General features: G+C 38.9%; 1 protein-coding gene across 2 annotated transcripts; it reads left to right on the top strand.

Annotated features, from left to right (window-relative positions):
• Window positions 1–2,963: 2,963 nt before the first annotated feature.
• Window positions 2,964–40,242, top strand: LOC103482308 (receptor activity-modifying protein 3). Of its 2 annotated transcripts, none has more exons than XM_008438398.3 (4): window positions 2,964–3,401; window positions 26,483–26,512; window positions 26,583–26,739; window positions 36,570–40,242. In XM_008438398.3, the coding sequence occupies exons 1-4, from the start codon at window positions 3,350–3,352 to the stop codon at window positions 36,823–36,825; spliced, it is 495 nt and encodes a 164-aa protein (XP_008436620.2). In that variant the 5' UTR covers window positions 2,964–3,349; the 3' UTR covers window positions 36,826–40,242. The 2 variants fall into 2 exon arrangements, with proteins under 2 accessions (XP_008436620.2, XP_081458150.1); XM_081602024.1 differs by lacking the exon at window positions 2,964–3,401 and adding an exon at window positions 22,356–23,037.
• The last annotated feature ends 18,926 nt before the right edge of the window (window positions 40,243–59,168 follow it).

The raw sequence follows: 59,168 nt of genomic DNA, 5'->3' as shown, positions 1-59,168 counted from the left end.
GGCCTGTGTTGTCATGGTTGCTTCAACAGGAGGTAAGTCTTCTTTTCTCAAAAATCTGAAGCATAACTCTGATGGAGAAACACGTTCTGCCACAAATGGAAAGATACCTCACTTATTCTTTACACATCCCTTTTCTGTTTTGGTCTGTTTTTTGTGTGTAGCTTCCACACCCTCCTTCCCCACCTGCTCAAAGGCTTGACAGCTCTGGGCTGGGCTTTGCAGGGAAAGCAGCACCCTCTCCCTGACACACTGTTCTTTTCCACTGGAATTCAGGAAACCATTGTTGGGGAGAAAGTCATCTGAATCCCCGGCCCAATTTAGGAAGCACAACCCGGAAAATATAATCACCGGTTGGGGAACGGTGATGATTTAAGTCTGTTTGACAACAATTGGCAAATCTGGTGGGAAAAAAAAGATGCTGTAGAGCTGTTCTGATTACTGCAAGCGAATAGCTTGTCACAAGTGATTTCATAATAAACTGAGTAACATATTACTGAACTTTAAGTTTTTAAAAGAACTTTAAGTTTGTAATCTATGAGTTATTGTTGATACTGAGGCCATTATCTCCTAGCCACTCTTCAAAATGGGAAAAACAAAAGAAAAGGAATTTTTTGAATATTTTTGGTAAGCACCATGACACATTCCAACGCTCTTTTATGAAGCAGAATTTCACAATTCTATTTCATAAACATAAATAATAGAAGAGATTATGAAATGGTGCTCAGTGGACTGAAAAAAAAATCATCACTTGCATTTGGTTTTGAATTATTGCAGCCGATAATGTGGTTTTACATAAAACTTTAATCATTGAATATTTATGAAGACAGACTTTTTAAGTGAATAGCTTAGAATTTCCAAATGACATTCTGCTGAAAAGCTATAAGCAGATAAATCTCTTTGTGTCGTCATTTTGACCTCTGAGGCTAAAGCTAACAGCTAGGCTGAAGTGAACGTCTACCATCGCTCAAATACGGCAGTTTTATGTAAATACGACTTAATGAAACGTTAAAATGTTGCAATGTTTGCATTGGATGGTTATTTTCACACAAGTCAACGATTATTTACACAGGAAATGAAGAGTGGACGTGGTGGCGTGCCACTCTCTGTTGTTTCTCATTCCAGCATAAACAGAAGCCTATGGCTTACAGATGCTAACAGTGATTCTTGAGAATAGGGACAAAACAGGTCCTATGGATAAAGTACAAAATTTGAATAAAATATACATGAAATATAATTTTTTTCAAATATTTGACTAAACTAACCTGGGTCATGGGAGCAGAACAATGTATATTTTCCTGGTGTTTGCTGAATATTTTTTTTATTTTAAACATTGCAGAAGGTGGATGGTGCCTGTAAAATCAATTGTCTGGAGCAGAACTCAGCACATTATAATAGTTTAAAACAATTAAAGGAATACTAAGATAATATATTATGACTATTAAGTATAAGTATTCATATAAATAATTATAAAAGTATCAATAAATTGAATTAAAAATAATTTTAATATATTTTCCAACTCCGTTGAAATTTGTCCCTAGTTTTTGTCAACACCATCAGACATAAAAAGAATGTAAAAAAATCAGGCATTATTGGGGGGCACCAGAACTTCTGAGGACCCCATTACCACTTCCTTTCTCTTCCTTTGCCAAGAGGGCTAGTAAGCTCTGGTTAGCATATGTTATTCTTTAATTTTTTCTTCTGTTTTATTCCTAAATTGCTCGTCACAACCATGATGTGTCAACACCATAACTGACAATTTAGAAAACTTTGATTAAATTTTGTGAAATAAAAGCTTAATTTTAGTATACTGTAAAGATTTCATGGACCTGATGAGCTACAATATGGCCTCCTTCAGAATAACATCATATAAATTGAGGTAGTGTGGCATTTTGTCAACTCTGTCAGATGTCAACTCCATCAGAGTTTTTGACTCTTTCAGTTAAATTGTTGACAAATCTCATTTAAATGTACAGTTAATTCATTTTTAATGTATTTTACATAAATTGCATTACTTCATATGTATCAAGTATTTCTTTTTACTCACTAATTTGTCACCACCTTCAGTTCTGTTTCAACTCCGTCATCCACTGTCAACTCAGTCAGATGGAATTTGTTTTTTGTTTTAAATAATATTTATTTTGTTTCTTGAGAAGCATTTGTCTATAAAACTGAGCAAAAATATCACTAATAGGGTAATTAAAAAAATATTTATTTTTGTCAGATGGTGATGACAACGTTCTGGGTCAGGTCGATTAAAAATTTAATTTTTTTAAAAAATTGTTGCATCTGGGAGCCTGCACCTTGGCATCTTTACATTTCCAAAACATTATTTGTCATATTTGCGTACATAAGGTTGAGAAATAATAAAAAAAAAAAATTGGGGAAAATTTAAACCCATTTTGTCCCTATTCTCAAGAATCACTGGCTAACTGTAATCCGTCGTCCAACTCAACATTCACAAGCAAGACCTCCTTCTCTTGACATGCTGTTTGTCAGAACACCAAACACAAACTATTTGTGTTATGCTCCTCTACGCGACAAATTCAAACTTTTAAAAACCTGGAATTGCCCCTTTAATTTCACAGCGAACTCCAGAGTTCAAGCCCAGATTGAGGGATGCGTAATACCAACAGCAACCACAAGAGGTCAGTGTGGTTCTGTGTCAGCGTGGACACAGAACCACAGCCCTCCTCTTGATCTGGTTTTAATTCGGGATAATTGCCTTTCGAAAACCTATAATATGCATAATTGTACATTACGAGCAAGTTTAATTTGAATTAACTCTGCGACACAGAAAAAGTATCCACTGATATTTTTGACAATATGTCATAAACCTTGACTGGATGATTAGCCTATATATCCTCTTGTCTTTGGTTGCATGTTCAGAGTTAACTTCCCAGTGGATTATCCGGTCATTTTTTGTCGTGGTGGAGCCCCATCATCCTCTCCCGAACATCATCATCATCCTCCCCTCCCCGCCCCCCGTCTGTGAGGATGCAGGACGGCGGTCCTGAGCTGTGACTCCTGACCGCTCAGAGAGAGAGAGAGAGAGAGAGAGAGAGAGAGAGAGAGAGAGAGAGAGAGAGAGAGAGAGAGAGAGAGAGAGACTCCGTCTCTGAGACTGGAAGAAGTCGCGCTCGGGAATCTGATTTCTCTGCGTTTGTTTTTCTTGTTTTATGTATGCATATTTTTTCCTCTTCTGTTTTGAATCTGTCACGAGCTGTCTTGGCTCATGACTGAACGCGCTCAACATCTGGGATGATTTCAATTATGGGTCGATTTGGGATAACATTTCCCCGGAGCCGCCGCTGATGGTTCAATCCCCGTCCGACCCGGTCCTCGCAGCGTGATGGATACAAATGAGTTCGTCGTGCTGAAACTTTTATTTTTGGCCTTTTTGGGTGAGTCTGACTCTCTTTTGTGTCCTTATTATCAACAGAGCACATCTTAAAACATCCACCCGCAGCAATTAACTGTGCTAATTAGGCGAGGGAGTCTTTAGAAAGACAAAAACAGGCAAAAAAAGAAAGAAAGAGACTATAATTAAATACATTTTATAAGTGGCCTTTTGTATATTTCTATATTTTCTGTTTGCATCCCCGCTGTGTGCCATACAGCAAAGTGAACATAATGAGCATCAGTTACATCTCACAGAGCATGCACTGAATGAGGATCGCTCAGTCTAATGTGACCCCAATGAAAAGCCCTGACCGACATTATGTCCAGTGGGAATGTGTAGAGCTGTCTCATTAGCTGGTTGCACAAAATCAAATTTGAAATCGTGTCTTATCCTGAGCCAAATTATGACTAATAAATCCACTCCAGGCTTCTAGCTGTGATGCTGTGCTTGTACATATTTTATTTGAGTAGATTTTAATCAATGTATATTATTATTATTATTATTATTATTATTATTATTATTATTATTATTATTATTATTATTATTATTATTATTATTTTAGCTAGAATAGACATAAATAAGATACAACCATGTTTTTTTAACACGTAGCGTTTAAAAAAGTTAATGTCTAACTCAAAATAAAAGAATGGATTTAATTACGCTCATACATTAGTTAAGTTTTGCAATAGATGACAGAACTTTTCCACATTCTGTTATGCTACACACACACACACACACACACACACACACGCACTGTTTTTTCAAGTATTTTGTGTGACAGAAGAAAAAGCATAGATGGTTTTGAAACGTTTTTGTTTCACAAATAAAAATCTGAGATATGTGGAGCGCCCGTTGAAAACTACTTAAAGGTAGTTTTCACTGCAATTACAGCAGCCAGGCTTTAGGTTCATGTCTGTACAGACTTGGCTTATCTAGAGGTAGAAATTCTCTCGTTCTACCTTATAAAATAGCTCAAGCATGGATCAGATGGAGGACATCTGCAGAAATCGAATTTGAAATCCTGTCACGGATTCCCAGTGGGGTTAAGGTCTACTCTTTGACAAGGTAATTCCGTACACAAATGCTTTGATCCAAAACCATTCATTCGCAGCACTGACTGCCTGGTAGGGGTGCTAGGGTAGTTATCTTCCTTGAGAGTGAACCTTGGTCCGAGTCTCAAGCTTCTTTCAGTCTCAGACAAGTTTAATTCCACGATTACCCTGGATTTAGATCCACCAATCGTCAAATCAACTCCGACCCTGAAACCTCAGCAGGGGTTAATGTTTTAAGCTTGCAAAATCTTATTTTCATTCAGACTGTTGGCATCATCCAAAATATATATATATATATATTTTTTTTTTTTCACCAATCAGTTGGTACTGTAAAACATTTTCACAGAAAAACTACGTACAGTCAGCCAGGAGGATGTTGCAAACTTTTAAAATAAAAAGTCAAATGTTCTTACAAAAATGTTGTAGCTAAACTTTAACAAATGCTAAACATTGCATATACAAGTATGGTTCATTAAGATCTTAATACACCCGGAAATTAATGTTTTTCAATTGTGCAGAGATTCTCCATTTCGGCTGAATCCCCTGGAACCTGGCAGGGATTGCTAAAACTAATTTCAACCAGCTGCAGTTGTCAAACACAGCATTTACCTCAAAGTAAAAATAGAATTTATTGAGAGGACGAGCGCGCATGGATAGCAGATGGTCTTGGTGGATGTTTTGTGGTGGCACCATCTGGTCTTGTTCAGATAGGAAATATTCAGCTTCCTTCAGTGGGCAGGCCAGGTAACGCAGGACTGCAATTTCAATGTTTGTGGTTATTGACTTGAAACCTGGTTTGTTTCCCCAGAGCGACTAGACGTGAACCTATAGGGGGTAGTAAGACCGGCGCCGACACGATGCTGGAATACTTTGAGCCAAAACGGGGATCGTATTTTGACTCAGATTACTTTTCTCATCCAATAAGGATTCTTAGCATTCGCCGCATCTGTGAGAAACATCTCAAACTTGAGACTGAGATTTTTTTTTCACATTAATGGAATAACAAGCAGGCCTGCGTGGGCGTCTTAACATTTAAAAGAAACAGAGATTATACATCAAGGCCTTAACTCGATGATACCCGGTTCCATAAGTGTGCAATAGCATTACCGCAGCAGATTTCAGAGTGCCAGAGAGAAACAGATCTCAATTGTCTTCAGGTTTAGGGAATGCTATGAAACCACATTCAAAGACATTTCTCTGTAAGACAGCTCGGCCACAGAATGATGACATTTAAGCTCACTGTTATCCTCCTTGCAGATGTGTTTTAATAAAGATCCCTCTAATGCCAAGAGAGATAAAGCAGCTAAAAACCTCTCTGAGCTGCTAATGTGAGCCAAGCATCAAGACAGCGTTAAATGCCAGGTTATGTTTTCTTGATATATACCAGTTGCTTTTCTGTGATTTGATGAATGTAGACCAGCTAGAAGGCTTATGGATGTCTCCTGCTTTTATGAGACGAAAGCACAATACGTTGGTTTACGTAAATAAGACGTATATTGACGCTTGGGGTAACCTGGCCGTGGCAGTAAAACGGTCTGGGCCATCTGGGGTAGCTTATCCTGAGTTATACCAGAATATTTTGACCATAAACTGAATCTTCAGATTGATAATAATGACACTAAGTCTATCTTGTATTGTAATCTGCTGTGTAGCAAAACTCTTTAGATTCAACTCCCTGTAACATCTGCTGTCGATTTTGCTTCAATCTTTGATTGAGAGTTCTCAGCAGTCACTATTGGAGCAATATGATATTTGGGTCTTTAAATTATTTAGTTTAAGGTCATGTTTTAGTCAACTTCACTGAATTTGAACAAGAATCAGGTGCACAAGTTTGAATATGTTGTATCTCAAATCCTCACAGACTCAACTACATGCATACGCCCCACTAATATTTGGATAAACAGCCCTTAGCAACCTGCAGAGAAACTACATTAGTTTCTTTTAGTTATCAACAATGTCCCGGCATAATTCTAAATGCATATTTGGCCACTTATAATATGAGAATTTGTGGAGTTGATGAGACTTGCTTTACTTCCTGGTAGGTCTGGATACAGTTTAGACTAGAAGAATGTCAGAGGTTTAAGATGAGCCTTTTTATGGGTTCCAAAAAACAGCTGGAAGTTATATTTGTGTGTATTGCACAGTTCAAACACACTCCTGTGTCTGCAAGTTTCAGCTCTCCAGCTGTTGATTAACAAACCCTCAACATGAAATTATGTCCATCACTCTTCATGGTTGGTAGGTTTTCTTGACTCCTAACATCGTTATTGTCTCTGTGGCTCAACAGATCTCTTGTATTTTCACTAATTCCCATGACGACGGTTTGGGTCAGATGGTTGAAACTTGGAAACTGTTTGGTGATCGAACAGGATAGTGACCTCAAACAAACAACGCTGGCTTAGGAGTGATGTACTTTAATGATATTGAAAATGAATGAATGGACTATAAATATAAGCCGATTTGTACAAAGGAACTAGTCGTCTTTAGTTAAACCTTACCAATATGGCTAATGTGGGGATTATGCCAAAATGAGTTGATGCCGTGGACGATATTAATATTAATACATTCAGACTCATTGAAGTTGTATCGTCGTCCCACCTTGTAAAAGAGAGGAGTTCAAATGCATCCCTACAACATCTGAATTAAGATGAAGTTTCTGCTCACAATGTGTGTGTGTGGGGGTGTGTGTGTGTGTGTGTCAACTTCTTATCAGATCAGTAAGTAATCCTGAATGGCAGCTTTAGAGCTCAGCTTTACTTTCCACGGGAAGAGAAAGTGGCCGGCCGCAGCAAACAGAACGACGCGTGACGCGCAGACATGCCAGAGTGTTTAGCTCTCGTCTAGACTGAAACGCTCTCTCACCGGGGATCCCCAGGTGCCGCTTGCTCAGATAAGAGCAGTAACGTGACGCAGTGAGTCACATTGATTTGTTGCCTCTAATGTCGGGCAAGCGCCATTGGTGCAGGAGAGAACGTGGGCCTCCATCTGCACGGCAGAGGAAGAGCGATTCCCTCTGACGATGGAGCATCTGCTCACCTCTTCAAACAGCAACTCACTCTCGTGGTGCCTGGGGGCGCTTTCTGTTTTCCCTTCCATCCGAAAAAGCTGTAAAACATGTTTGTGTTGTTCTTGTTGTTGTTATTGATCTCAAGAAGGATTTCAGTGCGGGAAATCATTTTTGATGCCTTACTCTTGTTTTTTTTAAATTTTTTTTAATCCACATGGGATGTTGGTAATGTTCTTATTGTAGAGAATATTTCTGCTCTCCATTGAGTGACTCTAATAAACTGATACTAAATGGTTATTTAGCTACACTGTTGGTTTGGGTAGCTACAGGTAAGGCAGGGGTAAGTGAAGAGTGACTGTATGCTTAAAGATGAAAAAAAGAAATGATCTCAATCCAGGGGTTTCTGTTGCATTTTAATAAACCACATAGAACCACAATTGTGTACAGACTACCTTCATTTGTGCAGCAGCAATTACATTCAACTGAGTATCAAATTAAAAAATGTTCCCCCCCAATTTCCAAAATCCAGTCATATTTAATAAAATTAGTTTTTGAAACCATTCAGTTTGCACATCAAAAGAACATTTAATGATCCTTCCTGCAAGAATATATCAAAAAACGAAACATTAAGTTTTGCTTGATGTTTCAATAATGTCTATTTTTGTTGAACGCTATTATAGAAAGGATGATTATCCTGAGTAATTTTGTATCTCAGTCTTTCTTTTCAGTGCTTAGTGCAGTAAGTGCACACAGGCTCTGCATAGCCAACTTCTTTTCTTGCCATTGTTCTCTCTTATCTTATAAGAAACAGTCTGAAAGAGGTAAATAATCACATATTGTACATCCTGATGCTGTAATAAGTTACAAACCCCCCTCCAAAAAACCAGAGTGAATTTGCAGTCTGACCACTGTGGGCATGCTTGGTGTCAGAGGTTGCTCCAGGTTTAAACTGGAGTGTGTCGCTGATTCCCTGACACTGTTACATTTGAACTTTAGCTGCAGCTCACAGGGAGTGAAAGTGTGTTTTGAGCGTCATGAATATTTCAAAGCTCTGTTAAAGATTTATGATCCAGAGGTGACTCAAAACCCTCTGCTGATCCCCTATTTCCATCTGCTGCTGCAAACTCTGCGGCGCTGCAAATCACAGTCTCTTACGGAAACATTTTAAAAATACAAATGAATCAGATAATGTGAATTTGTTAATGACACTTAAACTTTCACTCTTCAAAAAGGAATATTTGCCCACGTCCACAAAGTCTAGCGATATCTGACCCAACAGCGCGTTTTATCTGGAGGACGACAACTCCTCCAACTCCACCGGGAGTCGCATTTAGAAGAAAACAGCGATGCTACAAGTTTAAGCAAAAATAAACAGTTTCACCCATTTCGGAGCTGAAGAATGGAAATGTGGAAACTTTTTGAGGGGGATCTGTAGTGCAGTTTCTCCCCTTAATGTTTTCGTTTGTCTTTTTTTCAGCAACATGCCTCGTATCTTCTGTAAGAGAGTGTAGTTTGTTCTGCCAACACAATCATCCTATTTGAGCACTTGAAATATTTAAGAATGACCAAAAAAAAACAAAACAGTAACAATGGAAGAGGAGGATACTACTTTTTTACTTCATTTTATTTCTCATTGAATACAATATAACTGTATGTTCAAAATATGCTCGTAGTTTGATTTGGCTCTTTTTAATGACATGTTAAGTTTTATAAAGAGACGACAAAATTCTCTCTTTCATCCCCCAAAAAAAATCAACACCAAAAGAGACAAAAACCCTCTAAGAAAGACTACCATTACTGAAAAAATGTACATTCCCTTTTAGCAAAGTGAAATGTGGGATAAAAAAAACAACAACAAAAAGTTTCTCAGGGCCGTTGTCCTTTGTCTTCCTGTGCGCTTAAGCAGCTCCATCTGTCAGAGACAGAGCACTGGGTCAGAGGTGACTGGACTAGTTGTGGGACAGTCGAGCTTCCTGACACAGATTTTGTTGCAAACAAAGGCACAGGTGAAAAGGGAAGAACCTTTTCCCCTCGATTAAAACCTCTGTAGGAATTTAGCTAAAAAAAAAGGACATCTGTGGAACAATAGTGGCAACAATGATGCACAGAAATCTAAGAAGAAGGGATAAAATGGTGTCCACTAATTAGTGCTACTAAAATGAAAAGACTATTTCAGTCGTATTCAGTCACGGCACTATTAAAAACTGTGCTTCACTACAGACATAAGAAGAAAGACGGGAAAGTGAAGATAATTTTTTGTTCACCAAAATATATAAAATGATCAATCTAGCTTTATGTTGAAATTATTAGGTGCGCAAGACACACTTTTTGGAGATGTTTTCCCTTCAGATTAAAGCAGAACAAAACAGTAGGCCTCTCCTTCTGGTGGGCCGATTCTTTAGGTGGCATCAAATGTATGACAAATAACCAGCAATTTCAATCAAGACTAAAACAATCGGAGGAAAGAAATACATTATTTTGCCACTTGGGAGGAGGATGGCCATAATATTATTGTGTTTGAGTGCGGCATAATCAGATGTTGTCATGTACGGTTTTGTTGGTTGAGGAGTTAATTCAAAGCTTATGTTACTCATGAAAATAGAGAGTGATGTTGCACCAGTCAGCACTGTGTATTAGTGTAATTGAAATGGTCAGATTAACGATTAATCCCAACACAGACACATCCACCACATTATGCATGACCATAATCGTTTTGGTTAATTTCCAGATAAATTAAACCACAGATTTTTTTTTTTTACTAGAAGAATGGAAACGTGTGTTTCAAAAAATAAAGACGTTCACCTCAAATGTTGCAGCAAGTACTCATTACTCAGTCTCATGCCAGTGAGGATTCACTCAACTCGACATGCCACATGCTTGAAGCAGCTACAACTAACTGCAGTCCAACCTACTTTATGAATAATTTGGTAAATAATAATTTGACCTACTGGAAACAGATCGAGATACATTCAAATGTGATAGATCCTCAAATCCTTAAATATCCAGCGTCAAAAACACTTTGATGTATTTTCTGTTTGTCTTAATTACATGTAAAAAAAAAATGCTGTAGTCTTTGACTGTGATGTGTTGCATCAGCTACCAACCCACTTATCATCTATTCGTCCATTCAGCACGTCACGAATGAAATCTAGGCTAAAGTTGGAGTGATAATGCATTTTTCCTCCATGTTCTGGCCTTTGCAGCATGAAAGGGCCAAAGGGTCGGTAATTAACGGCCGGAGCGGGCTGACATATTCATGACAGATTGTCTGTGTTGTGCACAGATCTACATCAGATGAGTCTGAACCACCATTGAGTATCTCATTTTGGCAGACTGAGCTACTCAGAAGTTTCCATATATTCATCAGCGGGATGAATGTGATGTTAGGTTTTGTTTTTAAGGATTTATTCTGTTTTCTGGATGGAGTCTACCAGGTGGACTGATAATTTGTTTAAACGTACAAGGACTCTGTGCACAGATTTGAAGTTACTGTGGATTTTTAAAATTCTACACAGGGACAAAATGATCCATACAGACACAAATATACACATGCCTGCATTTTGATAGATGTCTTACTGTGAGAGAAACAAGACACACTTTGTAGTCACAAGATTTACAATGAATACATGACCACTGTTCTTTGGAAATAGGGTGGGGTCTACTGGACACATGATCTTCTGGTAGACTTGGTTCATTTATGGACCAAAATTGCAACGTTTGTTACATTTTCAGCAGGTGCGGTTCGCTTTCACACTGTTAAACGATCCAAACCCTTTGAAAAACCTATTCCCCTCTTTGCCTGTGGTGGCGCAGCACCAAGACCTCCTGATGGAAATGACACAAAAACCAAAGAAGACATGAGCACAACATTCTTCAGGAAATATGAATAAAAATGGCTTCAGATTTTAGCGGTTGTAGGATTTCTCTTTTGTCTTTGTTACACTTACCCAAAATGCCCTGCACTATAGCTTGCTTCCTGCTTTTTTGGAGCATGTCTCATCTGCTTGGCGTTCACATTCAAACCACACCAGAGCTCACTTTAACCAAATGGAGACCGAGTCTCGTTGGGGGACACATATTTTGTTGCAAACAAAGGCAAAGGTGAACAGGGAAGAAGCTTTTCCCCTCGATTAAAACCTCTACTGTACAACTTTAGCTAAAAGAAAACTAAAGCTCTCCTGATGGTACATCAAGAGTTCACTTGTCTGCATCAGAGTTTGATTGAGCGTTCAACACGTCTCTGAATGAACTGGACTTTCTGGTCAAATGATCTAGAGTTCAGTTAAAGTGGACTAAACAGGGCCGGTGCGAATGCACCATTAATTTGGTGGACTTACTGGTGTTCATGTTACCAACAACAAAACTATTGTCATGGCGCACGCTGCCAAATTTTAATGTTTGAGTTACATGTAGAATCTGTATGTGACTACATGTATAGTCCGTCATAAATGAAAAAAAAAATTACTTAAGGTCTATGTTGTACAGTCATCCAACCCTAAAGAAAGAACATTAAAAGTCTTCATTAAATCCCTCATTGCAAATGGCATGAAATTCAAAGAAAAAGGATCCACTGTCAGGCAACAGCTTGATGATGCCTCCTGGCACCATTCTAGCTTTATTTGTCACACAGCCCACTTAGACTTTTAAAACTTTGAAGCTCGGTCAAAGAAAGTGTGGCTTTAACGTTCTTTCAGCTTCTCCCTTTTTGAGTTACGGTGTTTTTATTTTCAGGCTGAGGAGGGGTAGCTCTGAAGCCACTAACAGTCTTGTTCCAGCTGATTATCTTTGCTAATATATTACAGTGTTGGATTCCATACATCCACTAAGTTATGCCAACTCAGCGTTTTAATTTTACCCCTGCCTCTTATCTACCTCCAGCAGCCTCCTGTTTCCACGTTCGAGGACACAACTCGCTAATTCTCGAGTGAATAGATTGCCGTTTCTCTACCGAAACAAATGCCAAAGCTGTGTTTATTGAAACTCTTTGGTTTGGATAAAAGACTGGCTATTCCCATGGCGCTTAGTGCGGCAGCCTCAGCGCTTCCTAACAAATAAGCCGTGGCAGCTCACAAACAGATGGGTCCCTTCCGTCGGGGGGGGCCATTCTGCCAGAGCTTGGCTGTAATTTTCTCTTCCTCGTTGCAAATGGGCTGCATTTATGTAGAGCCGTTAGCCCAAAAGCCAGCGGCGATGCCTCACATTCACCTGCGAGACATTGCTGCACCTCAGACCACCCCAGATGAAGCCATACTACACACACACACATCACGCTGCTCTCCGGAATAACACATGGATTCCCCCTTTTCTCCAATGCTGAATTTTATTTCTGTCCCTGTAAGGGCTATCCTTCATCTCCTTCTCTTCTCCTTCCTGCTTTTGTTTGCCAAGTGTTCAGAGTTCCCCTCCGTCTTGCACATTTGTATCATCAACAGCTTTGTTTTCCTCTCCATCCTCTTTGACCCCTGGGTGCCCCTGTTTGGGTGATCATATTAGTCAGTCATACTGAGATATGGTATGGTACGATAAAAGGTTTCTGTTGCCTCTCAAAGTGTTTAGAATTGACCTTAACAAGCAGATTAGGCTGAGTTGAAAGGTCGGCCATCAGAGACAGACCCAATGTTGCGTAAAGCAATCCTAAAATCAGACAGTAGTTCCAGGAAGTTATTTACGCTGCTGTAGACGGGTGTGCCACATTTAGCTCATCTTTAGTCGTGCAACAACAAATGACGGTGGTCAGACAGGCTGACCTTTGTCCTCGCTGACAGCTGGCCATTTGTGGGCTTGAGGTGAGTGTGAATGTGAGTGTGAGGCTGTCGGCTTAGGAAAGTTGCAGAAAATGTCTGCAGGTAGAGCAGTAAACTGTTGAGGCAGTGACCCTGTGAGAGAAAGGAAAGGTCAACCAAAGTTTATTTTTGTTCTGCTGGTAAACCACTTATGTTCATAGTAATTCTGGTCTAAGTGAAGCAAAACGAGTCAGTGGCACCTTCCTGATGAGGAGAAAAATAGTTCTGCACTTTGTTTGCATCTCGTCCAACATAAAGAGCAGCATATCTGCCTGGCATTTCAGTGGCATGTTTGTATACCATTGAAACACAGGCAGAGTAGATATCCAATCCACAGTCTTAATAAATAAAGAAAACAACGCACTATGCCAGACTTCTTGCCCCTATAGATCGGAATGCACTTTGCTCCTCTTGGAAGGACTCCCAGCAGTGCAAACGCCTCCAAATTGCACATATAAGTATTTTTGGCACAACATCTGGGGTGCACATGACGTCCTGTCTGCAACTAGATTTGACCTACTAGCACAAATAATCAATCCATGCTCTCCTGGGCAGAAAACAAGCCAAACATTCCCCCAGCTGAAACAATCTACTACCTATGTGCTCCTTCAACATAGAAAATGGCACGTGCAAAGACGTCTGAAGAAAGACTCCTATCTGTGTGGGGAGAAGTGGGAACGTCTCCAAATTGAGCGTATAAGGTTGATGCTGAAAAACACAATATATGTTGCACATTAATGCAGCTGCGGTTTCACTTTATGTGAGTGATACTCAAATGTGGGCTGAGTGATTGCATCATTTATGTGTGTGCTGCACTTTGCAGGCGCTGTGTGTACTGAGGAAGATTAATTTACCTCAGCATGTCTGGAGTTCTTTGATTATTTCAGGTGATGATTATTTAATAAGCATCGGATATTTGAGGATACATGATTTGATCAACAGCCTAATTAAGCCTCCTGCACTTTTTTAAATGTGTATATATAGCCTTCATTCCTTTAAACACTCACCATAAAAAACTGGTGAAATACAGTATTAATAGAGAGGACAGGACTTGATGTTCCCTAGAAGACATTACATTTTTTCATACTTTTATATCATGTACTGTGTTACTGATAAACCAATATACATATTAATGATTAGAAACAGTGCGAGAGCAGGTTAAGTAAGGCCTTTTTTTTCTGTTTTCTTTATCTACGCTGCTCAGCCTCACTGGCAGAACCGCAGAATTGATTCAGCTATGCGTCTCGTGGCACATGAACTGGTTGAAGAGTGCTTGCCTCTCAGCAGTCAATCACAGTGGATTTCCCTCAATGGATTTCCTTTAGTCCTCCCACAGGACTGTGACGAGAGCTCTGCTAAGACTAAATCCGATCACATCGTCACCATCTTCTGTTGAGGTTTTGTTTGGTTTTCCAAAGTGAAGCCGAGTACATTTCGGATAAGACCCACCATATGAATATCTCTCCTCAGGTTGAGTACAAACTTCTGATAAACGTCTTAATATTTTCTTCATGGTTGATGTCTCCAGCATCAAAATGTGTTGTTTCTTTGTGCTTCACAAAATGCAAAGTTAAATTTCAGCTCTCCTGATGGCACATCAAGCTTTGCAACTATGCCTCATAGTCTGGTAACTAATTGTTGTCGAAGGATACAGTTTGTGTGCACACATTTGCACAGAAAAATTAATTAGTTTTTGAGGGCTCAAAAAAAAAGAAAGGCAGGAAAGTATCTGCTGCACGACTGGAAGAAACAGAGAGCTGTTCTTTCTGTCAAGCATTGGGCACAAATGTTAATATTCAGCATCAAATCAACATATTAGAACAAGATAATCTGTGCCTGCCAACGGTGGATTGTTCCTCATAATGTGATGGAAAGGGAAAGGTTCCCCGAAAGGATCTGAAGATGGAGTAAGTTACACTACAGCCATCATTGGACATCAGAGAATTTGAATGTGGATGACCAAACTACACACTAGCAGTGCACTAGCTATTTGCTGTTATTGACATGGTCTACTACTCCATTGAGTTTCACCTAAAAGCTTCCCAGCGAGCAGCTGAATTGAACAGTTTCCAACTTTTAGACCTGTCTGGCCTTCAGAAACTTGGAAGACTTCCTTTGGTATCTGAGAAGACAACATGTTTTGAACTGAAGAATAACCCAGAGGTTAAAACGCAGCGCACAGATAAGCTTAAACATCGTCGTGCCGGCAGAGAAGATCTAGTGTCCGCCCCTAATAGGCAGTTATTGCAGCGTCCTGAACCGTTTCCCGCTGAGCAAATACTGCGCTTGAGCAATCTCTTTTCCTGCAACACCGAACCAGCGTTAATCGCATTGCTGCCCCGTGCCTCGACGCAAACACGAAGCAGCGCACATTACTGTTGCAACAACATCCTCTCCAAGTTGTTTTTGTCACATCAGGACCCTTTCAGTGACCACATACATCAGCTCGCTGTTAGAAGGTCATCCATCTTCCTGTCAGGGGGCTCGGCTGATAACAAGAGCGACTGACACCGTGTCTTTTCCTCTGTCGCCTGTTGTTACTGCTGGTGGGCTAATGTGAAGAAAGTGTCATTTAACTTTGTGTATTTGTAATTTTCAGCTAGTTTTTGACTTGTGGTTTTATATAAGAAAATAGAAAAGAGTGGAACATGTTGCCAGTTGAAAGGTAAACAGATTTTAGGCATATATTGTTCAATTTTTTTTTTATAGAACTAACTGCAGCGAGGATGCAGAATAATGCTGTTTGGGTTTCCTCTTATTACAAAAGTGGCTCGATGCCCGTGACAATAAACACCTCTAACAGTGTCCGGTGCAAACGCAGAGTGAAATATTTCGCAAGTGTAAAGTTGTGGTGCACGGTTGCTCTGGATACTCCCCGTTTACTCCCCGCGTTCACATCCTAGCCTCTGTCCGCTTTATTTAACTCCCGCTTCTGCACTTCTTTCCGCACTGTATTGAAAAGGTTTTCTGTTGAAATGTAGGAAAGTGAAAGAGATCCTCAAAAGCGAGCACTCCTCCGGTTATCTGCTTCAGTAAGCCAGATAAACCGAACCGCTGCCTGAAGGCATCCTGAAACTAAGAACAGAAAACACAACATGCCAAAATAACTCACAGTAAAAATCATTATATCCAGAGAATAGTTGAAAACTTGAAAATGTCCAGAAATAAAAAAAAAAATCTGATGTTCTGTACTTCCTTGCATTCCTTCCTTCCTTGATTTACTAAGTTAAACAACCCGAGAGTAGGCTGGGTAAACATCAAGTAGTTTGGTATATTCAAAGAGCAAAGATTAGCAAGTGCTAAGCTGTGATTCCCTATAACACAGGAATCACTCTTAGTTTGATCCAGCTTGTTTCCTTAGCTCACTCAGAAACACTGTGATTGACCTCATCCTCCCCTGTTACAGGCTACAGTAACCCTGGCAGGAAAGCACACAATCAATACCATTGGCTCAGCTGGACAGCGAGACGTAACAGACATGCACAAACACTTTGTGACAGTTCTTACCTGAAGCACAGAAACATCCCATTAAAGCAACCTCAGAGTTCGAAATGACATTGGGTATGACCTGGGTCACATGGAGTCAAGAAAACACGCCACATGCAAGGACCCTAAGTAAAGATATTGTAAAAAAAAAACAACCTTTGAGCTGCGCTTGAAAAGTAAGCTCTGTGAATAAAACACCTGAGGTTCTTGGAGTTTGATCCAGAAACAAAATTGCCCAGTTCAGCAAGTCTCAGATCGGTTGAGGGGTCTACGTTAAAGTTCGTAATTAACAAGCAGCTCAGAAATGTATTGTAGCCATTCAACAGTTTTAGATCAATACTGACATTTTTAAATTTGACAAACAGGAAACCAGTGCAGAGATTTAAGACTATCCATTTCCAAGTGTTGGTCAGGAGTCTGGCAGCAGCATTTAGGACAAACTGCAGCTTTCTGATTGAGTTTTTTTTAACAAACCAGGAAAGTCAAAATTCTAGTAATCTAACATACTTAAAATAAAAGCATGCTCATGTTTTTCTGTGTCCTCTGTTGACTGCAATCCCTTTATAATGGCAGAACTTTTGAAATGATAGTAAACTGAGTTATGAAAAGACATCATATGATTGTCAAAATGTAGGTTTGAGGCTAAAACCACACCAAGATTTATTTTCAATTTCACACGGGTAAAAAAGATTCTCCATACTTTGCTGCGTAAAAGATGCTATTGCCCACTGCTACGTACAGTAGATTTGATGTTATGCTGTGGTCGTGTTTTTCTTCCATGATGCCATGACAGAGTGAATGGCATCATGGACCCTTAGAAACTCCACAACTTGCTAAGTAAATTCAGAACCAAGGAAAGGGAACACATCCATCCAAGGTTTTAGAAAGTGTGTGAGAACAAGAAAGACGGCGCAGGAAGCGTCTAAGAGACTTAATAGTAATAACTGATTTCCCTTAATGTCCCTCATCTGTGATTTAAGAATGTCCCACAGTCCCACAGGACGTGCCACAATTTACAGTGCGCTGCAATAAAACACTCATGCAACCAAACCGGAAGATGGTAGTTGGTCGTCTGAAAGAGAGGTAGTTAAACTTTACTTACATAGCACTTATCATAGATTAAATCTTGAAATGTCTTACAGATATCATAAAACAAAGACACAGGGGTCACTGATGCAAATTCTGGTTTGAGTATTTCTGTATGAAGTTTTGCATGTCCCCCCCCGCAACACCTCCCCCCTGCAGGACCTCGGGTTTCCTCTCACTGGCCAAAAACATCCATATCTGATTATTTTATTTATAGATGCCTTTTGAAACATTCAGGGTCACCCTACAGAGTAAAACAATCTAAAACTAGCCACAGTACAAAAGCACAGAGAGCAGTAAGATGAATTTATGATCAAGACACAAGAGTGTACTTGCATGTGCAAGAGATCAGAAGGGAGGAGCGTCTGAACTCTTCCTCCGCATTCAGTGGAGAGAAGCTGAAGGTTGTTCTCAACATAGCAACCTAACTGGTAGGCGATGACGTTGCAGAAGAACAAGAATGATGTGATTAATGGAGGGAGATCTTGGGATGATGCATACCAAAGTTATGCACCATCATGTTTCTGGGGACCAAGGAGAAGATCTGTAATTGGCTGGTGATGTGGCTCATTTATTTTGTCAAGTTACAAGCAGAGACACAGAACAAAGCGCCTGTTCCAGAATCCAAGTGGGTGTGAGACGTAAATGCACACCCCACACATTATTCTTTGTTCACAAAGATATATGCGCTCACATCAGCCTCAGCGCGAGTTCAGGTCGGTGGCGCAAATATGACATCATACGCAGATGATTGCTCTTCAAGTTTGTGTAGCCGTGCTTTGAGGTAGCTTATGAACATAACAGGCTCTACAACACAGCCCTGAGGAACCCCAAATCAGACTGGACATGGATTGGACTTTAACGTTTTTTAATGAAATGAGTGAAGCCTAAGAAATATGATTTAAACTAGTTCAAGGATGTGTTGGTCTTAATAGCAGCTAATCTATTAGTATATTTGCTGAATGTGAAATTGCATCAAAGGTTACACTCAGTTCTAGACGAGTGAAAGTTAACTGGAGTCCAGAATCTCCTGCAATAAGAAGAGAATTATTTTGATCATTGTTTTTAAAAAAAAATAAAGATTATTAGTAGCCACGTGAGGTTAAATCAATACATAATTTGACATTTCTTTAAGATTTTTGTCCAAATCTTAAATAATTTTAAACACTTTTAGCATTTAAAGTGTTCCCTATAAATCAAACCTCCACTCGGTCAATTGGTCTTGAATGTTCAAAAAAGCAAGGCGCCAGTTCAACAGGCGTGTTGTCAGGCTCGTATTCATCCAGGTAACGGCCTCACAGCTGTTAAAAGATTGTAGCTTAGCACGCTATTCTCATGTTGCTCTGCTTAAATGTTGCTTTATAGATTTCTTCAAGGAGTTCTTCATTTCTGCCTGTTGATGTTTTGCTCATTTAAATTATCACATGCAGAGGACCTAATGAAAATCCTGCTGAATGGGCCATTCTTTTAATTCCTGTAATAACGAACGTAGGACTTAATTAAGCAAGTCTCTTTTTTTTCATTATGTCTATTCTTTGTGGCTGTGCCTTTTTAGACCCCGGCGCTGATCTGTGAATTGCTTTGAAAAACCCCCAAACAGAGTCGTTCGTCTCTGTAGCCTGAGCTTTTCTAATACGTTATTAAAATGTTAATTTGATACACTTTCAACGCTCACATGCATTCTGTTTCCCTTTTCATGAACCATAAGTGACCTGATTCCATCGTGGGAAGCTTAGCTTAATCCATGTTAGGCTCTGTTGAAAGTGGTCAGGAAAGGCCTTATTAGTGTAAAAATAGCACCTGTGTGTGTGCGGGTGTGCTTGTGTGTGTGCGTGTTTGTGAGGAACCTGGCCACCTTTTTCTCCCAAACCAGCCGTTGACTCTAAAATCTCAGTGAAGGGGAAACAGGCAGCATGATGACTGACTGACAGAGGATTGCCTCAGACTAAATGTAATTATTCCCCTTGATCTTTTTTCACATTTTATCACATTGAAGTGGTGTGTTTACTTTTGCGAGGCACTTCTACCACTATGTTTGATAGTGGTAGATGAGGATTTCAGCAACCGGAGCGTCTCTGTACCTTGAGACTTTTTAGGATGTGCATGAACTTTCACGCATTAGACACTTTTTATTTGACCTGTTTTCTTTACCTGGTTAAGTCTTTCTGGATTGTGGGGGATGGAACCTTTCACTAGGGGTCTGTGAGTGAGCGTCTTTCAGAAAACAACATAAACCTGCAAACTCTTACTTCCCTCCGACCATTTCTAAATCCCAAGCTGCGAACTGGAGATGCTGAATTTTAAACCACTGAATTTATGAAAGAACTTCCTCAAAGGAGCGGACATCACCACCATTTAGTATATAATGGAAATATAATTTCTGATATATATACAGTACAGAAAATTTGGTAAGCCCGGTGGTTGGGCTTTTGAGTTAAAAAATGTTTAAAGTTGACTGGATATTTGAAAATATCACTTGATAATTATGTTATTGAAAGATTGTAAGATTAACACCCGAAAGCCAACTATAAAAAGTCTTAAAAAATGCTAACATTTTAAAAAGACTTAAATAAATAAGCAATGTTGAACCTGGTGGGGGCACAAGTAAAACCTGGTGGCCCGCCAGGCTTATAATACACTGAAACCCCACAGTGTGTACTTGCAAGAGATGTTTTTCGATCTTACATTTAAAAAAAATATCCATAATGGATGATTTTAATAATTTTTTGTAATCATTATGTTATTGTATTGTCCTTTGAATTTGTTCTTTATAAAGTTTTGAGTTACATCTCTTTCTTACCATACAGGTCGTTGTGATTGGTGTGGAAACCACTTCTCTAATTGTTGCTTTGAGATTGGTTTCATACAATGTAACAACCTGTCATTCAGACCCACCGTCTCCAAGATTTTGCAATTAAATAAATGCTTACTTGAGGATTTTCTCTTCTCTCTAGATTGTGTGAACAAGCTCTTGAGCTGTCACACACTGAGTAGACGTGTTCAGCTCTCTGCTAAATTTCAGGCTCATGAATCTCTCTGTACCGCCAACCAAATGTCATCCTTTCCCACTAATGATGTCAGTCCTGCCTGCTTCCCCAGAGCAGATCTCATTTCTAACCTCCCCTGCTGTTCTGCTGAGCAGTAAAACAGAGATCCTGCTGCTCCGTCGCTGTCGTGGGTTCATCACTTCATGCTTGTATTTATCAAAAGGAGAAACTACTGCATTTTATCCTGGCATAGAGTTTGTATTATAATGGCAAAATGGTATGAGTTGGACCAAGCAGTGTATTTCATAATATGGAAATGGCTGAACTTCATGTAGATAAACCCGATGAAGGATTGTTCATCAGGTTCATCTACTGTGTCACGGCTTGATGGGGCCCTTTGTGGGTCTGAAGTGAAATTTACATGTACTTCACTTGTTCTGACCAGTAAAACAAGTACATATTTAGTTAATTTTTTATTATTAAAACTATTTTTAATGATTATTTTAATTATTAATTAAAACTAATCACATTTCTAATAATTTTAGTTGAATTATTTTCGTCTATCTTGTGTGAACGAAGATTTAAATAGAGCATACACAGTCAATGTCTGCTATTCTCTACAGTGATAAGTATACAAAGACATTTAAATAACTTGCATTCCTTGTGAAAGTGAGCTTAAATCTAAACCTACAACAACAAAAAAAAAGAGAGTTTGATCTTTTTCCTAAAATATTTTTAGCTTACTTGTTGCAGATCAAAACTTCCTGGAAGCCCAGCCTGCTGTAGAATATGTGGTAAGGGAACGTAGGTGATCTTTGGCTTTTCCAGACGGAAGCTTCTGTGTTTGCATTGGACGATTAAAACAGGAAGTTACTTTGGGATACGAGCGCCCGAGGTTCACTGCCACTGGGAATAAAATGCAAGCGGGGACCTGTGGGAATGGAGCGGCCGAGAGCCAAGATTTGAAGTCGGCAAAGAAGGGTTTCAAAGACGGCTGTCATTAGAGTGCACAGTACATCACTGCAATATTTGATTTCACGTATCGATCGGTAAACACAAAGAAGTTCTTTTCTTTGAGCCCTGACAGCTGAAAGGATCACGAGAGAAGGCTTTCTCGTTCTCTCTGCAGATCGTCACGATTCTCTCATCCCTTTCTGAGGAGGACAGGAAGATTTTAATCTCTTAAAGAGGACAGGGATATGGATTTGACGCCGTCACCTCTCATAAGCCTGGATGTTTTTATGCAGCTGTGACGTTGGGAGCGGCAGCGCTGTCAACCTCAGAAACCTTTTGATCTAAAAGTGATTTTAAATCTTGCTTTTCGAGAGTCTTTTGCCCTGGACACTGCCGTTATCAATTTTTCCTCCTCTGACATCCACGCACTCCTATGTTTAATAGATTTGGAAAAAGATTCAGCTATAAAAATCTGCATTTTGACCACATTGCTTAAAGATATATAATCTTTATAAGAGGCTTTTGTTGTTGTTGAGTTGTAGATGTCATTAGTAATTCTTGCATTAATTCTTGCAGTAATTCTCTACTTTTTGCTGTTTTTTTTTGTAAAATGTAAGTCTTAGTCTTTGTGTGATTGTATGCAGATTTTTTTATTTTTTGCACTTGTCTTCATCTTTTCTGCCAGGTGCGCATGTCTAAGAAGATTTTTACCTCTGCAAAATGCAGCGTTTTCACTCCCGTCTAATTAGAAAGCCCTAACAGAGAGATTTGCTTCTGAAATTGAACTGCCAAGCAAATAGCATCTCTGTGTGCCGACACTGGTCGCTGAATTTAAATTTGGCAAAATGAAAAAAAAAAAACAAAAACAAAAACATACTTTTGATTAAAGTCACTTCCAGGGCAAAGATCTTCTGAGTCTGAAACACCAGCACAGTTTTGTGAACTCCATCCTGTTGTTGCCTCAGTAAAATGCTGCCGCTCACATGACATTATAGCGATAACTCTTCATACCCTGAGGATGGCAGGTGCTCTGAGAACCGTGGCTCAAATTATGAGGACAACATTCACCGGAACATGAGGAAACATTTAACTTTCTCCAACTCGCTTGTAATCCTGTCACGCTATTGTTTCTCTGTCTTTTGTTTCGATGGCACAAAAAGACACAAAACCATGGAAAGTAATGCTTTGGGTCAGAATTATGCATTTAACACTGCAGCACACACAGTTTTATCAACAGGCAGGCCAGGCGGAAACTCATGAAATTCAATTCCCAGGCTGCCAGGTAATCATTATTTTTGGCTTATCCTCAGAGCCATTTGATTTGTGAATGAAGCTAAGAGGTAGCAGAGTGTAAGAAATAACTTGCAAAGTGCGAAACTGCAACTGGGTAGAGTTTAATATTTGCACATTGGGTTCTTCTCTGTCCTTTGAGACTGGAAGAATTCAGTAATTAATGAAGCTCCTATGTCAAAGTAAACAGTAATAAACCTAAACTCATGAAGTTCATTTCATCAGAACACCAGACGACCGTTTTCCTACAATGTTCCCCTCTGAATGCAGTTTCTCTACTACAGTGTCTTAGTCTTGGTTACTTTTGTTGTGATTTGTGTCTTGTGTGAGCTTAGATATATATAAACCTGATGGCAAGCTAGCAAATTATACCCAGGAAATGTACATTTCAAACGTACACGATCCAGTCAGGATGTCAAACTTTAAACAGTTGAAGCTGAATGAAAACAGAAGTAGCGACGCATATTGCCTCTGCGGTGAATGCGGTGTAATTTATCATTCATCCAGGACGTGGTAATTGTAAGTGCTCAGATAGGAAAAGAAAAAAAAAATCTTGTCCCATTTTCTTGCTTCTTGAATAAATTGTTTTCCATTTTAGGCTTACAATGTTAAACCCGTTGTCACATCGTTTTATCTTTTATCTCGCCACTCAAGTTTGCAAATCTGAAAGAACATCAAACTCGGATCTGAACTGGAAGAAATAAATCCAGTTGAACATTAAGTCCTGGCATATGCATAAAACATAATTTATGACGCTCCCTCATTATGTATGATGCATGTTTATTGAGCTGAAGGGTGTAAATATCAGCGAAAACCTGACAAGTTTAGGCTGAAAGTTCAGCACTCTAGACATATTATTTGTAGAACCACAAGTGATTCACATAGTTTTATATTTTTTGTATGTTTTAGTTTTTTTTATTCCATTTTATGTACTGAATGCATTTTATATTTTACATTTAGGTCATGTTTAAATGATGAGTGATTCCACACTTGTGTTATGGAACTAGTGGATATAGAGTATCCAAGAGTTTCAATTGGAGTAGCTTCTGAACAACAACAAAAAAAAACAATTTCCCCTGAGGAATAAATAAAGTTTATTTTTGATTCTTTGCTCAATAATAATTAGATGAATTATTGAGATTAGGTTGGGGCCACTTCAAGCATTTGCCATGTCGAGGTGATATAAATTACATGAATGAAGATAAAGCTTGTGCGTGAGAATTAAGTGAGGTTAATAATTGGTCATGGTTGCAGATGCAGTGGTGGTAAAAAAATACGTCCAAATTGCACTATTCACATCACAACTTTTTTTTTTTCCTGCAATAAATCTATAGCTGTCTGAATTAGCTAGAGAGCAAACTACACGTATCACGCTATCTGATGCATAGAGGACGATCTTGGAGCATTTTCACTCGAATTCAAATGTCTTTGCATGTTTAAATGTGACGTCAGATGGACGTATAACTTTAACGTCTCCTCTTTGGACCAGCCTCTGTCTGAGAGTGCCGACGGATTTAAAACATGTCAAAACGCTATGTTTAGAGAAAATCCTCTATGTTTAGAGAAAATCCTTCTGCTTTAGATTCTCCAGACACGTACGATAAGATAATATTCTTTCTACGTTCCATTGAGTTATTGTTTTGGAACGAGTGCAGAGCAGAAGAAAGAAAATCGGATCGAAACGCAAAACACTGCACCTAAAAACATCCTTGCATGGACAGATAATGGTCTCTAAATTTAGCGCGGCCTCTTGGTCGGAGTCCTGCTGGGTGCCTTCCAACAGGAGCCGCTAATCTTTGAAAATTTCACACAAAAAAGGGGAGATTTACCTTCACGTGCTGAGTATTGTTTAGCTTTGACCAGAGCTGTGGTGTGTAAAAGTTTGGATCGCAGAAAGGAATTACAAGCATGTAAATGGATGTCTAAATACTGAAGAGGGACACTAACTACCACTAATGCTCAGTTTACAAAGACGCTGTAAAGCGCAGAGGAATTATTCACAAACCCGTCCAGGTAGTTTCCCTCCAACAAGTTGACCTTCACAGAAGACATGCTTGTTAATGATTAATGACAAGACGCATCTCCTCTGCCATGCACTCGCCTCGCTCCCCGTGAGGTTTTGTGTTTGAACACACCAACAAGAGCTCTTCAACTAAAAATATAATTATTCAGACCAATACTGCAGATGTAAGGAGACAGAAAACTCTCATTTTGTCTTTACATTGACTAAAGATTGGTAGACACATCTTTGCTTCCAATAAACATCTTGAACCAAATCTAACAATAACTGCAACAGGAATTGTTTAAAAGTATTTATTGGGGAACAAAAAGGGCTTTCAACCAGATGATGATGTTGTTGCTAATCACATAAAAAAAAGTCAAAGTATAAGAAAACAGAACAATGAGCAACCAAATCACAGTTAGCAACGATAAGCAACATACATTATTCAACAACACATTTAAATTTATACAGTAGTGCATCTCCAAAGCTGCTAACGAGCAAAAGGTAGATTTTTAGATCAGTTTAATGTTGGAAATGATTCTGGTCCTTTTTTTTCAAAAATAAAAGCTGAAAAGGAAAAGACTTCTTAAACACATCCTACTTAAAATGCATTTGTCATCAATCTAGTTAAAACAAAATGTCCAGGCAGTGCTGAGCAGGCTGTTCGAGAAATCTTTGCTCCACTGCATCTAAAGCAAGTCGGGAGGTGCAGACCTGTCCTTTTATTTTGTTGGAAGAATGCTGAACGTATCCACAAAGCTTAGCATGAGTATCAGTAAGAAGTGTAAATGACAGTGTCATCAGCATATAACTAAAACACTGTTTAAATGTACTCTGATGACTTATCTGCTCATAAAGAATATAAAAATGTGAAGACTTGAATCTTGTGGGAGTTCCCTATGGACTTGAAGTAGTCATCTATGCACATAAACACATCATAACCACCTATGATGACTTGTGTTTTTGTGTCAGTAAATAACAGAGGAAGGCGAAGTGCAAAGCACTCTTTTCATTATGAAACGTTTTACTGTGACTGAGCCGCTCTAATGAGAAACAAGTCCTGAAGACAGCATGTTAAGAGCATCAGAGCTAACTAGCTTAATTGAAAGAACCAGCGTACCGCCTCAGTGCTTCACAATATCTGACCTTTGCATAGTTTAAATTACACTCAGACTGAGTCCTTTAATTGTTGACATTTAACCAAACAAACTAAGTTTTCCGCTGCTAAAAAGCACCAAGTAGGCATTAATATTCAGCTGGGAAACGAGCCACGGGTTCGTCAAAAACAAACCTGACAAATGCTTGAGCAAAGGTTAAGTGCATAACAAAGTTAAGATTTAATTGTTGGAGGTGGAAGAGCCCAGAGTTTTTCTTTTTCAGAGTAAATCCAAATGAGAATCTGACAGTGTTTTCTATGGCTTTTTCCTTCTTACAGTTAATACTTGGATGATGAGCGGGACGTCAGGTGAGCACATCCATCCATCAGTCCAATCACGCATCGATCAGCGCTTCACCTTGTTCTTATTTCTTGACAGCCTCTGACACGTTCAACTTGGAGCCCATTACCTGGCAGAGGAGGCTCTGCAACGAGTCTCGTCTCCGGTGGGAGGTGGAGGTCTGCGGGGAAGACTTCAAGCGGGACATGGCTCACATAGACCCGGAGCAATGGTGCAACCTCACATACTTCATGAGGTAAAACGGGATTTGAAGATAGATTGTTCATTTCATCATGCCACACTATAATAAGTGAAAGTGTGGCTCAAAGCGATCAGTAATTGATATGTAATTCGCACCTCACAGCTGATGGATGAGGTAAGGAAGGGGAATGGATTAAAAATCCTGCTATCCTGAACACTTTGTTCTCTGAGCCATTTTACCCAGAAGGAGGAAATATGCAGCTAACATTAGGAAATCTCTATCATTAAAGGGTTCCTCGTATTTAGGTATGAATTACAGCAACGAGTGCAGTCTCTAGAAACATTGAAAACATGAAGGGCAGTCAAGAACCTCTGGTGAAAAGCTTCAACTTGACATCGTTGTTTTGCCCTTGTCTCACATTGTGCTCTGTTGCCACCTCATTCTGAAGTAAACAAGGCTCAGTAACCTTCCACATGATGTAAAAGGACAGAAAAAACCCCCTCAGTCCTCCCTAATTGCTCACCAGTTCCCCTTTAATGCCAACACAGCTGCTGTAGGTCCTCTCAGATTTAGCGTGAACACTCTGGGAGGTCTTCAGCCCCGTACACCGGGCAGCAATACAATTAAACCAGCATGACGCAGTACTAAGGTTTTCTCTGTGCCGAAGTAGCTCTACTTTGGAATGACTCCTCATTGGCCCATATTCTCACATTCACCTTTAATGACCTTTCCCCCCGTTTTTTTTATGTTTTCTTGCATGCAGGCACTTGATGGTGGTCTCAGTTTATTTATGTACTAATACAAATATCTGTACCACGCAATTATCTTTTCATATTTCATCTGCACTGCGTGTCATGCTGGATTACTTTGTTCCTCTGGATTCTCGGTTTGCAAACTTAGCAAGGCCGTACATCTTGCACTTTTCAAAGAGTTAAGAACATGGGTTATGCAAAGTTCATCTTTGCTGATGAATAATGAACTAAACATGAAATCTGGGTTGAGAGACTCATGAGCAACATCAGACTATGCTAAAGTTTTGAATGTGTTTAGGCTTGCTGTTCCTCCAAGTCTGTGGTCATGATCTTCAGCATGGCCAAGGTTGCCAGACGCAGCCTTAGACATGCGGTGAAGACCTCCATCTCCTGGGAGAAGCTGATATTCCCTCAGATTGAAAGAAGACAGCTGAGGTTGTTCAGGCTTCTGATCAGGATGCCTTCCAGGCCTCCAACGCAAACATGCCTGGAAAATCTCCTTTTGGATGTTTTCCAGGCACGTCCCACTAGAAGGACTCCAAAAACTTGCTGGATGGACTGTATAGCCCTTCTTGTCTGGGAACCCCCTGGAATTTCCCTGAATGAGCCAGAGAACAATGTTTGGGAGAGAGAGAGATGTCTGGGTTTCCTACTGGGTGGTTGTAGCACTCAGATCTGCTTAGTGAAAGAGCACGGCCTGCTTCCACAGCCCTCTCCGATCTCCAAGAAGTTAGAGCTCATCTATCGACTAAAGTTGGCAATCGGAACGGTTGGAGTTGTTGAACAAATGTGGGTAAACCTGCCCACTAACTAAATCTTTGCCCGGACCGTGTCCAGAATCTTTGATGGAGATATTCCATCTCAGCACTCGCTTGTCAAGAGAGACAAAGGAAAAAAATGATTCCAACTAGATTATGCTCTTATCCATCATGCTAGTTCCTTAAGGACAAGGCACATAACCCCAAGTGAACGACGAATTTGTGTATCGGTGTGTGTGAACAGATAAATACGGCTCTATGAGCGCTCTGCATGCCCAAAAAGTCTTTTTGAATCTTTTTCAAATTTTTCAACACGCGATCCTTCTATTACCCTCCTTTTCTTGCATTTTGAATCTTTTCAAGTTGCTTTGCTTTTTATGCTAATAAAACCTTTTTTGGCACATTTCTTCTGGAAGAATTTACCATTGCAGTTTATTTTGTCACTAGCCTTTGTCCCTCTGTCGTTATACCTGCTCCAGATGTTTAAGAGGTCACTTCCAGAGGTCACTTTATCATATGCTAATGCAGACATTGAGGGAGAACTCCAAAGTTTTCTATGCTTGTTCTCTATAAATGCCTCATGCACTATGCAGTCATGCACTCATTTTCCTCACAGATAGCAGACAATTAAATGAAGGCAGACACAATCACTTGAGCTTTAATTACTTTTGGAGGCATTCATTGCTGTCTAACCTAATTTCTTATATTCCTAGAATAAATTAGATGGAGTTACATGCTTCGGCCTCCTTTGAGTTCCTGAAAAGATGTCAGTGCAACATCGTCCATGTGACTGGATTCCTAAAATTTAATCTTATGTCTTATTATTCCAAGTTAAGTTGCTGTATTTGTAGTTTTCTAATGACAAATACAACCAATGGCCAAATCACTTCCTTCCATGTGTCAGATTGTGACAAACTACAAATGTGACTTATTCTTAATGGCTTTCTCTTCATGCAGCCTATCATTTCGGGCGTAAGCTCGTGTTTTGGTATGTTTACAGTTGTCCTATTTTTTTTTCCAGATGGTGGATTAAACCGTTAAACTCTGTTAGCTGTTGATGTTGTTTTATAACCTCACACTTCTTTGAACTTCTCCACAACTTTCTTACTGACCTCCCTGTTGTATTTCTCGTGCTTCCTGTTTTTTTTTTTTGCAGAACAGCTGGGTTTTATACTGCGGATAAATTGCACACATGTGGACTCTGTTTAGTAATTAGGTGAATTGTTGGATGCAAATTCACACCACAGTGCTCGGTAATATTTGCAAAAACACTTGACAGTTTGTATTTTTTCCTTTCTCCGACTTTACAAATATGCGCTGCTTTGTGCGAGTAATAGTTGTAGAATTTTGTGGTTGCAAATCAAATGTGAAAAAGCTTAAAGTGCCTGAATAGTTTCACAAGGCACTTTATTATTATCATTCCTCTTTCGAGAACTTAATCACATCCCTCAAGTAGCTGTCATTCCTGCACTGTGGCATTTTATGAGAAATTTTGACCGATCAGGAGACTAACCACTCTGTACTTCCTGCAGTTGGTAAGATGTGTGTGTGTGTGTTTATGAGCAGTGGGAGGGTATGTTTCCCAAAACTGGATCTCCTTTTCACGATCAGTATTTCTCCACCATCTATTTGTGTCTATCTTCATCCAGCTTTTAAACCTAATTCCTCCCTTCCACCTCTTGGCTCTCGTACTTTTGTCTAAACTCCAAACTCAGAGCCAGAAGTTCAGCTCTATTTGTGTGGGGTAAATTCTCAGAAAAAAACAAAAAAAAAAACATTTACCACATTCACCCATGACATTGTTCACTATTTTGCAATCCCATTGATTTTAAGAACTAATGTTTTATTTAAATTCGTGGAAGAGCAAAACATAAGTCAGAGGGGGGTATCCTCAGACTGAGATCTCGAGTTGTGCAAGCAAAAGATACTGAAAATGAGGCTGAATGATAGATATTTGATTATAATTGAGCTATAATTAAGCATGTTTATTATCTATAAACAAATGTTCCACATGACACTTGACAAAATTACTGATTGGGCTTTCATTGTATAATAACTTTGAGTAGATATCACACAATTTTACGATCAAACAAAAATCTATAATTAGGCCACCTGCTGATTTTTACAGTCAAAATAAGATGTTTTTTTTGGACTGTTAGTTTGATCCTGGAGCAAAAGTTCAGAAAAAAAAAAGTTAAATTTTGTTGTAGTTTTTTAAGTAAAAGTGCAGAACAAGTTAACCTATACCTTATTATTCTGCTGTCTATTAACATAATGTTGAATGGGACACTTAAATTAAATCAGTAAGCTGAATTAAGCTAGCTGGTGTTGGTTACTAAAGGTAAATGTGAAATTGCATTACTTTAATTATACTGATGAGTAGCACTTCTTTAATCTTCATGTTTTTCACAACATGTTTTTGGGTTTGTCTTTATTGTGTGTGTCCACAGAAGGTTCTGACATTTACATTTGAAAACTGTTTTCGGTAAGAATAAAAACGATCAAACCTTGTTTGGTTGTTGTTTAAATTCAATCTCAAGGCTACAGTGAATGTGAAAAGGTGAAAATAAACATTATATAATCAAAAGTATTGGGTCGAACACATGAATTTAAGTGACATCCCTTTCATCATCGATACAATTTAACATGACATCAACTTAGCTAAAATCAGCTAAAATGTTTCAAGCCTTTCAGAAAAGCTTTCTCTAATGTCTAATAGTGCACTTATGGGAATTGTTGACCACTTTTCTAGAAGTGGACTTGTAAGGTCAGACACTGATGTTGGATGAGAAGTACTATTTTCCATATCAAACTCTTTTATTCCTCTTTTTTCTTATTGATCACCAGGCTTTTCTTGCAATTTGGAAGCATGAAAATGACCAAGATGTCCTGTTAGACTGAAACATTAAGCTCAAACTTTACTCTTGACTGTGAGTTAGGTGTCGTTCTTGCAACTTCTGGACTAGGAGGCATGTTCCTTCACTTTTAAGGACACATGTTCACGCCGTCACTGTTGTGCATTTCTTGTATATTTGTTTCTGGACTGTTACTGGAAACCAGAGAAAACCAACCGAACCAGCTGGGATTTGAACCCATGACTCATAACTTTTGCTCCCACTTTATTGACATGAATGTGACTGCTTTGCCAGGACTTTTACATTTTTAGCCCCCGTAGGAGTTAAAAGGAAGGGAACAGTGGAAGGAGAAGATGGAGGCAGAGAGTGATGTGGAGGGATGGGGGCTCGGAGAGCTCTGACCCTGTTTTACTGAGAGGCAACCACTGATAACTAAACGCTCATTCTGTTGTTTAAAATCGGGAGTACCAAGCCTGCGCCACTGGATAGACCACTGGCAAAGTGTGCACGGTTGTTTCTGCTTCATTCATTTTCTTCACATTGATTTTGCTCCCAGAACAGCTGTCGGTGGTGGAACCATGAGCCTTAATGATGCGCACGTAGCTTGACTCTTCAACACAGGTGAACTGTCCAGGTGGGAACCAACACCGCTCTGAAGTCATTACAACTTCTTAAAGTTGTTGTTGGGTCAAAAACAAAAAGCGAGTATCTGAACAACAAATTGATAATCCAGCTTTGTTTGTGCTTGGATCAGCTAAAAAAAAAAAAAGGATATCTTTGAGTAATCTGGAATAATACATGTGACAACTATAGAAGAAGACTGTGACTATAATATCTTTAGTTCTTCTAAAATAAACACACTAACCCCTTATTTTAGGTATGCCTTGCTAGTTCGGAGTAGTTTAAAGTCGCATTGATCCTCTGAATTCCTCTTTCCTCAGTGTGAACTTTAGCAAGTTTTCAGGTCTAAATGCATTTAATTGATCCTCTCCGATCGGCTGATTCTCTATTTAGATTACAATTGAACTAGTATGCCTTTTAAAGTGTTGGGTCCTATTTTATAAATAATATGAGGCAGAAAATGGACTATTGATTTGAACTTTCAACACGACAAACACAGCAGAAACCCCTCTGTGCCTCGGCCTCAAGGACCATCATTATTCAAAAGTAAGTCATTTCTTCCTCTAGCATTTTTCTTTTCTCGGTGCCCCTGAGGGAAACTGTCCACTGAACAGCTTTGAAAGATGTAACCTCACTGCAAAAAATGTAGCCTGTTCTCAGCATTTTCTCAAAGACACAAGGGAGACACAGGATTTTATGATTTGTTTCTACTAAGTATTATTAGTCCGAAGCGTATTCTGGACTAACGGAAAGAAAACCTTAGCTATTCTAACAACCAAATTGGAAAACAGACCTTTGCTGTGAGTCTTTAGAACAATGTAGGTTGCCTTCGCACTGAATTAGGTCCACAACACGGCATTTGAAATCTGCCAGAACGTGAATGTTCTCTGCAGAGTTTCTATAAACGTGGCCTGTGCCCACTGGTGTAGATTTGTCAACGCTGACTTAGAAAAGAGCAGCTCGTCCTGCTGGCTTCATGCCGACCGAACCGCGTCTCTACAGGGCTGGCGGCGATCCAGGCGTTTTATTGTGTTGCATTTGGCACAACAACTGGTGTCCACATGTCATCCTGCATGCAACAATTAGATTCCCCGCACTTTGACTCGTTGCACGCTGAACTCCTCATGGAAACACACTCCCAGCTGGGGGAGAAGCATGCACAGCTGTAGATCGCGCATATAGGCCGGTTGCTGGGAGATGGAAGGAAATTGTTTTCCATGCTGCTGTCTAAATGCAAAATATATTTGTCAAGCTGGAGTCTGCAAAAAAAAAGTGCGAGGAGCAGCTCGTATGGAATATAATATCATTTTGGAAATACAATTTAGCAGCGTGACTAAAGAATAATCTAATTTAGGACTCTGAGCCTCAGAGTGTGTGATCAGCTCAGGGTATTCAGAGGAGAAGACGCGGCGTCGTCCCACTTTTGTATGTAAATGTGCAGGAAGTATGTAAATAGAGGAAACTCGCAGTAAACCTTTGTGGGACAGTTGATAAAAAAATACAGATGCAGTGAAGCTGAAACTGATTGTGAAGAGTCACAAACCACTCAAAGGTCGCAGAGAAAAATCCCTGGGCTTCTGCCCAGGGCAGAATGCTAAGCTACACATATAGCTTAGTATTGAGGAGATGTAAACAATCATGGAGGTCCTGCAGACTGTAGGGGCATCTTTAGTATTTCATAAGTTTATGATTCATTTAAAACCACTATAGAGTTTTTGATCCCAAAACTCTATATTGGTCACCTTTTTTTCTTTTATTTTTTTACCTATTTATAATCTCTTTTTCTGGAGAGACCTCAGTATGAAATATAGCAAAAGAAACATATAACCATATCTATTAAAAGAAATGATTTCATTTTCATAATTTACTCAGGTTTCTTACAACGTTTTATTGCTACTTTTTGAGCAGCCGCTTGGTGCAACGCAAGTAGTTTTGAACATATTATATATATATATATATATATATATATATATATATATATATATATATATATATATATATATATATATATATATATATATATATATATATAAATAATAATCCATGTTTAAATTACACTGTTTACTAAAGCACACAGAGAGAATGAATCCATGAACAAATTCTTATTTTCTAGTGAGTACAGCATAAAAAACGCATTCGATTGTTTTCTCCTCCCAGCTGACTGTCGCATGGCGTTCTGAATGTGTTGCATAATAACACATTTGGGGAATAACTTTTAAAGCCAGTGGATCCCGACTGTGTGGCGTTCTGCTTGCAACTTGATCTACACCTGAAACCTCGATGTGTTTTTCCGTCTGTCTTTTTCAGTTTCATCTGCCAGTCAAACACACACCGAGTCTCTAGGTGTGTGTGGTCAGTGGTACGAATGGCATCAGTTAATGTCATTAACCTGGCTGAACATGACAGATTAGGCACCTAACGGCCAGAATGGCAGCTTCTAGTTTTACTACTGATGACTTCATGCAAACATAAACTTGTTACATTACGTCAAAGGGATTCAGGTTTATCTGATACAGTTGGAACAGCGGCCGCAGTTTGACGTCAGAGCCTAATTTATAGGTCGTATAGAGGACAGCAGTCTAAATGTATTAGTTAATATGATTAGTCCTTGGCTTCAGGGTTATGGCTCATGTTTTCTATTAGTGTTATTTACAAACTGGGATAACGCCTATAAAATGAGTCGCAGCTTTACATAACGGTCTAGATGTAAAACATGGATTCAACATGTTTTACTCAACAGTGCAGTCCCTTTGTGGGATTCTGTGGGGCTTTTTTTTTGTTGTTTTTTTGCCTCTGAGACGCCACGCCGACGTCCCTCAGCACCTGACGCACTCTGTGGGCTTAAAGCAATTACTCCGGACTAAAAACGACTGCAGAAGCGTTGTCTGCATTGCCGTCAATAAGGCTGAGTCTATACGTTTAAAGCTGACATGTTGCACATGTTCAAGAGGAAAAGAGTCGATAACAAAGACGCTGGAGCGATTTACGCCGCTGTCCAACCCGTCAGTGAGGAAAGTAGTCATTGGCCGTCCCAAAAGTCACAGAATGACATCATTTCCTGTTAGAGAGAAAAAAAGAAATGTGTTTACCTGCCACCATTTTTAACAATTTATATGGAATAGATGAACACCGACTTTTGTTTAAAACTTGCATTTTTAGAGTTGAACAGACTGTCAATCAACATAACTGTAATGCATGACTTTGTTTTTTTAAATAAATAAATAAATAAATATGAACATTAAGCACTTATATAGAGTCACATGTTCTTCATATTAATATTTATAAGTCAGAAAAATGGCTCAACCTCGACCTGCCTGTATCTACAGCTGGAGCAATAATTAAAAATAAAAAGTTGAAGACACCTGGAACTGTGACAGACGGGGATGAACGACGTTCCAAGTTGATCTTTTCTCCACACACAGTGAGAAGGATCCTAAAGGAGGTCAAAATAAATAATGAAAATAAATTAGTAAAAGAAAAATCCCACAAGGTCTCTTTTAATTTAACATCTTTACTGGGGTTGTTTGTTTAATTAAACAATGTTCAAAATAAAGGCTAACATGTTTTACTACATCTATACTGGTTTCACATTTTTATAGCAGCTGTTGTTTATAGCAGCGCATGTTGTTTAAAATAATGTGATTTTTTTTACTTCCACAGTAATATAATGACTCAATTTCCTTTACATGGTTTATTTTATTTGTTTTTTGCTTTACTATTCTTTGTGGAGCTTCTTCTCAAAATTATTAATTCACACTTCTTTAACTGTCGTTGCAGATTAATTTGCGCTAAGCTTGGTCAGACCAGAGATTCATATATTTTTTTGTGTGTGCTTCAGGTTGTTGTTCGGTATAGAGCTTAAGCAACTTTCACTGTATGAATGTAAATACTAAAACAATGAACTGTTTGATCTGCCGAGAGTTTTCATAAATATGTAATATTTATTTATTTTTGGCAGGGATTTTTCCTTTCTAATTCTGCCTTTAGCTTGCCAGCTCAGTTGTTCACTCATACAGTGAATGATGCATAAAATGATCAAAAACAAACAAGAAGTGGAAAAAAACGTGAGCTGGATATATGCATGTTCAGCCTCCTTACTCTGATACCCCCAAATACAAGCGAGCAGCTGGTGTCAAACAAAACATTATAAAGCCACTATCACAAATCTAAAAAGGCAAAACTGGTTAAAATCACTTAGATTTATTAGTGTATAATATTTATTGAATTGCACTGTTGCAATAATTATCAGCGCTGTTTGTTTAGCTGAACAGAGGCGAAATTTGTCTCAGAGACACATCTCAAAGAAGCATTCCATCCCTAAAACACCAAGCTGTTCCTTTTTCATCTTTGCTATGACTCCTTTATGTGACGGCTCACGGATGTCAGACTTTTATAAATATCTCAGAACCTCTGGCTTTGAGCTGATCCAAGTGATGAAGACAAGACGTTTTATCTCGAGGTCCTAAACTGCAGCTCTGTGGCTGCTGCTTTGGACTTTAACGGAGAAAACACCAGCTCCTCTATAGCTGGAGTTTGAGGATGAAGAATTCAAACCGAAGAAGAAGGAGAAGGAGAAGGAGAAGGAGAAGAAGGATTAGGTCTGGCTGTGTGTAATTTATCAAAGCTGAGCTTGAAAGGCTTCAGGGCACCTCCGATTAACAAGGCTAGTGGTGCAAAAAAAAAAAAAAGAAAGGGAGTAAATAGCAACACATCCCTGGTCACAAAGATGGATTACTTACTAAATCCCAGAGGCTGAGGTTAATTCTAGCTAAACAAAAGTGAGATTTAAAGGCCAGTTTGACAATTTTAAGCCTGCATAAAACTCACCTTTATTCTGCAACTGTGTGTTTTTGCGACGTTTTGCGTTAATTGTCTTTGTTCTCTCACCGTCTCCGCAGCGAGTATCACCTCTTCACGCTCTGCACAGAGACCAAGGCCCAAAGCGTTGACTGCTACTGGCCCAACCCGCTGGTGGAGAGCTACATCATCCACATACACAAGCACTTTTTCTCCAACTGCACAATAGAGGAGGTGATATGGATGGACCCGCCGGACGACACGCTCACCATCCTCATCCTCATACCGGTTTTCCTCACCTTGGCCATGATTGCTCTGGTGGTCTGGTGCAGCAAAAGGAGCGATCTGCTGGCGTAGGACATGAGAACACAAGATGGAAAGGAAAAACTCAAACGAAGGACCAAAATCTCTTCAATTTGTAAAATAGATTTTTTTTTGGGCGGGGGGATTAAATGGTCTGTTAATAGCACAGTAAACTAACTTAATCTCTTGTTACCAGGGGTGATGAAAAGCTCGTATGTATCAAATCGTAGATCTTGTCCCCTCTGAGGCATTGTACCATGTACCAATGGCTCGTGTGTTTCTCTGTAAAGTTGCTCACTCTTTTGTTCAAGTGAAAGGAGTTGAGGGCATATTCCAAATTAATCCCTAATCTAGTGTCACAATACAAGAGAATTTCATTCATAAGGAATTTGACATTAAGTGTTCACTTCTTTTTCTCGTCCTTGTTCAACATAAGTGCATATTTCCTGTTCAAATTCATTTGGTGGGGTTATTTTAACAGCGTTGAATTCAGTGTTCTGAAAAGATTAAGGTGTTAATCTCATTGCTAGATTGTGTGAAATTGGAATGAGAGACAGGAATTTCATTTTATAATTTAGCATGTGTTCAACATGAAAATACTGATTTAAGTCAATTGAGACTTGACTTTGGTTTAAAGTGGCGATTTGAATTGGGGCAAAAAAGTATTTAGACTTAAATTGGACTTTCCCTCAAATAGTTGAGATCTGACTTGGACTTGTCCCTAAAATAGCTCACTTGGTCTTAAGACAAAAAGATTTGAGAACTGAACTGAACTTGCCTTCAGAGACTCAATAAATGTTATTTTTAGAGCAATAGCCTTTAGACTCACCTCTAGAAGACTCAAGCCTTGACTTGGATTTGGAAGAAACGCGACTTGTAGACGCCTGTGGAAGAAATCAGAGCTGATGTATTTTTACACATTTGAACCAACCAATCTTTGGTTCAAGATTGGACAAAAATATTTTGACTCCATGCATTTGGTATCTCCTTACAATTGCTTAACAAGATCAAAGAAAACAAATATTGTCTGAATGAGTCGTAAAATGACGTTTTCTTAAAACCACTACTGTGCTCACTTGAAATGAACAAACAAGATCAGATTTAAGCTTTAGAGAGATTATTTTTTATTTCTTTTATGTTTTTTTTTTTTTTTTACCAAATGTGACTATTGAACTTGCGGTTTCTGTGTGTCTACTGTCTTTATGCTAACCCAACCAGCTTCCTTGAGGCTTTCCACGTTGAGACTTTAAATAATCAAACTCCTTGGAGGTGACAAGGACGTGGGTTGTCTTGATCGACCCTCACTCACTGGGTTGATTTGCCCAGAAGGACAATTCTGTGCTACATTCTCGAAATCTCTTGGACGCAGACTTTTGACCCTCGAGATTCCTGCCGGAGAACTGCATCGCCGCTGAACACCAAAGCATCCGAGAGACCGACCTCTACGCCGATGGGAGATCTTAGTCACAAAGGATGCTGTATTGAAATATTCTATCATCGCACTGTATGGTTCCCTGGAAGGAAGCCAATGTTGGGATTTATACTATTTCGAGGAATGCGATGTTTAGTCTTGCTAAATGACTGAATGGATCTTCACCACTGGAAAGAGTAAATGTCGTAATGACAAGGGAAACACTGCGATTTATATATTTTGAGACTTGAATTTTCAGTTGAACGGATCCCCAAAAGTCTGTTTTTGTAGCAGTGTAACTTATAACATGTTGCTGTTGAAATACTAGTGCTCACAAAGGTGAGTTATCGATAGAGGCCAAAATCTGTCTGTGCTGTCTACTGTATCTTTATTGCTTTTCCACTGTTACTCAGACAAGAGATGCACGCTGTCGGTTTACCACAGAACAACCAATTATTAATTTGACTCCCTGAGCCTTTTCAGACCCAAATAACTCTTAACTGAAGTCATCCATGACTCTTACGCCATCATTTTTGGGTATCTTGGTAGTTCAAGTGTGATGAAAAGCGTCCAGCATAGAGAGCTTTGATTTAATGTCCAAAATTAACTTCTTTTTTTTTTTTTAAATCTTATCCACTCTACTACAAAACTGTAGTTCCAGTAGGATTAGCTCATTGCTAGCTTAGATTAACAAAAGATAAATCACACTGAATCTGCTCTCTCAAACTAAACAGAGTTTGAGCAGCAATATGTTTTTGCTGCAGATTTTTATGAATCATAAATTGTCCGTAGCTGCAAATGTACGGTAACCTATTTTTATGACTAGGAGAGCCATGTGGGAATTTGACTTGGATCTAAATCACCTTTTAAACTGAGAATCTGACATTTATGTGTAATTTTGTGTTACCAAAAGTTTATAAATGCACACTTCTAACTTCAAGTGAGATGTAGCATAAGCTAGGCACTTTTCTTTATTCTGCATCAATGAAGGATCACTCTCTTTCAGTAAGCGTAGCTTCTGGAGCTTTGAACAGAAACCATTAATACCTGTTTTGGAACCATCAAGCATTTTCAACACTAAATTGTACACTGGATATAAATGCCTGGCATAACTAAAAGCAGAAAGTCAGCTGGTTTGTCATAAATGTTTGATAGGACACAATGACATTTAGTTACTGATCAAACAAACAGAAAAAAAACCTCTGTCTCAAAGTCTCTGTTCAACTCCACACATTTATTTTGCAAAGGATTCAATTTTCCACTTGGTTTGTGCTCAGAAACACAATCAAACTTTTTTTTAAAAATCATCTTTCCAAGGTTTAAAATTGATCTTAAGAAACTCAATTTCTGATGTTATGTGTGAATCTGATATCTGGAGATGATTGTCTTTTATAGAAACAGACAACAGTGAAGCCTCTTTCAATCGTCCTTGAGCCTTAGTCTGCTTTTGTCATGCTCTAATTCTCTTCTTTAATTTTTGATGCTTATGACAGGGTAGAAGACTTTTTCAAAACCGTTTCAAAGACCATAATAATGTTGTAGCATTGGCCATAATTTCTCCATTCAAACACATTTTTGGGACATTTCACCAGGGAATAAATCTTTCTGGGTTTTTAATTGACATGAAGGAATTTTTAAGTGGAAAATCCCCAAAAGAGGAATAAGACAAGGAAGATTATGAAATAAACTATATATTTATTTAGCTGTAGGTGTTGATGTAATAAGCTGAGAAATATTAACATTTTTCTAACTTAATTCTTGAGGTGTGATATTATCTATTTATATCTTATATGAACTTAATGTTTGTTAATGCTTCAAGGTGTGCTTTTGGTGACCTTTTCTTTTTCACAAGTTTTTACACGACGCGTGAAATCTGCTTGCTGATTTGCCTTTGACCAGCTTTGCATGAAGCCCTTTGAATGGGAGGATAGTGTTCAGGGTACAGCAGTGTGTCAGAGCCACAGAGGGAAATGAGAAGCAGGACGGATAGGGAAGGGGTAAAAAAAAATAAGAAACTCCCCTTGAAATGTTGTCTTTTCTAAATAAATAATAAATAGTCATGTTGTGATGTGTCTCATTTGATTTTGCAGTTTATTTGTTTTCAGAAAAATAATAAGCCACATGCTTTTTTTAATGTTACATCCTGATTAATGTTGAATTGCTTTCTGCCGAAGAGCTTTTATGAGATAATCGTATTACAAGATGTGTTTATGTCGGGTCAGGAAACGGCAGCTAACATCTCTGCGGACACAGACTGGTTAGGACTTTACCTTCTAAAGTAGAGAAAGTGCATGGCAGTAACCAAAGACAGTTTATTCCACGTTTCATCTCTCTGATGAACACAACAAACGCCTCACAGCCAGAGTAGTCAGCTACTTTGCATATTTGCATATTTGTGTTGTCATAACTTTTCTTTACACATAAAAAATGGCAGCATATGCACACACGTGTACACATTGTTCCTTTTATCCTCCATTTTATTTCCTCTAAAGCACAGGTGTCAAACTCAAGGCCCGGGGAGCCAAATCCGGCCCTCGAGACTCCAACACCAAGCTGTATCAGCTTTTTGTAATTCTGAGATTGTAGTAATTTATGCAAAAATCAACAGATTTTTTTCATGCTAGTGCATAATTTTACGCAAATATGGTCCAAAGCATCTGATTTAAGTGAGTGCTAACTCCCACCTGCAGGTGGCAGTATTTTTTATTTATTTATTTTTTGCTTTTTCTACACTGTAGTAAAAGTGAAAAAACTTGATGTAAGGTTTAATACATTTGCAAATATTTCTAAAATCTGTGATTTTGAAACAAAAAAAAATTCAAAGGGACTGATCAATGTAAAAAGATGTTTAATATTATTTAATTTATTATATAATAATATATTATTATTTAATTAAAATTATTTATTTTCTGTATTTATTTTAGCAGTTTGTTAATGGTTTTTATCAATACATTCAGACACAACTGGTCCATTGAGAACATTCACGGCCTGGATGTGGCCCAAAATGAAAAAGAGTTTGAGTATCTTTACGTATCTAAAGTTAGAGATTCTTAATGTCTGTATCTTGTGAGCGTTTGAGACCAAAGTCAAACTGCTTGTTTGTGTTCTCAATCTTAGCCAATACAGTTAGATCTGATTATGATTCTGATAGTTAGCATCGTTACAAGTTCAACAGGTTTTTTCTTTCCTTGATATAAATCCACCTGAGATTTTCTTACTCTGAAAAGGACCCACTCTATTTATGACATTAGCTTTTGTAGGGATGTAAGGCTGTTTCTGTGTAAATGTGCATCACTTTCCAAAGGCCATCTATTCACTTTCTGAAGGGGAGAGTTCATTTTATCATTTAACGGTCTGCTGCGAGGCTTTTTACAGACGGTGACTTCCCAGTTGAACTCAAATCGGAGCTGTCCATGTTGAACCTGAAGTCGCTGACACATCCACTGTACAATCTATCCAGTCTCTACTTTGTCATAGAAGCATGAAATTAACATTTCTCCTGACTGTCACACTGAAACGCTGACATCCGAATGCAACGTCATGTCTACAAGTGACATAACATGAAAACTATAAGGAGGCCTTTCTAATGGTCAAACTCCACATTTCAGTTCCGCGTGACTGAAATTCATGAAACATCATTAAACATTGACGTCAGTATGAAAGACAAAAACATGGTAACACTTTATTTGAAGGGTTGTTCATAGACATGACAACGGTCATGAGCTTGAAGCAGTCCCAGGTAAATAATGACACTTCAAATGCAAATTTAACACTTTTAATTGACTTTTAATGCAATGTTTAAAGCAACTTTTCATTATTTACCGAATGACACTTCATGACAACAATCATAAACATTCATAAAGACTCCTTCATGTTCATGACACGTGTTATGTCACCCTGTCAAATAACAGTTTGTCACCTTTACTGCAGATGATGATTCACTATCGGTTGCAAAGAACAGCGACAGTGCTTTTAAAAGTATTCATATGCTTATTGCGCATTTTGTTGCATCAAATGATCAATTAGATTTATATCTGAACTTGAACTGGGCCATAAATCCTGATGTGCTGATGCTGCCGCCGCCATGTTTCACTAACGGTCTGATGTTTTCAGGGTGATTTGTTGTGTTAATTTTGTGTTTTCAAATTATTTCACATTTAATTTTCATCATCCCTTTCCACAAAAGTCAGGTTTGTGGAGTTTGTTGTTACTGCTGTAGTTGTTGCTGTTTGTCTGAGTGATGCTCTTCTTGCCTGGCTTGAAAAGCCAGGAAAAGTTGTATCGACAGGCATGCAGTTGTACCATCTTCTTTCTGCGAGAAGATAAAACGAGCAGCTTTATATGAAAGTGAAATAACATTAGCAACTGAGTAACAACAAAGTATCCAGGATAAAAATATTAAATAAGTTTGTAATTTATAGATTTTTGCCTGTTTCCTCTACTGCTCAAGTACGCACACAGACATTTTTATTCCATCCACTTCCACATGGATATTATGAAAAGTCACCGACGAGATGTCCAAAGCTTAAAATTGAATAAAAGTCAAATTAAAAAGTTTTCTTTTTTTTTTTTACTTTCACTTACTTGAAGACTCCATAATACACCTGTTTCATCATCCTGTTCAATATTGTGCTTCATCTGTTTCTATCCAATTATAAGGAACAAAGAACAAGATTTAATTGTTGTTTTTCTCATTACAAAAATGTACACCAGTGGTTGTTATAAACATGTTTGTCTTGATGTTGCAGAAAAAGGATAAGGTTTCTATGGCGCTGCAGCCCCCTGATAGTGGGGGTCAAAAATGCAGAATATAGTTTCAAGGAGAGGAAAGGAATAAATACTGAAACTCCTTTACATTTTGAGTCCATTTAGCTGATTAGACTGTGATTTTCTAGTAGTTGTGATCCTTGTGGCTCCACATTAGTGTCGTCTCCTGTGCAATAATCTGCTTGTGTCTTGTGAAAACTTTGCAAATATTAGCAAAGCTGAAAAATAAAGACATGAAAGGGGATATAGAAAATGTCTAATGATATGTAAATATGCAGAAATAAAAAAAACACATTTTTCTATTATTGAAAACACAAAAAAAGGTATTAGGACAATTTAGAGAAGCAGAACAAAGTAATTGTAACTTTAGGTAACAATAAAAACATAAACAAAAAACTGAAATATTTAGGACAGTAAGTCATGTTAATAGTATATAATCATAAAAATGACATGTATTAGTAAATTGACTGACTAAATAACACTTTTCCAGTCATACTAACCAGTTCAATTTACTTATAGTCACTTATAAATCAAGAATAACTAGAAAAGATACAGAGAGAAAAGGCAGATGGACTAAAAAGTCAATTATCAACCTCCTCTGATTCCCACAAACCCAGATAGGTCAACATGCACTGAATTGAAATATTGTATTGAAACGCAACACAAAAACGTCCATCTTCCCATTGATTCAGAACCCTGGGAAAGTTTACACTTGTAGTATTAGGCATGTGTGTGCATCCACATCTTGGACTTTTTTTTTTTTTTGTCAGGTCAACAGTATTATCTCAGCTTCTGCAAACAGCCGTGGCACTGAACCTGCAACTGATGTTCTATCTGTCTGTGTAAACTTTTGGAACAATGCAGAGAACATCAAGCATGCAATTTTCAATCTTATCTCCGCATCGTATAAATAAACTCGGGGGGTCAAACAATGCTGTCGCTGGGCGACGCTCAATGGTGTTGACATTGCTGTCAAATCCTCCGACAGGGGCACACAGCTGGCAGCGACAAACTCACCGAGCACCAAACAGTCGCCGCTAAATAAACAAATGCCATGATACCAGGCGACATTTATTCTGATCAGGAAGACAATGCAAGGACTCTTCTGTTTCTTCCTCCTCTTCTTCTTCTTCTTCTTCTTCGTCGCTGCGAAGCAAGAGAATGTAGAGGCGCAAAACAAAGGAGACAAAAAGGTCACTCCGTGCGGAATGAGATGCAGCGCCGTGCCATTATCCACGAGGATGGCCACTCACGGAGCTTAGTCAGCCAGCGTCCTGCTCACAGGAAGGATATTAAAGCTTTTTCCCAGAGTTGACAGAAGAATACAGGGAAGTGGGTTGACCCAGTGGTTTTGACCAAAAAGCAGCGCAGGAAGTGTGAGAGTGCCAGGCGTCCATGCAGACCTGCTCCTTTGTGATGGATAAGATGCTGGTGGCGCACAAAGAAGCCCCTTTTCAAGGTCGATGCGGATTTCTGCCATTGTTACTGCCGAGAGCGCTCTTAAACAAAAATAGCAACTTAAAACCAGGTCTGCTGGTGTTTTTTGTTTTTTTTAACAGTTGCGGTCAAGCTGGACGTGAACCGACAATTTTTTAAAATGCATTTATTTCTTTCATTTTTTTTCTTTTAGAAACTGATTTTAAATAAGAGGCGCTGATTTTTTTTTGTTTTTTGTTTTTTTGCTCAATCAGATTTTTTTATTGTTTCCTTTCAGAGTAGGTTTTTGTAGCCAACAAGAAGCAAGTGATGCACTTCAGGCTCAACGTTTATACATAAAAGGTAGAATACTATTAATGCTATTTAGCATAAAACTCACTTCCACCCTCTAAACAGTTTATGGGTTTTTATCAGGTAGCTGCTGCACATTAATGGTCCTCACTGTGGAAACATGACAGTTTTTCCTCAATTGCTTCGGTGCATTTCTTTCAGTTAAAATTCCCATTAATGTTATTTAAGCCTCCATGACATTCAGCTATTTGTGCATCATAGTTTATAAATTCTTTCTTTCAAATAGTAAATCCTTTTTGAACATGCATCAAAAATTGCTTTCATAAAGTTCTCTGCTATCGAATAAAATTATAATTTGAGTATGCTTTATAGTCATTCCCTCTAAAACAACAACAAAAAAATCTTGAGTCACGACATACAAAAAATTATGAACCAGTTCTCAAGCAAATTTCATGCATTTCCTCTTCAGTCTTACCTGGAAATCTCCAAAATCAAACAATCTCTCTCTCTCAGGTGAAACTTGGCTTTCACTGATGCTATTGTTACAAATTAGAACTGCAAAGAGTAAAAAAATATATGTAGTAAAAATGTGTGTTCAGTGTCTGGTCGTCATTTAGCTCACCAACTACAGTAACACGCAACTTGAATGCACATTACATTCAAGTTGCATGACTTTGCTATGACTGTGTTGCGATGTCATGAACATTTTAATTAGTACCAACCTGATATGTTTGCATTAGATAAAATGACAAAGCTATTTCACTAAATTGTTCATAAATAATGTATGAAGATTTTTAATTTTGGTGGCACTAATACTTTCATTGACATGACTGTGAACTTTTTGCTGTGGACCTGTGATGTGAATTCATAGTTAAAACGTGTTTGACTCCAACTTCAGTTTCAACCACAAGATATATGTTTTTGAAAACAAAGAGTTATTCCTTAAGCAAAGTGATTTAAAAAAAAAACTCAAGTTAAAATGAAATAAACCACAGATCCAAATGTTCCTCAAGTAAATGTGACAGTCCAGGAAATTAAAGCAACTTTAGAAACTGTATTTTCTAATATTTATGCTCCGTGTTTTCTGCCTTGATCTTGGCATACGCGCCCAAATTACAGTTTACATCTAAAACACGCCATGTGACTCCTCACCGCGGGGTTAATGTAACATGTCTTCCTCTTACAAGTGATGATAAAGTTCTCGAATGTTTTCCTATGGAGGCCCGAGAGCTGGGAGGTTTCTCTCCACCCACTCAAAACAAACAAACTTGGAATAGACGCGCTGACAGCCGATGGCTTCTGGGAAGACATCACAGTGGCGTGCATCACTTCTAGCGGAGTTTCAAGTGAAACACTTCAGGCTCGACCACAATAGCTCCTCCACTGATTTCTACAAATCATCCAAGATCTCCTTACAAGAGCATCGAGCCTCCTAAAGGCAGTTCTCACAAGTAGCTAAACCAGACCACACATTAAAACACACACACATACACACACACACACACACACACACACAGACATGCACACGCTCACAGATTCCCACAGTAAAAAGCACTGAGGCGTATGACCCAAACAGGACATCCTCTCAATCTTTCACCCTCCAGGCTTCCCACTCCCCTTCTCCACCATCTCTAACTTCTTCTTCCAAGTTTAGAACATGGCACCAAATCTCATGTGATCGTCCCGCCAACGTTACCTATCAGTGGTTGTGGCCAGGACCCTTCCCAGACGGAAAAATACACCTACGTGTATGAACTATAGCTTAGACGTTCTTTAATTCATTCTGTACTTTTTAATTGGTTGGATTGTTGACTTTTCAATCAAGATGACTTCTGGAACTTTCTAAAACAACTGGGAGCCATCTCTTGTTAGTAAATGTTGGTTATTAAAGGGGCAGTGTGAAATTAATGCCTTGAAATTGGGTCTCTGTCTCTTTAAGAAGCTCCTGCTCTTTCCAAGACGAAGTGCCTTCAGCACGTCGTCACAACATCGCCTCTCTGTTAAGCCTTCGACTGGGGAGTGGATCGTATAATGCGCTCAGCAGGTGTCTGCTAATTTCTTCTGGCTAGTCTGAAGGAGCTGGGTGGAGGGGGAGTGGAGCGGGAGCTCGGAAGCTGCAGCTTTGAACATTTCAAAATGGTTGCCACGGGAGATTCAAGGATTTTTCAAACATCCATGAAAGAATCAAAGCAACACTCCAGGTACGTTTTTGATGAGATATTATAACATGTTGTCATAATGCATAACATTGTGACAACGATGTAATTGTTTTAACCTTCCCTAGTTCACATTGCCATTCACTGTAGTTCCAGCCACACACAGCTAGCTGATGCGTTTCTTGGCTTTGGATGCCAGCCATTGCTCAACCCTTATCTTTTAATGAATCCATTATGGCTGCGCTTGCTGCAGAGCACCGAGTATGTAGAGTATATCAGCCAGAGGTAAATACTGGATTCACTGCTGCAATGTGGTGCAAAGGGAGTACTAGGCATACCTAGTCTGTGTAATTCTGAAAGGGTTTGTTCCTGGTAACGTTCCCCACCTATTGGGAAATACCCTTCCATCAGTTTTCAATATGTGGGATATCAGGAGTACAGACTACCAATAAGAAAAGACACACACACGCACACACACTTAGGGGTAATTTAAAGTGGTCAGCAAAGCTCACATCAGATGACAGCAAATCCTTATCAGCCTGATAAGGATCGTAAATATACAATCAAAGCTGTAAAGTACTGGTTCAGATCAAAGCGGATGCATTTGTTAGAATCAGCTATATAAAGTCCAAACATAAACCCTGTTAAGAATCTGTGAAAAGACTTAAAAAAATAAAAAAAAGTAGATTACTTATGCTTGCTGTCCAACCTCAGCTTTCATTTTTGCACAAAGCCAGGCAAAAATGATCAGTTTGCAGATGTGCAAAGTTTATAAAGATACTCAAGTTTTAAATTCAAATATATTTGACAAATTCCTAAGATTCCCACATGGCCATCTGCACCGGTTCCACAGTGACACAGACTTTATCCTTTTGAGGATGACACAGGAATATGGTGGGTTCTGATTGGATACAACATGCTTTTTTTTTAATTTTTATTAATCTTGTAAATCCATTTTCAATCTATGCACAATTTCCCTTAGCGACCCATTTAAGTTCGATCATGTTGATGAATATTCCCAATTTTTGTCCACATCTGTTCAGTCCAAGATTTAGACCATTTATGCGGCAGCACATATGTCCCTCTTTGTGCAAATTTCTGGCATTATTATTATTATTATTATTATTATTATTATTATTATTATTATTATTATTCAAGAAAAGTGCAAGAAAAAGTGCATCAAAGTGTGTGCTGTCAGATGATGTGTCTAAAAGCTGACATGGTGGGAGTTATAAGATTTTTGTCTCCTTAGTGTTTGAACTCCCACTCAAAGAACATAGCAAATCGGTGGGGAGGGCGGGAGGGGTCGGGGGTGGTGGGGGGGGGAGGGTTTGGGGGGGCTCTGATTCTGATCTCTGGTCAAAGGACTCAAGCGTTTCTACCCAGGAGACTTGCAGCTGTAACAGCAATAAAAAGCAGTTAAAGAAAGTATTGAGTCGGGAGGGAAGGACACAGAAACTCAGCACATTCCTTTTACATTTTTTTCCCCAAGAAAAAAAACAAAAACAAAAAACAAACAAACACTTGTACCATTTTGTTTTGCTTTATCACATAAAATCTCACTAAAAATACATAATTATTATTATTATTTTTTGCTGTGACAGGTGATTGATGTCTACATGGATCAGATTATATTTGGCTGCACTGAGAAAGAAAAACATCTAGACAATAATTAAGTTTGCACAACAGAAAAACAAATCGATTAAATCTTAACAGAGAGGTTGGTTTCTCCAACATGCTAACTTGCAGCAGTTTTTATCAGCATATATATATATCAAAAGCACAATTTGGTCATTTCTACTGACGGTTTAGTAAATTGTGTTGCAAAATGACCTCATTTTTGCTCAGTGTTTCAAACTATTTCATCCTCCTCCTTCGTCTTTATTTCACAATCCCTTGCTCTTCCTCCTCATCCCTCCCTTGTTGACATTTTCTTGCATCCTTGTCTTATCCCATCTCTTGCCTTCACCTTCCTCATGATTTTCTTTTTCCTCGCCCTCCTCATCCTGCTCCTCCTCCGTTCTCCTTTTCCCCAGTGATCCCGTGTACCCCGCTCAGCTGGACTCCCCTGCTGCTGGCACGATCACTGGACAGCTTGAGTCCATCTACCTCCCTGAAACACAAACAGCCGGATCAGACTGCTCGGCAACAGAAATCGTTACGAGATTAATCGGTGCGTCCTGAAAAGAACACGGCCTTTTGAAAGACTCACAGGCTTCAGTGTCTCTTTAGCGAGGATTTTCTGCAACACTTTGGATGATTTTCCACCATCCAGCGTATGAAGAAAAAAATGTGGATTTATGACACACATGGATGATTTCCACATTTCACACTTTTGCAAAAAATAAAAAATAAGTGGGAGGTTTTGACATTTGTCAGGAGATTAACAGTCAGTTTTTTTTCCCCAACTCTTATGCAATATGAACATGTCCAGGAGGCTCTATTGTTGAGTCAGATGGCATGTTTTCTTTTTCTGTGCTAAGCACAGAAAAAAAGACATTCATTTGCTAATTTTTATTTTTATGTTTAAAAATGTTTTTGTAGTAATTAACACCATTTTGAGCTTCAGTTAAAAGTGTTGGCTAAACTAATTGCTGAGACTAAAGTTTTCTTTTCATTTGCTACTAGGAATTTGTCCAATGGTCATGTTTTCAAAAGACAAAATTTGCACAAAATCCTGGCATAGTCAAACCAGAGATGCGTTTTATGTTGTTTAGACACAATTTGAATTCGAAAATACTTTTTTGTTTCCAATTTTTTACAGAGACTTTGTACCTCAAATAAAAATGATGGATAATTTTTGGATAATTGTCTTACCTACAGTACGGAGGTCAACACACAGCGCTCCAGAATAGAAAATACCGATTTCTCAACCTTAGTTACTGAATAACAACCTTTACTTCGGCAGTGACTTCCACGTTCAGACAAATGTTAGAACGAGTACGCTGAATTCAGTTTATTTATCTGTCACCGATTTACAACACCGTCACCGTCCTGCTTGACAATCATCCGGTTGGGGGAAAGGGATCCAACATGACCCAGTTCAGTTGTCAGGGGGTTTGAGAGAACAGATCAGACATGTCAAAATGAAAAAAAAGTGGAAAATCTGTGATCAGCACAGATCTTCAGGAGCCTTTTAATTCTACGGACACTAAAAGTAGGGCGGTTCCAGTTGAAGACAACTATGTTTTCAGTGTTTTCATCACAATGGTGGGTTTGTTTTAGATGTAATTAACAGAGATTGGAGAACTGCATTTCTATTTATTTTATTTCTGTGGTATGTCATGTATGCCATGAAACCAAAAGCACCAAAGTCATAAGATGCTGGTTTTGTCATACCAGCAATTAGAATTTTGAACATCTTTGTACTTTATTGACTGTATGTACGTTGTGAATTAAACACATGATGTTTGATAGAATAATTTTATTTTCTTGGTATATTCACATGCTTTAGCAAAGTTACTGTGCATGGAAAAAGTTTTACGTTTTCATTGGAGAATTTTTGGAGAAGGAATAAAAAATGTTGGGGCCAGTTGTTTGATTCAGGTGTGGCGTTTTGAAAAATTTATTAGGTAAAAAACAATGTCTGTTAGCTGTTGTAAAGATCGCCCTTTAAAACTGGCTCCTCACCATTAAGGGGAGCTAAATATGAAAGCCCATCTATCCAGATTTGGATACATGGGCAAAACTTGTTCAATTTCTTTCAACAGATTTACAACTTTTCATCTTGTTGCTTCTTCCCTGTGAGCATTCAGCTGTGTATGTACATCCTGCTGCTGCAGGCTTGAATTCATGTTCAGTTTCCTGCAGTGGAAAGGGGAATGAAGGTTCCTGGGCATCAACGTGTGAGCGGCTCGACCTGCGACTCAGCACATTTATATACCCAAAGGTTCAGACAGCAAAGTGCTGCTGACGAATCTTTATGCAGGTTTAGAACATCCTAAGGTATTAAAGGGATTTTTCCATAGGGCAACTGTCTCTTACAATAAGTTTTGTTGTGTTGTAAAATAATCCAGGCATATGGTGAACTGTTAAAATAATTATATAAAAAAAGCTAATTCAATGTTAGCTTCAGGTTCTTAACAGCACCAGCAAATAGTTTACATTTTTAGCCATTACAAAGCATCTTTAAGTTTCCAAATTTTTAAAATGTGTCATTCCCTATTTTCTGAAATGATTGATGACTGTTTTATGGTCAACATTTGATGTTGTGTTTTTTGTTTCTTTCTCCTGACTGGTACCTATAACATCAAAGAGATCCTGTTAAACTTTAAATACGGCTTCAACTGCAGGACAAAAATGACTGGAAAATAGATTTGGGAGACCAACATTTTATCTGATGTTGATCAGATTCTTTATAGCTAATGGTCGGCGGGTACCTGAGCAAGACGGAGAGCTGGAGCTGTGAGTATGAGTTTACACCAATGTGTCCGAGTTGTTGCAGTTTTTCCTCCTTTAGCGGATATTTTGTGTTGAACAATCCAAAATACTTTTCACATTACCATTGGAAAATGTTTTGAAGCGATGCATGTACAAACCAGATTCCAAAACAGTTGGGACACTAAACAAATTGTGAATAAAAACTGAATGCAATGATGTGGAGATGAAAAATGTTAACATTTTATTTATCAAAAGTTTAATCTGAGTAAATGTAACATTTTAAAAGAAAAAATATGTTGATTCAAAATTTCACAGTATCTACAAATCCCAAAAAAGTTGGGACAAGTAGCAATGAGTGGCTGGAAAAAGTAAATTGAACATATAACAAACAGCTGGAAGACCAATTAAAACTAATTAGGTCAATTGACAACATGATTGGGTATAAAAAGAGCTTCTTAGAGAGTCAGTGTCTCTGAAACCAAGATGGTAAGAGGATCACCAATTCCACCATTGTTGCGCAGAAAGATAGTGCAGCAATACCATAATGGTGTTACCCAGCGTAAAATAGCAAAGACTTTTAAGTTATCATCATCAACCGAGCATAACATCATCAACAGATTCAGAGAATTTGGCACAATAGCTGTGCGTAAGGGTCAAGACTGTAAAACTCTACTGGATGCTCGTGATCTCCGGGCCCTTAAACATCACTGTACCTCAAACAGGAATGCCACTGTCTAGGAAATAACAGCACGGGCTCAGGAATACTTCCAGAAAGCATCGTCAGTGAACACAAGCCACCGTGCCATCCGCCGCTGCCAGCTGAAACTCTACAATGCAAAGAGGAAGCCATTTCTAAGCTCCACAAGCTCAGCCGTTTGCACTGGGCCAGGAGTCATTTAAAATGGAGTGAGGCAAAATGGACGACTGTTCTGTGGTCAGATGAGTTACGATTTGAAGTTCTTTATGGACACTGGGACGCCATGTCATCCGAACCAGAGAACTATCCGAAGCCTGCATCACTGATGGTGTGGGGTTGCACGAGTGCTTGTGGCCTGGGCAGCTTGCATGTCTGGAAAGGCTCCATTAATGCAGAGAACTATGTTCAGGTTCTAGAACAATATGCTTCCATCTAGACGTCGACATCTCTTTCAGGGAAGACCCTGCATTTTTCAACAAGATGATGCCAGACCACATTCTGCAGCAATCACAACATCATGGCTATGTAGGAGAAGGATCCAGGTACTGAAATGTCCAGCCTGCAGTTCAGATCTTTCACTTATAGAGAACATTTGGCGCATCATAAAGAGGAAGGTGCAACAAAGAAGGCCCAAGATGATTGAACAGTTAGAGGCCTGTATTAGACATGAATGGCAGAACATTCCTATTTCTAAACTTGAGAAACCGGTCTCCTCTGTCCCCAGACGTCTGTTAAGTGTTGTAAGAAGGGGAGATGCCACACAGTGGTAAAAATGGCCTTGTCCCAGCTTTTTTGAAAACATGAAATTTTGAAACAACAAATTTTTACCTTAAAATGATGCATTCTCTCAGTTTAAACTTTTGATCTGTGATTTGTGTTCTATTGTGAATAAAATATTAGATGTTGGCACCTCCACATCATTGCATTCAGTTTTTATTCACAATTTGTTAAGTGTCGCAACTTTTTTGGAATCCGGTTTGTAGGTCGGTTTTTCTTAGTTCTTATCTGGCCTTTAAACAATGCGGTGCAAACATGTTAGAAATATAAATGCTGCTGCCAATCAGCCTGAGAAATGGCTGGAAGGCAATACATGAATGATATGGCCATTTCTAACTTATTAAATCCAAATCTTTTGAACAACAACAACAAAAAAAATCCAGTCAAATATGCAGCAATTTCTCTGAATGTAAAAAGTTGACCCAATTCCATATCGGGCAGCATGGCAACGATCCAACAATGATCCAAATGAAGGTTTTCCTGGAAAAGTTCACACCTTAACCCAAATAAAATGCAAAGAGAAAATCCAAACCTAAATTAGCTGAAGTAACACTACAAAAGAAAGGAGGATTTTTCCTCCATAATGATGTTAGAAAATTACAGCTAAATGAAGCCTTCCATGCTGTTAAATTATAGGTCAGTCTTTGATTTTCCACATAGCTTTTTTTTTTTGTGTGCTACATACAATGACATTGTTAACAGGTAGAACCAGCTCATTTTATTAGACCGATTGAAAATGGGAGTACTGTCATTTTAACAAAGTCGGTATTGATGCTCAATGATTTGAAAACATCTGCATGTACAGTGTGAGGTTGAAAAGTGACAGATAATAAAGGAGCGTGAAGCTGTGAAAACCTGCAGGTAGACTCAGATTGACCTTACTGTAACCTCCGACTACAGATGTAACTTGTGGGTGGTTTCACTTAAGTCGTCACAGCATCTTTAGAAAAGTTCAACTGTATAGAACAAAGAGCAAATAAATCATGTCATATTGAACTTCGATCATTGTTACTGTGACTGTGTTAATGCTGGACATGGGCCGCTGTGAGTAGGAGCGTACTTTTTTTGGCTGCTGTGAGTGTGAGTGTAAATGTACCCTGAAGGTATTTTTAACCTCAGAAGTGAGTTTCACTTTTCCGGTGGCAGGTTTTTGCTTTGTCGTTTTTTTTCTTTTTCGTTTTTTTCTTTTTTTTTGGTGTTGCATCCTGCTGCTGCTGATACAAAAAGCGATTCAAAGGAGCCGTTTTCTGAAAGCAGCCTTGCATCCAGCCAAGGGTTCCTGTTTATACCCACTTAAACGTGCGCTCACTCACACACACACACACACGCACGCACGCACGCACACGCACACACACACTCATCCAACACCCATGTTGCCGGTGCCCAGTCCGTGTCAGATGTACAGTAAACGCAGGGCGTTCGCGTTCACAACTAAATATATACATAGATAAACAAAGGGTTCTGAGAAGGAAGACGTTACCGCCGCACGCTGACGGAACGACACGACCTCTGACGAAGCTCCAGTAAACCAGTTGAAGTGTCTCCCAGCAGGATTTCCTCTGACATCATCTGCTGGTGGAGCCGCCGCAGCCTTCCAGTCACATCACAGCGACGAATAAAAACAAACTCGCTGTGGTGTGAGAGAACCGTTTGATTTATTAGTGTCTGCAAAAAATAGTGTACTTTTCTTTCTTTCTTTTTTTTTTTTTTTTTTTTACTGAGCACACCGACCTTCCTGTGGGCCTGCGGCGAGAGAGAGAGAGAGAGAGAGAGAGAGAGAGAGAGAGAGAGAGAGAGAGAGAGAGAGAGAGAGAGAGAGAGAGAGAGAGATTCAGAGCCTGAGGAAGGTTAAGGACTCAGAAAGCTGCAATGGCGGGGAACTAATTAACAAATGCGGCCACTTTAACACATTCTTATGTCTACTCTGTGTTTATGATTACTTTAATTTGAAGAGCTACCTCGGTTACCAAAACCGAAACAGACTTTTACTCCCTCCAGCCTCAAAAACATGTAATCGCTTCATGTAAATATGGCGTGAACAATATTAAATTGTTGTCAAGTTTGCTTTGGGTGGTGATGCACGCAAATACTGAGTCAGTTTCTCAAGAGGAGCTGGAGGAGTTTCACTGATTAGATAAAATGGCTGAAGGAATTCAAAACTCTGCGATGGTCAGACATGTGGCCAAAAGGCAAGGCAGGTAAAATAAATGCTAGTTTTATTGGCTCTGTTGGGAATTTCTGCAAAGGACGAACTCTGGTATCGCCTCTAGTGATGATAAAGTGAAACTTATAAACCAGTGGAACACATTTCTCCTCTCGGATATGTTTCTTAGCTCAAATGGGACACGCTGAGGGTCCTCCACGGCGGCTCGACTCCGATGGAGGCTGCTACTTTGCAGCTACGCAGCGGAGCAGAAACCACACATCCAGCTGTCACTTCAGGTGCTGCTTGTCTTATTACCCACCAATAAAAGCCTCATTAGGCGTCTGTTGCCAAGCAACTGGAGTTGTCACAAAGCGAACTGGTCACCATATGATGTTCAGTGTCATTTCTTTTTTCTTTTTCCGTTTTGAATCTGTTCAAGCGGGGCTTCAGAGGAAAGCAGGTGAAGCTGTTTGTCATTATAAAAGCCTTTTACAGGAATGTGGGGGGAAACACGGGGCACTCTTTGATTCCCTAACATGTTTTTAACATGAAATTCAACACTACTGAAAAAATAAGTATTATTAAAAAAAGCATAGAAACAGAAAGAGGAGAATATCTAGAAATGTCATAACTTCTGTAAATTGTAAAAATACACAATTTAATTTGAAGAATAAATTAGGTTACATGTATTAACACTAACAACTGCTGAGATCGCGCACACACACACACACACACACACACACACACACACACACACACACACACACACACACACGCGCGCAGGTGTATCGCATCAGGAGAACATGATTAAAACATCATTACTCGTCCTTGTCGATGAGGTTTGCTGTGTTTAAACCTGAGGTGTTTACATCTAATCTGCTGCACTCCTGACTACTGGAGTGAGGCTGAACATCATGATGAAGAGCTGCTTTCAGAATCAAGATCGTAGCAGCTAATAAGCTGGAGGGCTTAAGTTACAATCTTCTTTGGATAGACGAGTCTAAAGACGAATTATTCAGACCCCAAGCCAGAAGACGAGTTTAGCATAAAGCAAGTGAAGCTATCCCAGAAAGAAACGTCGAAACTTTGGAGAATGGGGACAGAAAAGTCTTGGCTTTATTCTTTGCTGCTGAACAACCTGGCTGGCTCTCTGTCAAATTATCCTACAAGAAATATCTGGCATGCCCAGAGGTCGACTGAGGAAAATTTGGGCTCGTCTGTACGACAAAAAAAAAAAAACAAAAAAAAAAAAAAACGAAGCTGAAGCAGAACAGGACAAAACAACCCAAACATAGCAGTAAATCCAGTAAGACACTGGCTGTCGAGGGGGTATGAATACAGCATTTTATCTTGATGACTTTTGTTTTAATGAGTAAGACAAAACTGACCTTGTTGGTGTTTATATATAATTAAATCGCCTCCAATTTTAGAGATACGTAAAATAACTTTACATATTCATGTGTAAATATTTCATTTGATGCATAAAAAATGAATATTTAACAGTGTGCGCTGTCATTTATTAAATCATTTTAAGGCGGCACAGAGGAACAGTTCAGAGTCAGAGTTCAGAGATAACTTTTTTTTTCTTCAAATAAAGTCTGGTCTACAGGAGAGAAGGAAAAAGAGAAAGCTTTATAAAGAATGGGTATTATTTAATAGTCATAACTTTTATTATCATTATTAAATTATTTACTTGTGTAATTTTTCTTTGGGCTCTATAAAGTATTTTTGAATTGAATTGAATATAACTGCAGTTTTTAGATTCATCCATATCTAGTTCTTTTGTTTCAGGGGATTTGGGGATTTTTTTTTCTCTGTTGTTTTAACCCAAACCCTGAATTGATGTCACCATAAATTTCAATCTTATAATATTCAGTGTGTCAGTAAAGTAATGTCCATCCATCCATCCATCCATTTTCTTGCACCCTTTTTCCCTCAGTGGGGTCGGGAGGGGTGCTGGTAGTAAAGTAATGTGACCCTCTTTAATACACTTTGTAAAAGCTGCCCATAAAGTCTGGTATAATGTCAGATGCCTATAATGGGCCATGTTGACTTCAACAAATTTCAAATTTAGAGAGAGAGAGAGAGAGAGAGAGAGAGAGAGAGAGAGAGAGAGAGAGAGAGAGATTTTAATAGCTCATTTATTTTTCAATAAATAATCGACATAGTATCACAAACTATGCAACAGTAAAGAAAAAAAAAAAAAAAAAAAAAAAAAAAAAACAAACAGAAACACTAAACATACTCCACACAATACATTACATTAACACCCTTCCAAAAATGAGTTCTCCTTCTACCACACTACAAATTACTTCCCCATAACTCCAAATGTGACAAAAAGTATCCAAATCTGAAACTGATTTATAAAAATTGAATTCAAGCAATAGCCTAGACTTCACCAGGTTAACAAATAAAGAAACCACATTAATATTCAACTCTTCCTCCACCTTCCTCTTTCTGCTTATGTACACGGCCATTTTTGCCTGTCCTAACAAAAAGTTTATCAGCTTACATTTATTCTTCCTTTGGCGTGTAAATTTTACACCACAAATAAAACCCTGTTTAGTGAAAACTTCACCATAACTGTTGAAAATAGTTCCCAAAAGCACAAAAAGAGCTGACAGGCGAATACAGTCAGAAAAACAATGAAACACTGTTTCCCTCTGTTCACAAAATGGACAATTTTCTTTTACAGCAGGATTAATAACAGAAACGAATGAATTAACAGCTACAATACCATGAAGGATTCTCCATTGTAAGTCTGCATGTTTCTTCATTAGAGGAGGCTTATACAACCATTTCCATTCAGGCTTCATTTCAGGTGTTAAGGAGAAATGAGATCTCCATACTGTGTCACTGCGTCCATTCAGTTTGTTTTGATTAAGAGTTTTTACAATCAGTCTATATATCATTTTCCCAGAAGCTCCTTCTAGGGAAATTCCTTTACTGTCCACCGAATCCAGTAAAGGACCAGAGCAGTTCTTGATTTCAGGAAACAGTCTGATGGATGGAAACGGGTCCAGGTGATTCGGTAGCGCAGTACCTTCATAATAGTCAGTCAAAAGGGAGCATTGATGTTCGCTTAACTTGTGTTTCCAGTAGCTCAAAAGCTGACCAACAACTCTGACAGATTTTGTCCCCAAACAAGCAGCGAGTTTCACAGGATCATCCAGTTGAGGTCCAGCCATCTCTACCACCCTCCCAAGGCAATACACTTTTGCAGTGTGAAGCAGTCTGGACCAGGTTGTTGTTCCACACACAGGGCAATCCAACAAACTCCCAAACAGAACCGGTTCCTGGAGCAGCCAGTACAGAGACTCAGCCTGCTGCTGCCTCTCCTTCCTCAGCAAAGTCCACACAGAGAAAACACTCTTATAAAAACTTGGAAGAAGAGAAGAGCTCAGTTTGCTGGAGTCCATCAGAAAGAGAGGCAAATCCAGACCCATGCCACCAAATCTCTGAAGAATGCAGCACGATATTCTTCTCCACACCAGGTCTGTGGGTCCTGTGAGCAGTCTCTGAATGAACTGAAAACGAAAAGCAGCCCCTCTGCTGGCCAGATGGACCAGGCCTTGTCCACCTTCCTCTCTCGGCAGAAAGAGAATACTTTGAGGAATCCAATGAAGTTTGTCCCAAAAAAAATCCACCAGAACCCTTTGAACATTTGATAAAAGAGAAACTGGAGGATCAACACACATCAACCGGTGCCACATGGCGGAAGAAACTAAATTATTAATAACAAGAACTCGTCCTCTATATGACATTTTAGGTAAAATCCACTTCCATTTCAAAAGTCGACCCTTAACAGTATCTAAAACATTCTCCCAATTTTTTTGCACAAAAGTTTCATTACCTAAAAAGACGCCTAAATATTTGAGCCCACCTTTTCTCCACACTAGGTCTCCAGGCAGACTGAGTTGATCCCCCAACCGACTCCCGATAGCAATAGCCTCACTCTTCCTCCAGTTTATTTTAGCAGAAGAAATGCAGCCAAAAAGAGAAACAGTGTTGACTACAACATCAATATCTTCCTGCTCGTTTACAAAAACTATCAGATCATCAGCATAAGCTGACAACTTTAAAGAGACATTACACCCAGGAATAGAAACACCACACAAATCTCTCCTCAGCTTATGAAGCAAAGGTTCAAATGCCAAGGAATAAAGCATCCCTGACAAAGAACAGCCTTGCCTCACTCCTCTTAAAACATTGAATGGAGCGCTTAAGCCTCCATTTATTTTAAGTACACTCGCAATGTCACAATACAAAACCTGGATCATAGCTATGAAGCCAGGGCTGAAACCAAAAGCAGTCAAAGTTTGCCACAAATATTGG

This window comes from Poecilia reticulata, chromosome 20 (assembly GCF_904066995.2).
Source record: "Poecilia reticulata chromosome 20, P_reticulata-male-v2, whole genome shotgun sequence".
Classification (NCBI taxonomy): domain Eukaryota; kingdom Metazoa; phylum Chordata; class Actinopteri; order Cyprinodontiformes; family Poeciliidae; genus Poecilia; species Poecilia reticulata.
This window is presented reverse-complemented; position numbering and strand designations above follow the sequence as displayed.

Excerpts from the sequence above, each read along its gene's own strand:
- LOC103482308 (XM_008438398.3), top strand. The coding sequence starts at position 3,350 with ATGGATACAAATGAGTTCGTCGTGCTGAAACTTTTATTTTTGGCCTTT. Across the intron at positions 3,402-26,482 it reads TTTATTTTTGGCCTTTTTGG|TTAATACTTGGATGATGAGC; the intron begins GTGAGTCTGACT and ends TCCTTCTTACAG. Across the intron at positions 26,740-36,569 it reads AACCTCACATACTTCATGAG|CGAGTATCACCTCTTCACGC; the intron begins GTAAAACGGGAT and ends CCGTCTCCGCAG.